The sequence below is a fragment of the Centrocercus urophasianus genome, unplaced genomic scaffold, assembly GCF_019232065.1.
Source record: "Centrocercus urophasianus isolate 14NV4802_14NV808 unplaced genomic scaffold, USGS_Curo_1.0 seq_38, whole genome shotgun sequence".
Classification (NCBI taxonomy): domain Eukaryota; kingdom Metazoa; phylum Chordata; class Aves; order Galliformes; family Phasianidae; genus Centrocercus; species Centrocercus urophasianus.
In genome coordinates, this window is record NW_024884955.1 from 1,419,870 (window position 1) to 1,476,585 (window position 56,716).

Here is a 56,716-nt window from a genome sequence, read left to right on the forward strand (position 1 = left end):
GGGGGGGGGGCGGTGCCGAGAGCGGGCCGGCCCCGGTTCCTGGTAGTCAGATGATGAGGGCAGTGCTGAATGCAAGACGTAGATCGGCGTCAGAGCAGCTGCCATTTTAGCAGACATTGCTAAAGTTCCTCCCCCTTCCCGCGCTCCGTAATTTAGCTTAGGGGTGCTGCCTCCGAAGTTGGGTTCTTGCTAGGGATGAGGCGTGCTCCACTTCTTTCTTTCTTTCTTTTTTTTTTTTCTTTGTTTGTTCAAATAGCACACCCTAAGTCAGCAAAGCACCCTAAACAAGCTTTGGGGCTCAGGAACATAAAAACGTTTCTTCTCCTAACTCCCACATCTTCTCCATTGAGATTAGAAAGGGGGAGGGGGAGAGAAGGGGGCAGGTGTGTTGATGCTCCGGAGCCCAAAAGCCCGTCACTGTGGTGCAGAGAGTTCCTTATCTCCCTTTCTAGCAGATACTCTCCTCTTGCACCCTGAGGGTGCTAGTTTAGTGAGAGGTGCTTGCATCTGCCCTGCTTGGGAGTTTGGGGAGGGACCCTCTGCCCCCCCCCCCCCCCCCCAAGAGCAGAGCAATGAAGTGGAAGCGGCAGCTTTACAGTAAGGGCCTGAGCATGTGGGGGAAATTGCTGTGCTGGGGCCGGGCTTCCCAGAAGCTGTGGAAAGGGGAGGGAGAGGGGGAACATCACTTAGCCTCTGGGAAGGCAGATGCCCGAGTTTGATGGCAAAGTGGAAAGCAAGAGCTGGTCTTCCCCTTTGCTTTGTGTGTGTGTGTGTGTGTGTGTGTGTGTGTGTGTGTGTTCACGTGGTTGTTGGTGAAGAGCAGGGACTTATTTTTAGAGCCGTAAACTGTATGGCTTAGCTGCTAGAGCTCTTTCCTTAATAACAAGGGACATCTCTTGTCACTTTGTAGCTGTTGCCTTTTCCTCCTTGTACCTGAGAGCTGAGTGTGGAAGATCCCTGCTGCACAGTTATAGGAATACCCCAGTACCCCACTGTGTGCTGCTCTCCTTCCCATTTTGAGTTAGTTGTTGTGCTGATACTACCTGTGGCTGCTCACATGGGAATACAGACACCCAGGAGTGTGGCAAGGCAGCCCCAGACCTCAGATTTACCTATTTTTTGAGGAAGCAGCCCTACAGCGGTGCTTTGAAAGAGCCTGGCAGGGATTTGCTCCCATTCATCCTCTCAGTTCCTGGGGTATTTCTGGAGTTCTGATAGGGTGGAAGTTGCCGTCAGGAAGCTTCACTCTTCCTCATTTTCTTCCTTTCTCCCACATTTTGCTGGTTTCTGGGCACTGGTCTCCCCAGTACGTGCTGCACAGTCCCCTGGTGCATGCTGGTTGGCATTGCAGACAGCTGTCTTGTGTAAAACCTCCTATCCTAAATCATTCTGTTTGGCTCCTGAGGCTGTTTACTGTTGCAAAATAGAAACCTGATCCAGCAGCAAGTGCTTAGGAGTCGGTGCTGTGAAGGCATGGTGACAAGTAAGAGCAGTGAAAAGCTTTGGGGTAGATGAGATGCCCCAGTACACCTGGCTGCTGGCGAAATGAGTTCATATGAAGTTTTAGATGGGTCACGAGTAATGAAAGAGAGCAGGGCTGTCCTTCAGAAATGGGGGGGGGAAATCTATTCCTCCATCCCCCCCACCTTACTGTTCTCTACTATTTTTGCTAAGGAGAAAGGAGCTGCTCCCAGTGGTGGTTTGGCCCTTTGGGTCAGGGCTGGGACACTGAGGGTAAAGACAAAATCAAGGGTGCCCTGCATGCAGAGCTGCTGTGCTTTCCCCACGTGTGCTGTAGGATCCCTGAGCATCTCAGAGCTGTTCCAACACAAGGCGTAGTGCTGAGGGAGGCTGTCCTGCCCTGCAAAGTGGGCGCTGTGAGGAGGGCACCTTGGAGCAAACTGAGCAACTCTTGGGGAACTTGAAACACTTTGTGGGATTTTTTGAGGGTAAAACGAGGCTGGAATTTGAAGGTAAAAGCCTGTGTGCACAACACAGCTGTAATGTGGAGGCTGGTGGTCCAGCCAGAGGGCTTGCTGTGGTTTTGCAGTGGAGATGATGGGGCAGAGAAGGGTTCTGAGCCAGGAAGGTCTGGATCAACAGCCAGGCTGTTACCAGCAGCTCTGAGCACAGAACAGCGCAGTGACACACTCAGCAGTATCTGCTTTTCATTTTGGCTTTTTTTTTTTTTTTTTAATACAATTTTCACCTGATTTAAAATACTTTTGATCCGTCTTTCATTGAACTTTTTCTTCAGAGAGAATAGATTAATAAACACTTTCAAATGGGAAAAAAAAAAAACCCACCCACCAACGCATAGTTTGGAGAGATCCCTCTTTTATCTCCATCGCAGAGCTCTAACACTAACCTGGGTATGGGCTGTCTGTCCCTCTGTTCCTTTTGTCTTGCTTTTTTTTCTTCATCTTAACAACAATAAACTGCTTCTGTTGTGATCTGGCCTTTACTGGTCACTCTCTATTCTTTTTCTTGTTCCTTCTTTTTCTTTTTTTTTAATTTCTTATTTTGAAGTCAGCACATGAAAAATGCGATGTTATTTTAATCAGACCAAATGAAAGAGCAAATCAGAGCCAGAACTTTAATCTGCCCCAAGCAAAACTGCCTTGTACATCTGTCATGTTGGGATTAGCGGAACTCTTTAAAGAAGCTGAAGACTTTTTAAACGAAGTATTAAACATTTGTGACCTGATTTCCATTCTTACAATATTCTCATTAATAAGAGTGCAGGCTGGAAGACATCTGTTAGGTCCTGTTTGTTTTAAGAATATTAAAGAATAATAAGAATATTGGGGGGAGGTGGAGGAAATCTAAATGCAGTGTTTTGAGCCAAATGTCTGAGCTGAAGCTTTCTGAAGTGGTGCTGTGCCCGACTTGGGGTGGGGGAAAAGCAAGGCTTGGTGAAGGCTTTCAGCTCGGGTGTGCTGGTGTGGTTGATGGAGGAGGTCAGCTTGGACGTGCTGTGTGGTTTGATGGTTGATGGAAAAGGGACAGCTCTGCTGTCCTGAGGTAAAATCCAGTTAGGAATGGCAAACAGAGCTGCAGCCTTACGGGTCATGTTTGTACAGCACTTGTGTGCAGCACTGCGGGCATCCAATGCTGCCTTGGGCCAGCAGGAAGCCTGAGTAAGAAGAAAGGAGTGAGAACGTCCTCCTTGGGTTTGCTGCTTGTTTTGCTTGATGCTAATGCAGTTAAAGTAAATGGCCCAGCTTGGACCCCTAAGGAGGGGGAAAAATGCCAGACATGTGTTCAGTAAACGACTTGCTGAAAGAGCCCTTCACCGTTAGTACAGGGATGCAGTGTAAGAGAAGGTTGCTGTCGACTGCAATCTTTGCATCTTGTTTATGCTTGCTGGGTAAAATATTAACTAAAGCATCTGAACATAAAGTTCTGGTGTGAAAGAATATCAGCAGGGGAGAGCCATATGGTGCCAGCATGTGAACAAAATACCAAACGTTGGAGATTCCTTTTTGCAGAAGACTGAAAACTCTCGTTCCCATACATAATACATGAGTTCACGCCTTTGATTACTCTAAACATTAGTGCAAGTGGTACAGGAGTCTCTTTGGAGCTAACACAACTTAGGGCATGCAGTTCCCTTCCCTCTCTTCCTTCACATAAAAGAAATCGATGTTGAGCTGTTAAGATACAAATATCCAATATGCTGTAAGACAATACATTTCCGAAACTGCTGCATAAGCTGCCTTTGCTCTAATTAAATACAAACTGCAGCAGAGATTCGGGTTTCTTCTCTTTCGTTCCTTTGCTTGAAACCATTTGGCAGAACACGTGGCTTTGCGTGGGACAGCATCTGCAAGTCGGGATGGTTTTGGGGTGTTCCCTCCTCGAGGTCACACTCTGACCTTTCTGCTCAACACAGAGAGCAAAACGGAGCGCTGCCATCATCTCTGTGAGCCTCAGCCTCACCAGTGCTGTTAGCTGACTGTGCTCTGAGAGCAGAGGGGTGAGGTGTATTGAACAGGAATGAATTCAAACCCCGCATTAGGAGGATCCCCTGGTGACTGTTATTATAAGGTACGAGAGATGTCTCTGGGGGAGCTTTCATGCACGTAGTGTTTAAAAACAAAGTGTTGCCAGCAAACTCTGTAGGTGATGCACTGAATACTTCTGAATTTCTTTTTTTCCCTTTTTTTTTTTTTCTTAAGCAAACCCTCAAAAGTGACGATTTGGTGCTGAGCAACTCTGCTTTGTGCTTGTCCCTGGGATCCCTGAACGTAGCTGGTTAAGTTTTGTGACGAGCACCAAATCACCTTCACACAGAGTGCCGAGGTACCTCCCCAGCAGGAGGAATTAAAATACGAATCCAGGCCTGGCACGCTGGAGCGTGGTTCCAAAGGAGTGCTTAGGGCTGATGTTTCTTTAGGGCCAGGGCTGTTGTGAACAGATGTCTGAAAATAGAGCTTCAGGAAAGCTGTGCCAAGGGGTTTGCTTTATGCAGTTCCTCTCGGTGCGCCGTTACCTGTCTGTGTTTTGCATGCTGTGGGAAACACATGAATGCACCAAGAACTTGCAAAAGAGCAGCAGAAATGCTGGGGTTTGGAAGAAAGAGAAATGCCTTTAGCTGAGCTAAGTAGTGGTGAAGATGGTGTGGGCTGTGTGGTCAAGGCAGTGTGATGGGAGGAAATGAAAGCCTGGTGCCTGCTGGCTGTGTCAGGTGGAATCATGGAATCGTGAGGTTGGAGAAGACCTTTAAGATCCCCAAATCCAACCCCAGCCCACCCCACTGACCACATCCTGTTAATTGCGTTGCCTGATAAATGCAAAAAATATTTGTGAGTGAACTCAAAGCCTTGTGTGGGAGATGTTCTTGGGCAAAGTTAGCTCGACTCCAGCTAAGAGGATGGAAAGTTTCTACCTGTGCCATGGCTGTGAGTTCCAGCTTCTACTGCTGATGCACAACTTTCTCCTCCAAAGCTTGAAGCTTTGCACTAAGCAAGCTTCCATCAAGTGGAGTTAAATGTTTCTTTGTTGCCCTCAATATTTTTTATGTAATTAGTCAGCAAGCAAATAGCTGTGTTTGCCTAGAGAAATGCTCTCTCCAAGAACATGAGTGACAGGAGAGGATTAATGGCCTTTGGAGGGAGATGCTCTGGTTTAAAGAAGAAATAAAGGTGCCTGGGAGCCATGCTGTTGCTTTGAACAACAAAAGGACAGTCAAAACAGTTAACTTTGCCTGCAGCATCTCAGCAAAGCAGACTTGTCATCTCCTCTTGTGCGTGCCCAGGAAACTTCTGGCTTCCTCCAGTGGCACCATCAGGTGCTGCCTCTGGGCTGTGAGGGGGAGGGCTGGGGGAGGTGGGAACTCACCTAGGGCTGGGCTGACCTCTGGCTGTGGCTGGGGTCGGGCAGTGGCTCTGCATGTCCCTCCCAGGGTGGTTTTGCTGGGGCAGTTGTGAGTGGGCTCAGCTGAGATGCTTGGAGAGCACCCACTGCTGCCCTGTCCCGTCCCAAGGTGTGCCATTCTCCCTGCTTTATGTGCACCGCCAAGCACTGAAGCGCTGACTCCTATAGGAAGGACGGCGAGGTATCGCTCTGCCTCTATTTAATTTCAATTACACGGGGTCTGTAGGAGCGCTAAGAGCGGTGCCAGCAGGGCTATAAACTTTACATATTTGATGATTTTGCTTAATCTCAAGTAAGTGATCATCCTGGCAGGCCGTGGCGTTCCAGCAGCAGAGGCTCTCAGGTTGATAAGATGCTGCTGGTGCGAGGTGGGCAGTGTGGGGATGGCTGTGGGCTGAGCTTTCTGGGGGGGCTGTGAGCAGGGCTGCTGCTCCTCCAGGGAGCTGTGAGTACAATGAGCTCACCTCCACTCCTGCCTTATTGCTGCTGTCTGTTGGGCTCCGTGTGACACGCTCTTACGTGTCAAGTTTTCACTTCTGATATGACAGCGGAGAGGAAAGGCTTAATATCATAAAGACAAGCTGGCAGCTGGGAAGTAGCCCACTTAGTCATCGAACTGTGCGTCAGAGGCACTGCCAGCATCTTCCTTGGCTCCTCAAGGCGGCTTTTCCTTCTGGTACCTGACCTGGTGCTGAAATGCCTATGCACCAAACACAGCCCTGTGCTGGGGGCAGGAGGCTTCCCCAGACACCTCTGTGCTGTCAGTAATGAGCCACGTTTGGACAGTAGCAGAGTTTTGTTCTGTTCATTTTGGTTTTGTTTAGAAATGTTGAGGTTGAAGGGTAAAGTTAGAAGGGCAGATTAAGTCCGCCTGGTGACAAGCTCGCTGGGGTGTCTGGAAGCTTGGAACTCAATGTACTAGGAAGTCTTTGGCACCTCAGTCTGGCAGAGAGGCGGTGAAGAAGAGATTGGTTCAGGGCTCACTAGTTCCTTCAACGCTTTCCCTAATATGAGATATATATTTGCTATTCCAAAAAAGGCATGATGATGTGACCTGTCGCAGGAACTAGCTTTTCTTCACTTGATACTTCTGTATGTGGATAACCCCTTTCGTTACCTTTACTTCAAGCATTTGGCTTCCCCTAACATGCTGCCAGTATCCCCTCCAGCAGATAGGAGGGCTCGCCTGTCCACTTCTCTTGATAACCCAACTGATGATGGAGTGGCTTGAGCCTGAGGTATTGAACACCCAAATTGGCTCTGCACCCAACTCAATCTGTTTGCCATGCACCTATGCTGACTGGTTGCCTGCTTTCACCCTTGGGAGGTGGATGAGAGGCTCTCAGGGCTCAGCTTGGAGCTGCTTCCTTCCCCCTTGGCCGAAGACACGGTGATCCAAAACCATCTCTACAAATCCATCTGCCATGAATTCTCCTGCTGGTGTTTCGACACATTGGCTCCAAGGAGGCTTTCGATTTGGTATGAAAAGTAATTATTACCGGGGTGCAGTTTAGCAGTTGTTTTTTTGCAGCACTGGTGAGGTTAAAAGAAATAATAATAATAATATGAGAAAGACTCAGCTAGAGTAACTGCTTGCAACATGCTATTTGCATTTTTAAGGAAATACTTCTTTGAGACAGCTTGGGTGAAAGGTCGGCATTTGCATATAAATGGAAAAGAAAGTGTGTGATGCTGGAAGTTACATCTATATTATTTTCTCAGCAGTGAGCGGCTGTTTGGGCGATTAACGGACGCAGTTTGCATTTGGCTTTTACTGAATAGGGAAAGTACTGGGAAAGCCAAATGAGAACAAAATAACGAGGAAAATGTGCAAGAAGAAAGCAGCATCCTGTGCTACACTTCTCTGAGGTGCTCTCTGCATGCTTGATGTGTTACACGCCTGTTTGCACACACGTTGGGCACGAGTGCATGAGTGTGCCTGTGCAGGGCTCCCTCTGCACAAAAGGAGGAGAGGAAGGTGCTAGAAGGAGCAATCCTGTTGTGGGTGAGCATGGCAGAGGAGGGGATACCAGCACCCACTGCGAGGAAGGAACAAGTCAAGGAACGTGCCAAGGAGTTTGGGGAAGGTGGGATGCTGAAGAACATTCGCTCTTTTTATTCTTTTTGAGCAACACGTTTGAGGAGCAATGCATGAATAGCAGTGTTAGTGGGGGTGTGCAGCATTTCTTCCTCTTTTGAAGAGTATGCAAGGGATACAAGGATTGAAGGTGAAAAGCACCATCTATGTCTTTGGCACCACTGTATGTTGTACTTCTGCCTGTTGAGAGAAAAAGAAAGTGGGGGGGGGAAAAAGATGAACAAAAAGCTTTATGAACTGACCATGCACACTGGAGCATGAATATTGCTCTTAATGAGGAGAGACTTAGTCTTGTTTGCTTTCTTTGCACTGTAGATGTGGTTTAGTAGCACAGCATGCTAAGTCAGTGCTGAGTGGGATGGCAACCTCAGGTGCTCAGTGAGCGGTTGGGTCTCTGCATAGCATGCAGTGAGGCATTGCCCAGCCCTGTGTGGCTGAGACATGGTGACAAGGGACGGTGAGTGTTGTGCTGTGAGAGTGTGAGGTGTTGGGCCAATGTAGTGATGGAGCTGGGGATGGAAGCAGCAGGAGTCTGTAAAATGTCCAATGCTCCACACGTTCGTGAGTAATGAACTCTTTGGATTTGTCCAGGAGATTTCCCCAGGTGACAGTGCCCAAGCTCAACATCTGTTTGGCAATTGCTAAGCTCCCTTCCCAACCTGCTAAGGAAAAGCATCTTGAGGTCAACCAGCAAACAAGAGATCAGTCTGCAATCTGCCTGCAATCTGCTGGCCCTGCTTCACCTCCCATCCATACGTTCTTCTAATTGATTATTAAATCATATTTGCTGATAAGCGTGAGATGTAGTATCTATTATACAGCTGTTAAACCTCAATTAATATGTTTTAATGATCAGTCATTTACTATGCAGTATACAATTAACACCCGGTACTAAGTCTAAAATTAAAAGCATGTTTAGGAGGCTAAATTTGAAGCGCTGAACATAGCTGTGCTACAGTAACAGAGACAATTGCATTGGGTGGATGGTATTTCCATGCTGCGGCAGGGCATTCAAGACTTCTTAGAAATATTGGGAAGGGCAATTAAGAACTCAAGGGTTTTCATGAGAAAAATGCAGCCCTGCACCAGGCTGCTTGGTGCTGCTGAGAGCTCCTTGCCTGTATGTCGATGTGTGCAATGGCAGCAAAAGCAGAAGCGTGTGTTCAGCTGCCTCCACAGAGGGACACGGGTGTTATTTCACCCCATGCCATCGCTGTTCCTCGCTGCAGCTGCAGAGGAACCTGCAGAGACTCTCAAGTGCCCTGTGATTAAATAGAAAACTTCCTTATTTCTTTGTAAACCTGGTGAGAGAGCCAATATTTCTCAGCATCTGGCTGAGACCACGCATTCCCTTCAGCAGCAGCACGTGCAAACTGCAACTTCAGTAGAGCTCTGTGTGCAGAGCGCGGTGGGTAGGAGTGATGCACTGCAAACAGTGCAGGGTGCTGGGGATGGTAGAGGCACCCACTGGTGACTTTCACAGCTCAGAGATGATGAAAAATTTGGATTTGAGGCTTGGTTTTTGGTGTTTTTTTTTTTTATTTGTATTTTCAGTTCATGTGAAAGAAGGGATTCAAAAGGGGCTGCTGCTGTGTTGGCCCTGAGCTGTGAGCCCACATCAGCTGGCGGGGTGCTGAGCACCCCAATGAAAGATGCAGTGTGCTGCTGCCTTGTCAACTTAGGGTTCACTTCTCTCATGAAAAATGTGCTTGAGTGAAGATAAAGAAAAAGTCCTACTCTCTTCATTTCTCTTTTCTTGCACTTGGGGGAGCAAACGAAGACTGATATGTTTTTCTTCTGGCCTTTCAGTTTAAATATGCAGCGATGCAGATACGAGGCAGTGAAGCCCTTTCCCCATCTGTTCCCCAGTACCCAGTCTCTCATCCCATTGCTCTGCTGCAGCAGCCGTGTCCTTGGCACAGCCCTGGGGGCAGGTGTGCTGCCCACAATGCTAGGGATAGGGCCACCCTCCAGCCTCCTCCCACACCTCATCTTCTGTTCCTCTTCTGCACTCCAGAGTTTCATATGGGTTTATTTTTGAGGGGCCTTTCTGCTGTTCTTCATGGGGCTTTGTTGTTTTTGTGGCACATCAACACTTGCTCTCCTTGGGAAGTTAAATACACTCAACTCTGATCAATGCTGAACTGCACGTGTTCTCCCTTCAAAGTATCCAACTCTCATTTGGAGTTGATGGCCCTGACCCAAAGGTTTTGCAGATTTTGCCCAAGTCATGATGCTTTGGTTCACAACTGACCTTCCCCCGTGGCAGTCTCTGAAGGAGAGGAGGGGATGAACAGGCTCGAGGATTGAGAAAGAACCTGTTTCAGAAGAGGATGTGGTGATGCCTTGGGCTGGACTGTTGTAAACATTTGTGGGAAAATGACCTTTTTAATGAGGGAACCAGTAAGACAGCCAGTCCTGGACAGAGGAATAGAGAGAGCAGGGGAAGGCTGGGTGTGAACATCAGGCAGGGATCTGTCAGACAGCAGAGCATCTAGGGCTGCTTCTCAAGAGGAACTGGATGCAAGTGCTCCTTGCTGGGAACATTGGCTGTCCCAACTCCCAGGAGGGGACTGCAGAATATGTGGATCCCTCAGGGATCTGCTTGCCACAGGCAAAATAGAGTTCTGAAGGTGATGTCCTGTATCTCCCTCTGGGTGGTCCAGGCAGGGGTTAACAGAAGCATCCTTCATGTAATTGAGCTGTGTTTCTGCTGAATCCACGTCCGGAGGCAAGGGGAAAGGGCACAGTGCGTGCAAGCTGATCCCCTCTGGAGACCAGATGCATGTAAGCAGCACAGAGCAGGGGAAATCTGATTCGTGTGTGATGGAGCTGCCGCAGCCACCTGAGCCTGGCTGGGATGAGGAACAGGAGTGAGGCTGGAGATGCTGAGCAGGCTGGGAGCCAGCGTGCCGTCAGTCTGGCTCATTCTTAGCCTACAACTTATGGAAATGTCTCCCTTCAGATAAGCAGACAGGCTGTAATGTTCCATGTATGTGTTATAGAAACCTTTCTTTTTCTTACTGAAATACACTTTTTCTTTTTTTTCTTTTTTTTTTTTTTTTCCTCCTCTGTTCTCCTTCCCTCTGTCCTTTCCTTGCTTCTTTCCCATGACTTCCTTCATTTGTCATCTTCTGCCTGGCCATCTGTGCCTCCCTGCTTCCTTTCCTCAGAGCTTCTCCAAAGCAGAACAATTCTTTCAGCAGCTCTTGCATTTTGCTTCCAAGCCCTGTGCCCTCTGTGGAGGCCCAGTGCTTCAGACAGGGTTTGGAGCCGGTGTTTCTCCCATGAAACCTAGAAAAGTCCTCTCAACTTCTCTTCTGGCTTCAGAAGGGTTTTACAATTAATGCAGAAAGGTGACTTTTACTGTCATCTCTCTCGGGCGCTACCTTGGGCTGGATGTCACTGTGGGATTGAGTTATCCCAGTCCTCCAGCACGTTCATCCTAAAAAGCGCTGTGGGATATGGTGGTTCCTCAGTGTCCTGTAGATAAAAAAACAGACCCACATGGGGTTGGGTGTTTTCCTCAGTGTTTGTTGTGTGTTCTCCTACAAACTTCTTGGTGGAAGGGCAGCTCTGAAGATGTGGATGCCCCATCCCTGGATGTGCTCAAGGGCAGGTTAGAAGGGATCCTGGGCAGCCTGATTTTGTGGTTAGCAACCCTGTCTGCGGCAGAACGTTGGAGCTGGATGATCTTTAAGGTCCCTTCCAACCCAAACCATTCTGTGACTCTATGAAGCTGCTCAGGGGGTGTCTTACACACACAACAACTTATCCGTGATACTCATCCTTTGCTGGAAACTTTTTTCAGATTTCATTCACTGCATGTTGGTCTTCTCCCTGCTTTTGCTTTGGGATCGCCCAAATAATAGAAACACTGGGGAAGCATGGGAGCCTGTTAAGGCAGCAGACACAGAGCCCTAAGCTGCCCTGGACTCTTCTGCAGTCTGCAATGTGTGACTACTGCTGGGGGTGCACTCTTCTCCTTTACTTTGCTGGCAGAAGATGAATGGAGCGGGGTTTGGAGAGCAGGCAGCACATTATTCACTGCTCAATGCTACGGGGAGCTGCAATTACAGATTGAAGGGAAAGGCTGGGGGTGGTGGCACCCAAAGTGACCCTTGTTTCCCCAGGTGAGCTGTGATGCTGGGGACTCACGGTCCTGGGGCAAATGCTTTCCATCTTGTTACTGCAAGCAGCAGGGGAAGCCTCGCATTTGTGGGCCATCTGTGTGCTGCAGGACTGGCACCTACCCTTTGGATGGATGTGTTTGAGGAAGGGAAGGTGCCAAGAGTCTGCTTGTAAAGTATGTGCTTCCCATTGTGTTTCCCTGCTGTGCCTCTGGGAGCTGTAACTTGGGTACCCCCATTTTTGCATCTTCCTGACCCCATATTCTTCTTTCTCTCCTCAGAAAATGAGTTTCGGGGTGAGCTGCTGAACCAGAGGTGGACCTGTGGGGAGAAGATCAGCAGCTGCGAAGGAGCCGCCAGCCTGCACGGCACGTGCATCAAGGTGAGCCCCAAGCCCCATGCGCATCCTTTTTTGGGACAGTGGCAGCAGGATGAGGGCCAAATGCTGCTCCAACCCTCCTGGACCAGCTGGGCTGGGGGAGGAATGCAACTTCACTCCCAGGAAGGGAAGGATCTGGAAGTCCTTGTTTGAGTTGAATCTCCTGCATGGGGTGTGCAGACAGAGAGGCTTCCAGCTGTCAGGATTTGGCGTCGAGGACAGATATTTGCATTTTCTCTTCCTCCCTGGTCTCACCCTTCAAGGACAGCTCAGAGCAGGATACTGAGGTTGGTCTCAGGGCTACAAAAATGAGCTCTTTTTCCAGTTTGGTTGGAAGAAGCCTCGCGCAGGCCAGGTGAAGCCACAGGGACAAATGGGGCATTCATCCCACCGCCCACTGCCAGCTGCAGCTGTGGCTGATGAAAGGGGTCCAGGCAGCACTGTCAAACCTAGCACAGAACTGCTGCCAACAGATGAGGAAGCTTTAATTAAGCACAGAACGGGGCTGCTCATTACGCAAATGGTGCTTCCTGCCCCATTTAGTTCCTGGGTAGCAAGGTGCAGCATTCAGGACAGACAGACCCATGTGGGTGGTGGAGGATGCCCTCCTTGGGTGACTGATGTTTGGGGGTGTAGGAAGAAGAGGGGTAAAAAACCAAGCCATGGGGAAAACCCCAAAGCAGCAGAAATCAGCAGAAAGTGCACACATCCTTCATGGCTAACAAGCTGTCAGCTGTGTGCAGGTGTCGCCAGGAACGCTTGCACCTTCTTAGAAAGCAGCGTAAGCAGTTGTTGCTATATTTAAAACCGCCTCAATTAAGGCTTTTCTACTGAACCTGCCAAATAAGCACTTAGATGGGATTTAATAAGATTGTTGTATGTTAATAAAGTGATGATTACAAAAGGTAATGTGCCCAGTACCTGGTGCTCATCTAGCGCATTGCCTTTGCCAAGCATGTTGCTAATGTTAACCATTTCTTGCAGCCCTGTGCTCTGCTCAGCTGTACTTCAACACGGTGTAAATGGGAGCAGCATCTGGGAATGCTGGGGACCAGGCGCCTGCAGGTGTTGGTCTTGGCACAAGTTGGGTTTTGTAGGACCACCAGATAAATAGATATTTATTTGTAGCTCTCCATGCCAGCTATGGCTTATAACCTACAGGATGCGCAGGACAAGGACAGCAGGATACAGGGTGCATTTACTTATTTCTGCTTCTCAAGAATTCCGGGCACAGGATAGCGTTTCTCTCTCCAGATCTGAAATAGGATCTCTAAGGGTGTCAGGGAGGGGTGCTCCATGCACGTACCCAACTGCACCTGGCATGTTTGCACTCATCCTGGCCCCAGTGGCTGACAGGGAAATAAATCTTTTCCTCCCAAATCCAGTTTTCCTGAACCCTGGCAAGCTCCCTGGTGCAGTTAAGGCTGGTGGTGCTAGGACAGGGGCTGCCAGAGTCCTCTTTGGAGATGTGCTCACCATCTCGCTTCAGTAACTGCCTCTTGGGGATGATTTCATGAAAATGGCAACTTATCCTGATGTCTGGAAACAATGGGATTGAGGACTTGTGTTTTTTTTTTTTTTTTTTTTTTTTTTCTTTTTCCTCCCCTGTCCCTCCTCTTTTGGCATAAGAGCAGTTTGCATGTACTGAGCCACTTAGGTCCCTCCGCACGTGAAATGGCGTTTGGATTGCCTGTCGTAGCACTTTCAAGCAGTCAAGAGGAAAGTGTATGTCGACTTAAACTGCTGCGTATGAAATCAGCCTGAATGCCAGCGCTGTGCAGCTGGGGCTGTGTCAAATGTGATGCTTGGAAGCATCTCTTCTGCTCCGCTTCACTCGTGCAAAGGATGCTGCTGCTACACGACAGAGCATTAGCACTCTGTAAATGTTTAATTTGCAGAGTTCTTTTGGTGTCGTGTCTTTTTTTGTATGTGTATGGGATCAGACCCTTTTTGCAACTGAAAAATGGTAGCACAACTTCAGGAGGATGTTTGCAATGCGGCTGCATTTTGAGGGAGGTGGAAGCTGTGTTTTCTCTTTCACCTGAAGATGTCAAGGCAACATCCTCTCCTGGCTGAGAGCAATGAGCAGGGCATCCTTTCTCAGGCAGACAGCATTTTGTTCAGCTGAGAATGAGGATTACGGTAGGTGGGATGAAAGGAGGATTTAAATCAAGCAGCAGAGGGAAAAACTCTGCCTCAGAGCTATAAAATAGCAGCTGGGAGCTCCTGGGCTGGTGTGGAAGCTTTCAGCAACATTCAGCTCCCTGTGAAAGCAGAGGGAGGCTTTTAAGACAGCAGTTTCTTCTTCCGTCCCTTTTTATTTTATTTTATTTTTTTTAAGATTAGAATCTGGAGAAAGTGCAGCAGGATGGTCTCTGCATTTCCTGCAGTGAGTGCTGACGCTGTGGCCCTTCATAGGGAGTGAGGGGACGTTTGGTCACCCAGGTCCAAGTGTCTCCATCCATGTGCAGTTTCCAGTAGCCCTTTCTGAAAACTTAAAAGGCAAAGGGAAGAGAAATCAGGACAAGCCACTCAAATCCATCTTTACTGTTGGGTGGATGCTGAGGGGTAGTTTTGGTGCCCCAGATTTCCCCCATAGTCCTCAGTGCAGTCATCCAGACAGACCTTGGTGTCACATCCTTTACTCTTGGGGTTTGTTCAGGCTCGTGATCCTTGGCAGGGAAGAGAGTTCAAATCAGCAAACTGATCTTCCCTGTTGAGAGCCAGAAGGAGCTTGACTGTTGGAACAAGGCTGGACATGGTGGAAGTTTCCTATGAACCGTCCTTCTCCCTTCCCTTAGCTCACTCTGGCTTTGAACCCAGCTGTAAAATAGGGCTGTGAGAGCTGGACTGTTCTCCTGCAGAAAAATGTTAGTACTGCCTGTTCCCTTGAACTAGAGAAGGGGCTCTCTGGAGCTGGAAGAGAGGGAAGACCAAGTAGAAAACCACTTTTTGACCTTCATGCAGGAGAAACATCATATCTTCCGTCATTTTCCTCCTCCTGCTCTACCTGCTGCTGAGAAAATCTAGCTTTGGTGATTTTTCTTAAAACTTAAAATAGAAGCTCCCTCCGTCTGTCCCTCAGACACAGCTTCTTGCAAATGGCATTTTGCGAGATCCGCAAACAAGCACCGATGCTGCTTTCAGAGCAAAATAAATATTCCTGCTGAATCCTCACCTCCCTTTGTCCGGCTGAGGGCTTTTTCAGCGTGTTTATTTTCTCTGAGCTCCGTGCTGCTCTTGAATACATATAAAGTATTACTGCTGACCTTGGGGAATTTCAGCATGGCCCTTAATGGGGTATTTGCATAGAGCTGCCAGAGCGCAGTGCACCTGGGTGGCCGAGCTCAGGAGGCTCCAGAGGTTTTATGCTACTGCTGTGGTCTTCCTTCTGAAAATAAATGTGTATTAAGATGAGGGAAGATGAAAATATCAACTCTGTAGATAGTCTGTAAAAATTATATGTCAGCTCTGTTGTGCTGCTCCTGCACTGTGTTGCTGTGATCCTGGGAGCCGAGCAGGACTGCAACTGTGTGAGGAGGATCTTAAAATTCACACAGCGCTTGGGTTAAACTGGCTTTTGAGTTTCTCTCTCTGAGCCCTATTGATAGGCGGCATCAGGATGCCATCAGTGTTGCCTGTGTTATGCCAAGGAGGATTCTCTGTGCAGGGCACAGTGAGAAACAGTTCCTGCACCAAAGGACCTTTGGAGAGAATAGGGCAGGAGGAAAGGCACCAGTGATGCCCTCAGTGGCGTGGCTGAGCCACAGTATGAGCATCCCGATCCCATGTAGGATCTGTTGTCTGCTTGGTCCAAAGGAAGAGGGCTGGGAGACCTTCTGGAGGCTTCTAAAGCGAGAAGGAGTTGTACAGACCTGCCTCGTCCTAGCTGAACTCATGTACTCAGGGGCCAGCATCTGGTAGCAATCATTTCTTTCCAGATTTCCTTTCTAATTGCTTGTTTTCCATTAAGAGATAAAAATAATGAAATCCAGAGAGTTTCTCGACCCGGCTGTTAGGCGAGCAAGAGGGAGAACAAATGTGGCTGCCTCAGTGATCTCCAAGTCTGCAAACACGCTGTGTGAGCTGAAGTTTCACCCTGCAGTGCTCTGTCCACAGGGCTTCTCAATGAGAACACCACAGGGCAGTGGCTTCCTGCAACCTCCTGCACCTGATCCTGAGAACCTGAGCTGCAATGCTTTCCCTTTGGTCCCTTCCTCTGGGCTGTTTTCATGATGTGTGAACTGGCTCGGTTGCCCTCAGCCTGCCTTGTACTGACTCTAAATAATTTATCATCGGGAAACCCATATTGCCCAGGCACCAGCTGAAGGCATGCCAATCCCTGGGAATGCTGTCAAAAAAGGGAATACAACCACCAAAAAAACATTTCTCTCTGAAATTCATTTTGGGATAGCATGAGCTCCCAGCAGTCACGTGTAGCATTGTCTGTGCGTGGCATTAGCAAGATGCTGAGTATTGGGCGGCTCTGAAAGGCTCATAAATGTAATGAAGTCCCTTTGACACCTGCTCCTCTCTTCACTTTAAGCATGAGCTTCTGGTCTTTAGGGAGTTGGGGCTTTAAAAATAGAAATTATGGTAATTGGCTGCTGTGTTATTGGGAAGATTGTAATAAACGTGGAGCATTACACCGTGGTGCCAGGAGCTGAATGCTGACAGGATGCATAAATTGCTTCAGGTTTTGATTTATTTATTTTTTCTTTTTTTAGGATTTTTTTTTTTTCTCTCCCATCTTCCTATCCTGTAAATCACATAAATTGCTGTGTTGGTGCAAGTTGCTGGAAGGCTATGGCAGAGGGGTTCTTACAATGAGGGGCTTCCAGCCATGCTGCCCCATTGGCTGGGACTTCTGTCACCTCCTCCTGCTTGCCCAGCAACCAGCTAGGAAGAGTTTTGAGGTGCATGTGGGAGAGGGGCAGCACATGCTCTCCACATGTGCCCTTTCCTTTCATGTCTCTCCTTCACGTGAGTTTGCTTTCAAACTTTCTCATTTGGAGCTGGCACAGGAGCTGGCTGGATCCAGCTTGGACTTGTAGAGGATGCTCCAAATGGCACGTGCTGAAGAGCATTTGTTATTGTTAGGTCAAATCCCCTGTGGAAGCAGTCCTCTTCCCTCTTTCTTTCTTTCTTTCCCAGGAGAAAATGTCCCATAGAGTCATGTTCTGCATTAAAGCCAAAATCACCTCCTTCCCAACCTGTTAGGTTTCCGTTCACTGCCCTTCATACTGCCATTCTGCCTACCCTGTTGACTCAGATGCTGTGAATGTGAGACCTTCATAGTAGAACATAGAATCATAGAATGGCTGGGTTGGAAGGGACTTTAAAGATCACCCAGTTCCAAACTCCCAGCAGTGGGCTGGTTGCTACCCAGCAGATAAGGCTGCTTAGGGCCCTATCCCTGCTGGATGGCTGCACAATGAGATTTGGGCAACCTTCATCCAAGCAGCCACAATCCCCTGGGCAGGATAGGAGTGATGCATTAAATCAGCTCCCTAATCCCTTTGGCAACTTCACAAGTGAAATGCATCCCATTTCTGCTATCCTGGCGGCATCGTGTCCCCTTGCCTGGACACCCTCTGCCTTTGCTACCAGTTCTGGTTATGACTAATTTCAGCTCTCCCACCCACACCATGGGTTGGGGGACTGTGCTGCAGCCCAGCGCTGGCTGCATTTCAGCCTTCCTCGTGGCACGCTGTGATGTTTAATTAATAGGAAGTGCTTTGAAGTCCGTAATGTTACTTATTCATGCCCGTGTTCCCTGCAGACCCTCCTGTTTGATGTCCACGTTATGCAGAGGTTATTTCGATGCACCCTCTGTGCCATATCTGAGCACAGAGGAGAGGTTGCTCTTTAGTGCGTTACATGAAGGGTCACCCTACCCGGGCACGGGATCAGCTCCACCGAAAATACAGAGCATTCTGAATGCTGAAATCTGCTGGCTGCTCACAGAGGTTTTGGGTCACTTGTTTTGGTGTGAATCCTGAGAAATCTGTTCTGATCTTAGCAAAAGGCTCTTGGACCCCATGGCTGTCGTTGATGGGGCTGTTGCAACTGTGTGCTCTCTACCAGCAGAGAGTCCTTCCTGTGTCCTAGGATGTGGAAATTAGCATCAAGTTGCTAATATTGGGAGTTCAATCCGTTCCTTCCACCTTTAAAATGAATAACTTCGGCTTCAACACTACAAGCAACGCAAGAAAGGGCTGTTTCAGCTATTTACACAGAGCTACAACTACATGGGATAATTGCTTCTGGCGACAATTTTCATGTTATCTTTACACGATTACCTTCTATTTCCATTCCAGATGAGTTTAGAAAACGATGATAAGAGAGCACGCACGCGATCGAAGTCCGTCAGAGGTGAGCAGCTGGCTATCCCCAAGCTCCCTGCACTTTGCTTGTCCACAAAGGGCTTTGCTTTGCCAGGTCCGTGCTGGGTGGGGTCTCTTTAAATTACCACCTATGCCTCCTCTCTGCCTCTGATGAGCTTTGTCTATGAGCCTTGAAAAACTCTCAGCCACAAACGTTGTATGGCTCCTCGTAATATTTAACCCTCCTTCCCTTTTTCCATCATCTCCTGCACCTAAGGGGGAAAAAAAAAAAAGAGCCAAAGAAAAAAAAGGCAAAAAGCAAAAACCCCTTTGCATGTGTTGCTTTATGGGATGGCAATTGCTGTAGCTTCAGATCAGCTCCCAGGGCTTTCATCATGCACACTCTGCCAGCAGCTTTGAAGTTGCACATCTGAGCGTGCCTGGCAGAAGTAGTGCATGCTGCAGAAGCAAACAGGGCTGTCTGCCGGCAGGGACGTGAGGACAGAGAACTTGTTAATGCAAAGCTTGATTGCTTGTTATTTTCCAGCGTTAAAATATGTGCAGCTCTCTCATCCTGTGCTTTCTCTCGGGGAGGAGGTGAGGTGCTGTGATGCAGAGCGTGGCGCATTGCCTGGGTGGCCCCACGGCCTCACAGCACCCTTGCAGCTTTTATTCCTTTTTATGGCTGCTCAGCACCCTTGCAGCTTTTATTCCTTTTTATGGATGTGGATTTGATTAATTGCAAAGGTGGTCAGATGGGAAGGATGAATGGGGCTGGCCTATATGGACGGGGAGGCTGCAGCTTCACCCCTGTGGCTTTGCCAGACCAGCCCACTTTATCTTGGTCCATATTTCTCCCTGCATCCTTCAGCATCTTTTAAAAGTTAAAGCAAAACCCACTTGTGCTGAATCAGGCTGGATTATGTGGGTCTCATTGTTTTGTTGCACCTCCATAAAAGCTCTCGCTCAGTTTGCTAATGAGAGTGGCCTGATTCTATTTATTTTCTCACAACCTGCTATCACCACACTCCAATCTGGGTTTCTAGATGTGAAAAGGTAATTTACTGTATGCACCGTGGGACTTGCCCGTGCCTCCAGTTTGTTGAAGCTTGTGAGTCATCCCACTGGGAGCTGGATCCCAGGAAACCCAATTAGCTCAAACAAATTGAGCAAGTGTGTGATAGTTTTTTTAGCCTGGGCAAATTTAGCTCATGTTGTGTTGTTTTTTTTTTTTCCTCCTGATTGTTTGGATTCTTGGCTGGATGGGAGGTTTACAGCAACAATGTGATGTTGTATGTTGTTGCTGTAAGCAGTGGGATGTCCTCCTATTGACAACGAGGGATAATCCCCAACACCCCTAGCAGATATTGTCTGCCCTAAAAGCCATGTCTGTGTGATAAGGGAGAAAAATGTGCCTGATGATGTGACAGAAGTAAAAGTGGTCACCGCAGCAAATTAGCAGTGAACTGTGCAAAAAGTAATTAAGGAACATATTCTATAGGCAAACAAGCTGTGAGAAAGCAGTCCTTGCTTGCAGGTACTTGAGTCCTGTGCATGTAAACCAGTATAGCACAACTGACTTAAAGTTTCATTTAAAGAGAGAGGTAACCCCTGATGCTGCAAACACATGTTCATGTGCTCAAAAGCAGTCATGAGCATTTCCAAGGCAAGTTCATGATTTCTAGCAGGCTGGCATGCAAGAAACGATGGCAGAGATTTGTCCTTTCTTTCCCAAATGGGAGGCCTACAGAGGCAGTAGATCTAGGAGAGCATCACCTGCCAAGGGAGGTGCCCTGCAGGAACTCAGGTACCATGAGGGATTCTGACTGTGTCTTTGTTTCCCTTGCTGTCTCCTACTCTATACCCAGTGCCCACGGAGCTCATCAGCCAGGAGGTGAGGTAAGAACCCTGCTCCTCCTCCTCGGTGCTGGTGGGAGGGATGCAGAACCCTGTGCTGGGCTTCCACTGCTGCTGACCAGGCTGGGACCTGGTGTGGGGAGCCAACCTGTGGGGCTGATGGGTGGAGGTCTCACTGCATGGCTCATACGGGTGGGCACGTCGCTGCAGCCCAAGTCTTTGAGGCATCACTTGGTCAACATGTGCTGGAGGAACCACAGGGGCTGAAGGGGTGAAAGGGTTGTTAGAGTTAGGGCAGTATGGTTAGGTTGTGGTTGGACTCCATGATCTTTAAGGTCTTTTCCAACCTGAGTGATTCTATGATTCTAAACACAAGCTCTGGGTGTGTTGCATTAGTCTGAAGAACCTCCATCTACCCCAGCAAGGCCTGATGTCCACGCTGAATGTTACAGGATCACTAGGGACAGAGCAGAATCTTTTAGTGTATTTTGTCCCCAGACAACTCTATGCACCATCACTTCTCAGGCCAGATGCTCGTCCTTTGGCCCCATGTGCCTTTTTGAGCCACTGAGGTCCCATTGTCACTCATATAGCAGCGCTGTGTGCTTACAGCACCAGCCAAAAGAGCCTTTGTGGCCCTACAGAGCTTCTCATTATAAATAACAGCCTCCCCCGCCCCTCTGCTGCCTTTAAACCTTGCATAGGGGCTATGTGAGAGGTAGGAGTCTTCAACCTGAGCAGGCACTAATAGCAGGGGCTGCCTTGCCTAGCAGCTCCGTCAGAAAGCCGTGCATGTCAAAGAGTAATTGGACCTTAACCAACCCAATTTCAGAGCATTTCTGCTCCTCCACTCCCCGATGACTCTGGAGAGCTGCGGAGTGAGCGGCGGGCACACCACTTCTCCAACTTTTATTGCTGAACACTTGAGTGGAGGTGGTAATTGGAGCAGGTGACATATATAAGGGGCAGGACAGAGTGCTCCACAAAGCCATCTCTGCAGCTGTCACCTAATTGCCTGATTAACTGGACGATTAATCGACTAATTGGAAGCAGGGCATGGTCTGCATAACAATAAGCGGCCCCTTTGTCAAACACATGAAGGCTTCAGGAGGGGGAGAGCAGGTTGGGCAGTGGCTGCGGCAGGGAAGGAGAGTGGCTTCAATAGACCCCAAAACCCCTTTCTGGTTTTGGGATTCCTGCCAAGCTGCACGAAACCCCACAGGGGACAGAGGTGTGGGGACGGGGAAGCTCTGGCCAGAGCATCACCTCTGTAATGCAGCTTTTTAAGGGATTAAATGAACACACTGGAGACATCCCAAATTGCCACCTGCTACGGAAAACCCCGCTCTGAGCCGCCCGACTTGTTCTTTTTTATTATTTACTACAGGCTTCATTTCACCACATTAAAAATGAGGTGGGGGAAATCAGCTTTAATTGATTCAGGAAAGCTTCTAAGAGCCTGTAACATCTTCATCAGAGCCGTCCTTGTTTCCTGCTGAATGAAGCCTTTTTCGGGCACATCACTGGTGCCATAAACACTGCTCTGTCTTCTGCCTGCGCTCACTTCAACGTGTGTCTGGGGCACAGAGCAGCCTCAGTTGGGCCTGAGGGTAATTAAAATGCAATAGACTTGGAGATCATCAGCAGAAAGGGAAGCTGCCAGTTGTGCATGTCCTGGTTTTGGGGTGAATTATCTTCAAATGAGACTATTTGGGCTGTTCATGGTGTTGTGTAGGGCCAACCCATTAACAACCCAACCTGCTGGTGCATGGAACACTACTGCTTCATCAGTGAGCTCCCATCCACCTGATACCAAGCTTTTTGTAAGGATTGGGCTTTGCTGAGAGCAGAGATTCTGCATCCCCAAAGCCTGACCTCACTCTATTCAGTGTCACCCCATGTCTTTTACTCCTAGCCTAACAGGCTGGCTGGATCCCTCTGGGCTTGCAGTGCCTTCTCCCCTTGTGCTGTCACAAGAGATTTCATTAGTGCTTCCAGCTTCCTGAGCCAAGGGTGATACGGTGCTAAATGAGGTTATTAATCCTACACGTCTCCAGAATCCCTCAGACATCAGGCAAGTCACTTGGGCATCCTATAATCAATGCCGTAATCTGGTTTTGCCAGAAAATATTTCCTTTAATGCTTCTTATCTGAGGCCCTTCTTGCTTCTGGAGCTGGGATTAATTACCTCTGCAGGGCAAGCATGTGGCCCTGTGCCGAGGGATGCTAGCCCAGAGAGCCAGGGAAGAGCCAGAGTCTTTAACAAGTCCTATTCTGCTGAGCAGCAGGAACAAGTGCAGTGATTTAGGAGATCTGGACACCTCCATCCCATCCGTTCCCCCAGAAGTGAGGCTGTGGGTGCTCTGGGGCAATTCCTCCTGGTGGCAACATGGCTAAAAGCTGAGCATCCTCCACCTATTCCAGCCTGTACTTCTCGACAGGACCCCGATGTCTTTGTGCCAAAGTGAGAGCACCACATTTGGTGTAAAAGGTTACGGGGTGCAGGTGGGGAAGCAGAGAGCAGTAGTTGTCTGCTTTTTAAAGGCTCGCTCTTACACATGCAAATCCTTAATTAAACATACTCATAAAACTATAATGAACCATTCACCTAATTAAATGGGGTGAGTCATTTCATTAATTTTTAGCAAACTGCAAAGCTGCTCTTCTGCCCTCTTCGCTTGGATTTCAAAGGGACAAGTTGCAGCATTTGAGGGAAATTATCTCCCCTTTTGTGGCTATTTTGTTTCTCGTGCACAGAACCTGTTTAACTGACCGTAGTTAATACACTTCTGATCGAAAGTGAATTCTCCCAGCCCTACTGCTGTTCTTGATGGTTTCTTGCTTCCTTCTCAAGCTGTCCAACCCCAGGCTGTAATGGCTCAGGACACATCCGTGGAAAGTATGCGAGACACAGAAGGTAAGGCTGGGTCAGAGGAAATGGGGGTGGAAAAATGCCAGCAAGCAACCCAAAGACACATGTATCCTGGTCTGGATGGTGCTTGGTGTTGGTTCATCAGTCCGGGTGGGTGTTGGGGCATCTCTTTCACCAGGCTGTCAGCAGCCTTCATGCAGACCCCAAACCAAGGCAGCAGCACCTGGCTCAGGGGCTGGTTCTGTGTCCTCTGCCAGGTTTTGTGGTGACACTGGTGGCTATTACCAGCAGTGGTGCTGTGCTGTTGGTCCTCCTGCTCTCTGGACAACAGCTGTCCAGAGGCCAGGCTGGTGGCATGAGTCTGGCAAGTTTGCACTGCCTGCTGCAAAGCCAGTATCAGATGTTGCACGAAGTCAATGTTTGATAGCAGATTTTCTGGCTACGAAAGATTAAAAATACTAAAAAAATAAATGTTTTTTAATATCCTGGTATTCACCCTGCTTGCCTTTGCCTATCTGGTTGAGATGCCCTAAACATGTCTTTCTCAATGGGGCAATGCCCCCTCTCTGCTTCTTAATCCCACCGGCAGTCTGCAAAGCTGCCCTCTAGCAAAGAAGAGGAAACTTCAAGATGCGGAGGCCGAACACCTGGTGTCGAAGCGCAAATCCCACCCGCTGAAGCTGGCCTTGGATGAAGGCTACAACGTTGACAGTGACGGCAGCGAGGAGGCCGAGGTGAAGGAGGAGTCTGGCTCTGAGGAGTCAGAGGGAACGCTGGAGGAGGATGAGGCGGAGGCGGTGGAGCAGGAGGAGACCCACAGCCCCGAGCGGGCAGAAGGTGCTTTGTCATTATTGATTGCAGAGCTGTGTTCTGTAGATGAATAAAGGGCAGTGAGTGTTAATAACCAAGAGTTATAGCTTCTCTGAATCATGTACGATGATGGGTCCCGCAGTTATTGTGTTTGGTGGAAGCACAGCAGCAGAGCTCTGGTTAAGCTGTGATGGCTTACGCACAGATTGTCTTGGAGTCTTTGAAGTGAGAGCTCTTCCATCAGGAATGCTCCCTGGGGAATGACTCCTGGAAAGCACAAAAGAGCTCTCTGCATGATGAGGATGGCAGCCTGCAGTCCTCCTTTGGTGCCAGTGGGCTCCCTGGAGCAGGAGCTGTACATGCATCCGCTCTCCAGAGGCAGGAGCAACAAGCAAACAAGCCAGACGTCCGCCAGGGTCCTGGCATGGCTTCACCGTACCATGCAGATCCCCTGTTTGGGGAGCACTGAGAATGCGGGGCAGGCAGCTGATGATGGTTGGGTTCTGGGAAACAGCTCATATCTGAGCACCACAAAAGCTCTCATGAGGAAATCTGCTTTTTATCTGCCATTCCCCAGTTCAATAAATTAGAATGCACCAGGTGTATAACAGCAAGGCTCTAGTTTCAATTAAGCTTAAAAAAAGACAAAGAGATGTTTATAAGTGTATATCATTACTTCCCTTTTTTTTTTTCTTTTCCTTTTGCTTTTCTTCCTTTCCTTCTTTTCTTCCCTCCCTTTTTCCCTCCCTTCTTTCTTCCTTCTGTCTTCTTCCTTCAACTTTCTCAGAGAGAAGCCCAGCAAAATCAGCCCATTACGGACAGAAACCAGCAACAAGTACGTCTGGGCCCAGCAAGGCCAACTATAGCAACTACCAAGAAATAATCGCCAACTCTCTCCTAAACCTAGGCCAAATAGCAGAGGAAACCCTCGCCATCGAAGGGCAGCTGCCTGAAGCTGAGCTGCAGGTGTCCAAGCCGCCATCCAATGTTGTGCACCTGGTCCATGAAGATGCAGGAGAGGAGATCGTGGAGGAGGAGTGTGACAAGGAGATTATCATCCAGACTGAGGATGCAGAGGAAGTCATCGAGGTCACTAGTGAACGCAGCAGCGAGTTGTGTCCAGAGCACCAGGATGACGTGAGCTGTGAAGAGTCCTGCAAGCTGCAGAAGGCCATGCAAGCTGAAGCAGAGGAAGAGGATGAGGAGGATGAAGATGAGGATGAAGATGAAGATGAAGAAGAGGAAGAAGAAGAAGAGGAGGAGGAGGAGGAAGAGGAGGAGGAAGAGGAGGAAGAAATGACTCCCGAAGTGATCTGTGAAGAAGCTCCTCACACTTCTCAGGACACGCAGAAAAGTCACTGTGAAGGGCAGTTCAGCCCTAAACCCGAGTACTCTGTCATCGTGGAGGTCCGGTCGGATGATGACAAAGATGATGATGCCCACTCCCAGAAGTCAGCGGTGACTGACGAGTCAGAAATGTATGACATGATGACGAGGGGGAACCTGGGGCTTCTGGAACAAGCCATTGCGCTGAAGGCTGAGCAGGTGAAAATTGTGAGGGAGCCCAGCCGGCTGCCAGGAGAGCACGTAAAGCACTTCCAGGTCGACGAGAAGCAGAGCAAACCATTGGACAGCATCCGAAAGAGCTACTATGGCAAAGGTGGGGTATGGGGATGTGTCTCCATAACTGTTCTTCTTCCTATTGTCAGGGACAGACCTGCTCAGCTTCAGGATAAGTAGGCTGCTCACAACACATGCAGGGAATTAAGCCACAAATTCTCTATGCCCAGAGAAATTAGGACACAGATAGAGGGCAACAGTGAGATGTGCAAAATGACGGGGGGCTCCAAGTCTCAGCAGGGGAATCACATGGTTAAATTGCCTACTGGCCTTGAAAATCTTAGTCTGAACCATAGGGTTGGTATAAAACCCAGATGGAGCAAGGGCAGGAGTCCAGCCACAGCCAGCGAGGGGTTGGCATGTGCTTGATATGCAGCTGAGTACAGGCTAGTTGAGTGAGTGACTCCATATCCCAGCTCAGTAGATGCTCAAATTGCTTTTCCTGTTTGTCTCCAGTGTTACAGTTGCACTTTCAAATAAAGCCTCCAAACCCAAAGGTACCTCCTTCATCGACTGGAAGAGCGGTGGGAAGCATCCAGGACCATTTTTCAAATAAACGTTCCCAACCTTCCCACTTTTTCCCTTCCAAAACTGCTAACTTGCTTTCCACCATGCTTTCTCTAAAACCCTTAGATCCCTCAAGACCTGAGAAGCGAGAAATCAAATGTCCAACGCCTGGCTGTGATGGGACCGGCCATGTCACGGGGCTCTACCCTCACCACCGCAGCCTCTCTGGCTGTCCGCACAAAGACAGGATCCCCCCTGAGAGTAAGTACATGGTTGGGTGCCCAGTGGGATAACAGTTTGCTGGAATTAGACTGGAACCTTATTTCTAAGGGGAGAATTTCACATCTGGTGGGTAGAGCCAACTGTAAGGCAGTAGGCGCTCCAAGTAGCCCGAAATGGTGTAAATGTCTTGGCTGAGACCCCAGCAGAAGTCTGAATTAATTTTTGGGGTGTAACTGAGTCTCTGGCATGGCGTAGTGCTTTTTCAAATCGTTCTGGTGTGCTTTTCCCCATCAAAGTGGTAATAATCTTAACGGGAAATGCTATGGTGATTATAGGAAAGTCAGACCCTTCTTAAAGATTTTAGCACCATCCTGTGGAGAGTGAGGTCCCTTCTCTGAAAATCAAAGGTGCTCTAAAATCGACTGTTGCCCATCTCCAGAGGTGTGCTGAACAGTTCCCATCTTTACACTGAATTTCTTGTGCTTTCCTCTATTTGGGTTATCGCACTGGGGAGAAGGAGAAAGCACTCTTTCCTGGCGTCCAAGCATGGTGGTGTTGCCATATGGCAAAGGAGAGGAAGTGCTCAGAATGTGAAGGACAGCTGATTTTCCTCTGCTCATTGCTGTAAAACTCACAAAGCACTGTACTGAGATTCTTCTCTTCTGCAGGAAGTATTTATCATCAACATAACAGATTTTTATGTACAGATACGTGGGGAGAGTTTATTTCAACCTCTCTACCAGCGTCCTAAATAGTTTTCCTTGTGCATAGGCATAAAAATAAATGTTTTATGTTTATGATAATGGTATAATAGGCTAAAATAATAGAAAAAGAAAAAAAAAAAGAAGTGCCCTTCTTTATCAGTAATTTCAAATGTTGCAGACCTGCCATAAGCAGAGAGCTGCAGGAAACAAGGAGGAAGCACAGCTATCTTCACACAGGCTCGTATGCAAGAAAAAATATTAATAAATAAATAACACAAGACGCGTGCTTCAGAAAGGCTTGCAAATCAAATTATTTTCTTTACTTTTAAGGTCAGCACTGCAGAAAGCAATAATCCTGAAGATTAAAACGTTCAAAAATCAAACAGGGGCTAGTCCTCAGGATAAAAGCGGAGATACAGCTTCAATCACTTTAAAACTACCTGAAACTGGGAGACTTAGCTCCAAAACAGCAGCAGGCAGTGGGGGCTGGCTGGGGGAACTGCACTGCAATCAGCAAGCAGGGAGGCAGCCCGGCTGTGTGCCCAGATGCTAATCTAGTGCTGACCTGAGCAATGCTGCCTTGTAAATCTACTTTTCTCCATGCAGACAGATTCTAGTTGCAGGGTTTCACATTTCCTGATTTCTAGGAAGCCAAGACTTGATGACTTGGGTTGGTTTTTGTGTTGGTTTGGTTTTTTTTTTCTTCTCTCTGATTTTTATCATTTTTTGCCTCCCACTCCTTCTTGCCTTCCCTTGCTTGCTCCGAAGTCTTGGCGATGCACGAGAACGTGTTGAAATGCCCCACGCCAGGCTGCACAGGACAGGGTCACGTCAACAGCAACCGCAACACGCACAGGAGGTACCATCTTCCATTGCTGCACAGCCCCAGGGTCACCAGGTTTATTCCTACATTACAGCTCTCACTTTTGGAGGTGCTGTAAGCGGAGCGAGTGAAGAAGGGATGATCCTAATGGACGAGATGGCCGTAACGGTCTTGTCCAACCTTAATGGTTGTGTGATAAGGCAAAGAATAATACAGGACAGCAGGATAGAGCAGTGATTTCAGGTTGGATGTCAGTAAAAAATTGTTCTTAGAAAAAATAGCCATGCATTGACATAGGCTGCCCAGGGAAGTGGTGGAGTTGCCGTCCCTGGGGGTGTTCAGAACGAGAGTAGATGTTGCATTGAGTGATATGGTTTAGTGGTATGGTGGTAATGAGCTGATGGTTGGGCTAGGTGGTCTTAGAGGCCTTTCCAACCTTAATGATTCTATGATTGGGCAGTGGGGCAAAGCAATGCTGTGGGTGCAGGTAGAGGAGATGTGAAGCAGAGCGTGCTCACGCCCAGTGATGTTTGTGTTTGGTGGTGTGGCAGTTTGAAGGCTTTCTGGGGATTTCCACAATATTCAGGCTGCCATTAGTCTGCAGTGCAGGTGATGTGGGAGTTTAGATGCTGCTGCTGTGGGACTTCAGCTCAGATGGGGTCAGGAGGGGATAGGTTGGGCACTTGATGTTTGGCTGCTTTGCTGCTGGCCAAGACTGATGGTAAATTAGGATAATACTAACACGGAAAACCTTAAAGGCAAATGTTTTTCTCATGGGTTCAGTGTAGCTCTGAGACTCTGGAGCAAGTGAAGATTTCCACGTACGTTCCTCACACTCTACTTTTTTTTTCTCTTTTTCTTTTAACTCACAGTTTATCTGGGTGCCCCATTGCTGCTGCTGAAAAATTAGCCAAATCACATGAAAAGCAACAAACCCAGTCTGGTGATCCTTCAAAGCCCAGCTCCAACTCTGACCGGATCCTCAGGTATGTGGGGTGGGAAGCAGAACTGCAGCAGCAGCCTGCTTGCTCCTGCTGTATCCTGATACTGCTGAGTCCTGTTATTATGATCATAGGTCTCGCCAAGGTGGGGAGATATTTAATTGATGATCCCAGGGAGGGCACTGAGGACAATGAATTGCTTCTGTAGCATCAATTAATGCTGAGGCTACAGGCCAAAGGGTTTTAGCAGTGCAGCAGAAGGCATTTGTGCCGATAGCACCGCAATGCAAACTGCAGGAGAATTATGGCTATTATATTAGCATTATAAGTAGGGTGGGCTCAAGGAGGGGGAGGAGGAGATTTAGGCTACCGATAAATCACTCAGTTGTCGTTTTGTGCAAGTCCATCCACTTTCCTTCCTTAGCCTATGCTCATTGCCAAAGCACTCACATCTATTTTGTTATTTCGCCCATCTTTCTCTTCCTGGGAGAAAGGGCTGTCTTGCAGTAAGGATGTCCCTGATAGATTCCTGCTTTCGTAGCCAATGTGATTCATGAGGCTACAGATGGATTGTAATATGGTTAGTTATTTTGCAATGAGAGGAGGAGGAGAGGAACGGCAGCACTTCCACCGAGCCACCGAGGTGTGATTAATTTATTTATTTGCTCCCCAGGACTGCTGAACACCCCAGTGCACAGAGCTTGGTGCTTTGCAAAGGAAGGCCATTTAGGGTGATTACTTATTTATTCGCAGCAGAGCCCGCGATGGGCACAGCGTGCTCTGAGCGCGTCACGAGGATGCTCCATGCTCCAAGGAGCTCCCGCTCCGGGGACTCACTGGTGGAAAGAGGTCACGGGAAGGAGAATAACAATGGGCCATTTATATACAATTTATATGCAAGACAAATTGATTCATGATAGGCAACCCAGCAGAAGCAGGGCTTGAAGAGGGACTCTGCAGGCAAGGAGAGGTTTGCTCGGTGTGGCCATGCATTGAGCTCACCACTGCTGCAGATCTGCAGCACAAACTGAATCCCTGCATCTGTGTGCTGTCCTTTGTCATGGCACCCATAGGAGAGTGGCACCTGAATGTGATGCCACTGGAAAAGGACTGCCACGCTGCAGCAACCTGCAAGAATATTTTGCACGAGATGGACACCTTAGTTTTTGGTGCAAAAAGAAGTTTAAAAGGGTGGGTGGGAAAAAAGAAAAAAAAAGAAAAAAATGAAAAAGGAATCCAAGAGTCCCAAAGCAGGTGCAGACTTGCTGAGGGAGAACAAAAGTCATCGTCAACTCTTCTCTAACAGCCCTTGGGGACAAGGTGCAGCTGCATGTTCCCATCACATCAGTTCCCTCCCAGCAGCCCCTGCTGTGGGCTCCCAAGAAAAAGAAAAATCATTGGTGCTCGTTGTTTTGTCCTCAGGCCTATGTGCTTTGTGAAGCAGCTGGAGATCCCTCAGTACGGAAGTTACCGGCCCAACATGGTCCCAGCCACCCCCCGGGCCAACCTGGCCAAGGAGCTGGAGAAGTACTCCAAGGTCACCTTCGATTATGCAAGTTTTGATGCTCAGGTTTTTGGCAAACGCATGCTTGCCCCAAAGATTCAGACTAGCGAAACCTCACCTAAAGCCTTTAAATGTAAGTTGGGCACAGGGAAGGGCTGGGTTTTGTGTTCTCTTTCTTTCTTGGCATGCCACATGCCATGGGGTGACGAGTGAATCACTCTGGGGAGGAAGGGCTGAGCCTGAATGGGAGGAGAAATGGGTCCCCCATGACATATCCCTTTGGTGGGGAGAGGGGCACATGGAGAGCTTGGGGGTTGGATTTGGTGGTGTGTTGAGGTCCCTTCCAACCCCTGCAATTCTGAGATTCAGCTTTGGGAAGAATCATGTTGAGCAGTGGGAACATTAATCTGAGCCACATCTGTAGGTGGGATAAGTTACACAGTTGTCTTCAGTCTGTCCCCACTGCTTTGCAGTTCATATCTATTGATCTGTCTTTTCTCATCTCGCTAAATGGATTATAATTTTCCTCTCTTCCATCTTCTGTATGACCCATTCCACCCATTTGTCTTCCTGGCCGTGTTCTGCTCCCCGATCGATCACCTGCTCCTCACTGAGCTCACAGTGCTGCTCACAGTGCTGGGCAATGGGAGGGCAGGTGAAAATGCAATGGTCAGATGAACCCTCTGAGCCTGGGGTTCCCAGGAGGAGAGCAGCACCAGGAGCCAGACTGCCCCAGCCTGGTTCTGTCAGACCTGTGTTTAATTTCTCCCTCTGACTCCAAATGTGCTCCTGAAGGCATCTTCCCGGGGAAGAAAAAAAATAAAGATTTAGGAGCTCCGTTTGCAGAAGTCAGCAGCCTCCAGAGGGCTTTCTGTCTGGCTAATCCCACTTCCACAATCCTGTTTAATCCTGATGCAGCTGCTCTCTAAAAAGTGCTCGTACTTGAAAGCATCCCGGTTGTTGCACTACAATGGAAGCTGCCTTTATTACAGTACTAAATCTGTAAAGGATCAGACAATGAAATTGGATGGAGGCCAGAGAGCACAACTGCCACTGTCATCCTGGGTTAGGTCTGATGGAAAAGTAATTTGTTTCCCAGAGCAAGTGATTCTCTTGCTGAATAGATTGTGTTATTTGCAATATTAGCGAAGAATTTTCAGGGTAATTGTACTGACAAAAATAATTCCAGCAGACCCACTAGGATAATCCTTCCTATTTTTTCTCATCACTTATTTGACTAATTTGCTGATTGCGAGTCTATTAGCGGTAGAAATACTTACGAAATGGAAAAGCATCACTGAGCCTACGGTGTGAAATTGAAATTGGCATCTCCCAATCCTGGATACTGTGGGGTCGGGCTGGCAAACACCCGCACCCCACCGTAAAGACACGGATTAAACAGGACTGAAAAACAAGCAGCCCTACACAAGAATAACCATTCGGGCAAGTTTCCAATGAGTTAATCAAAGCGACAAGATGAATATGATTGCCAATCATAGCAGGGGAGTCTGTTCCTTTCGCTGAGAACTGATTTTAAAGAGATCATCATCCAGGGGGATTTATACTCCCCTGCATGTGTGTGCATAACTCCCATTAATGTCAATACGCATTATGTACGCACACAATGAGGAAGGGAGCGGTCCTTGGCAGATCAGCATTTTATCATGCCTTATATTCTGGGTTTGTGGTGACAATCGTGAAGTTGCTTTGCTCTGCCAAGCTTGTCCTGCAGCTTCGTCCCTGCTGGGATGAGCCATACAAGTCTCGTTGAAGGGGCTGCGTGTTTTCCCCTCAAAACATGCCCAGAGAAATTAATTAAGAATTTTAAAATGCTGCTGATTGAGTCAGAATATGGCCCTGTGATGGGTCAGAAGCAGACAATCCCATTTGCACCCACTGAAGCTGCTGACTTCTGCAAACTCCGGCTGGCTCACAGCCCTTCCAAATGGGCCCAGTTTCAAGATGAGGGCAAGTTTTAGCATGGATTAAACCTTAGGCAAATTTTAGTGTGGATTAGCCATCGAGTATGAATAGAGCACAGCACCTCCTGGATCGCACTGCTGTGTGCTGTGATATACAGCACTGGTGTGGTGTAGTGACCATGTGCAGAGGAGCAATAAATCCTGTTATTCAGACATATTTAAATGACAAATCAGCTGTCGGGAAATTCGTATTTCACTGCTGTCATCATCAGAAGCTCATATTTCATGGCCACGGTTTTGCTATGAATGTAATTTTTTATCCTAAAGTGTTCAAATGTGCTACAAGAAATCTGCTGCAAGTCATCTCTGTGGATAAGTTATGAACAGACGGAGAGCCAGGAAGCTTCTCTGAGCTTTCTCCTTTGACACCTTCCACCGAGGGGTAGCTTTAATGAAGAAAAGTGCTGAGTTCTGTGGGACTTGATGGCGGATCTACTTAATGAATTGACTTTTCCCACCGAGAACCTTCACACACGATCCTGGCCACAGCCAGCACCTCCCTAGCAATTAAATAGCCCATGGATTGGTAATAAACGCAGTTTGCCACTGGAACTGCTGACATCTTCGCTTCATCAGCCTGACTTAACACCTTGCTTTGCCTGTGCCAGACCTACATTAGCTTTCTGTTGTTCCTTCTCTTTTTATTCCAGCCAAACCTTTTCCAAAGGCCTCTTCCCCCAGCCACAGCCCCTCCAGCAGTTACGTGAAGAGCACTTCATCTTCCTCCACAGGCTTTGACTACTCCCACGACGCTGAGGCTGCTCACATGGCTGCCACTGCCATCCTCAACCTCTCCACACGCTGTTGGGAAATGCCGGAGAATCTCAGCACCAAGCAGCAAGAGGCACCCAGCAAGGTGAGCAGGGTTGGGACTGGAAGCTTTAGATGGGAGAAATACCTTTTTTTTTTTTCTTTTTCTTCTTTTCCAACCCCCCCTTTCATTTTGACCTTTAAATAGAGAGGAAAGGAGAACATTATCACACATTGCCCTTTCTCTTCCAATGTGCTTTGGGTGATGAGCTATTTGGAGGAGGTAATTGTGGCTCTTAGAATCACAAGGATTCTATGATGTATTAGGATGTTCAGGAGATGAATCGTGGTTCAAATTATCCATCTAAGATGGGTTTCAGTTGCTCACTGCTCAGTGTCTGATGTCATTTTAGATTTCCCAGTTGCATCAGGGGAGCATGGGTTTTCCTGAGGTCTTGTGTCCCATGCCCAGCCTTGGGCAGATTTCTTTGATGCCATGGGACATCTTACATGGCTCTAGATGCCTGTGTTCAGGCAACTGAGACAAAATGCTTCGTTGCTTTTAGGAGAGGGGTGTGTCTGCATGGCACATTTCTGAAAATCTTTATGAAAGAGCATCCCTTCCCATTCAGTTCCTTCTAAGTGACTGCAGAAAAGACAGGCAATGAATAACTTGCTCCCTAGCTCCCCCGTGACAAATGGGGGCAAGATCCCCTTAGGGAATTTCTGGCAGCTGCTAACGTTGGGCACATTTCCAACTTTTCAGTCCATGGACATTGAGGTGGATGAAAATGGGACTCTGGATTTGAGTATGAACAAGAACCGCAAGCGGGAGAGCACATTTCCCAGCAGCAGCAGCTGCAGCAGTAGTCCCAGTGTGAAGTCCCCAGATGTGTCCCAGCGCCAAAACAGCACCAGTACCACGAGCAGCACCATGACCTCCCCCCAGTCCAGCCAGACCTCCCGCCAGGATGAATGGGATGGACCCATTGACTACACTAAACCAAACCGTCAGAGGGAAGAAGAGCCAGAAGAGGTGAGAGGTGGCTCTGGATGTTTAAGTTCCAAATCTCAGTGGAGGGATAAATTTCATATTTGCTTGGACTGTTGTCCTGTTTTTCCCAGCACCCCTACTTTGTCATTTAGTCTCTTGGCTGGGGTGCAGATGGAGGCAGGTCCTGCTGGGGATAAGTCTGAGTTCATCTGCAAGACCGTGGCAAAGCCAAATGTAAGCCCTGTACAGATACGCTTTGAACACTTCTCCTACAAAAAGGGGAAATCACTGCCTGTTTGATCTCCAGATGATGACCAAGGTGCTTGCAGGTCTCAGGAGTGCTGGCAGTGCCGCCTTAACTCTGAGCTGGGATGAACCTGGGGTCCTTTCCCACTGCAGCTCACAGCAACGGGCACCACTGCAACCACTTCTGGCTGTTCTCTTGCAGTCAGAGCCTGCAGCCCTCTCTTTTGCCTCCTCGGAAGCTGATGAGCAAGAAGTGTCAGAGGAAAACTTTGAAGAACGAAAATATCCAGGGGAAGTTACCTTAACTAACTTCAAGCTTAAATTCCTCTCCAAGGACATCAAGAAAGAGCTGCTCACGTAAGCCCTGCCTTCTTGTCTCTTTTTTCTATGTTATAAAAACACATCTTCAGTGACAGCCAGGCTGGTAGCAGACAAAATTTGTCAGCAGATACGCTGTAAGAATTAGAAGCATAGATGCCTTTCTTGCTGTGACTGTTCTGATTTCATCTTAGGGTTTCAAATGAAAGCTTAAAGGGAAACCGTACTTTCATACAACTTCTGATCCTTGAGATGAAATCCACTCCTTATGGTCCTGAGACTCTGCAGTGCTGCAGGGCAGTTCCTACGGAGTTCTGTGCTCTCAGGATTCACAGCTACAGCTGTGCAAACTGCTTTGCAGAGCCCATTCTCCATGGTATTTTCCTCTAGGAGCATTTCTGGCACAGTGGAGGACCCTTTCCAAGGTCCCAACCTCTTGCTTTGGGACACTGAGTGATGCTGTGAAGCTAAAAGCATCCAAAGGAGCTCAGCACCTTCCCACTGTCCTTCCAGGTGCCTCGTTGGGAAGGCCGGGCTTGTTGGGTTATTAATGTAGAGCAGTGAGTCACATCACCGTGATACAGTAGGGCCGCAAAATGTGAACTCTGGCTACAGCAGGATTGCTGTCATGCTGCATTATACATTGGAGAGGTCTTATACTGTGTGTGTATTCATGGCTTTGGATGGGGAGAAAATAGACCCAGGTCTTTATTAGATGACACGATGCTCTGCATCCCTGCTGATCCCCCACAGTCACTGTCCGTGTTTAGAGCTGCAGTGTGGATTTGTCCCTGCTCTCATGGCTGCTGGGATCAGTCTGGAGGCTGTGGAGCCGAGTTCTCCCCTCCCAGTGGATCTGCTGTGCCTGGGCCTCTTTCCTGCAGCCTGACCTTCCTATATGCTAAACAGGGGAGAGCTGGTGAGCCTCATTTTGCTGACCTTATACAATGCTGCTCGTTACTTGGCTATGCGAGCAGAAGGCTGATGGAAGAGTGTGGCCAGGCAAGGAAGAGATCCACAGGGGCAAAGCAGTTGTTTCCCTAAATTAGCAAAGCACAAACCAGCTGTCCTACGCAAAACTCTCAAGGCTTTTTGGAAACTCAGCAATGATGTGAATAGCAATTCTTGAGGTAGAACCTTGAAGACCTGCAGTGCTTTAGTTGCATTATGAAGGGCAAGAAATTTCTTCCCTGGAATAAATAAATGGTATCATGGCCAACCCTGAGCTGTCTCTCCTCATTTAGTACCATTGCTCCTCTCTGACCCGAGAGCTGTAACGAATGACCTGTAGTTAAGCCAGGAGCTACCTGTGTCTGATTGAAGCTCAGTGTCTTATGCCGTCCCTGGTGGGTTGTGAATGTGCCATCTCTCAGCCCTCCTGTTGGCGAAGAGTGGGTACCAACAGCACTGAGAGCCCAAGTGTTTCAAACACTTTCTTCACATTTTCCACATTTTTTTTTCTGTTAAAATTGTGAAGAATCGTGAACTTCTGGGAGCAAAAAAGGGAAAGAGCTGGTGCATTTGCCTGTGAACAGGACCAAAGGCAAGGGCATTCCAATGCAGATACCAAGGAGGGCTCGCATTCTGGGGTGAATTAATCCCTTTCCAGCACTTACATATGTGTTGTTGTTGTTGCCCAGTTGCCCTACCCCAGGCTGTGATGGCAGTGGACACATCACGGGAAACTATGCCTCTCACCGCAGGTGGGTTCACCTTTCTTCTGCAGTTCAAACTCTAAATACAACTTTAGTTTTTAGTATATTGTTTGACCATGTGGACAATTTGGTTCTGTTTCCTCCCCACGTTCTGTTACCCTTCTCCATCCCCACGCCCCTGCCCTTTTTCTTTTTCTTTTTTTCTTTTCTTTTCTTTTTTTTTTTTTTTTTTGGCTTATCCAGATATTCCATCTCTTCTCTTTCAGCCTTTCTGGTTGTCCTCTTGCTGACAAGAGCCTCAGAAACCTCATGGCTGCCCACTCTGCTGACCTCAAGTATGTTTGCGCTCAACTTGGAACTCCTTTTTTTGCTTTCCTCCCCACTCCCTTATTTTTTTTTTCTTCTCTATATGCCTTCCCTGTTCCCCCTTTGTGCTCTGCTTTTGCTATTTTATCCCCTCCTTTCTCCTTTCAAAACTGATCAGTCTGCCTGTGAGGAGCTCTGGTGGAGCCCAGCTGTCATATTGGGTAGATGGTGGCACGTGGGAAGGGGTATTTGGGGGAGAAGGTATCACAGGGCAACTCAGAAATAACCCAGACCCCTGACAGGCTCTGTTGGATAAAAATAAGCTCATTTATTTTTCATTTGGAGTCTTTTGCCCAGCTCTCGTTCCCTAAATTTGTGCCATCATCCTTCCTATTATCATTTTTGTATGACTCTCAAATAATCCGAAGCCAAGGTAAAGGCACACGCTTTGGTACTGGGTACAGACACAGGTGGGAAAATACTGCCAGGTCGTAGCAAAAAGAACCCTTTCAAAGAACACGGCGTGCCAGTTTTGTGCTATGCTGTAAGGGCTGCTGGGGATCCGGTGGCAGAGATTTCCATTCATTGCCATGGGAGTACGATTGGCGGGGCAGTGGGACAAGCACACGGTGCTTGATGAGGCAGGATCCGGAGCAGATGTAAATGGGAAGAGCTGTGCACACGTCTGTTAATGGGTAGCAAAAGGCTCATGGACACCTGAATGTCTTCGTTGCCAGTTCTGCTCTGGAAGGGAGCAATCCAGGCTTGGTGTTGACATTCAGATGTGTTTCTCCTAATCCTGTTTTCAGCTTTATTTCCAATGCTCCTCGTTTTCAAGAGCTTCCCTGCTACCCAGGGGAATTTCCCAACTGCTCCCTTAGTTTGCCTTCCCTTAAGGAAGCTTTAATAGGAATTGTATTAAAAATCAATGGGGGGACCCGAGCCTTCTCCACCCAACCCACATCTCTGGGGGGAAAGTGAGTGTTTTTTCAGCATCCCTGCTACACACACAGCCTGTCTTTGTAGGCTAATTTTGCTCTTAGCTTCCTGCTTTGCTGAATCCAAATTTAGGATTATTTCAATGGTGAGATATTCATAACCATAATTGAGAAGAACTCTACTGAGAGCAAAAGCTCATGAGGGGCAGAGACAAAATAAGTCCTGTGTCCTGTATTCAGTGGGTGACACTAAAATTAAATGATGTCCAGAATGATGCATCCCCCTGTGCCCTTAAGCATGTGATAGTAGTGTTTTGCTACCAAAATACTGCATAAATCAGGCAACTCCTGGCCAAAACAAAGCTTTTCAGCGTTATTTTCCAATATTGTTCTCTTTCTTTATCCTGGTGAGGACGGAGGCACAGAGAAAGAGAAAGGGATTTGGAGATATTGCAGATATCACACTCAGAGCTTTTCCACAATTTCAGATAAGGCCCTGTTCAGCATTTTTATTGTAAGTTGTATTCCAGGGGTTAATATCCCTGATTAAAAAAAAAAAACACAACAAAACAAAAACAACAAAACCCCCCTAAAAAGCTCCAGGCTGAAACAGGCAATAAGAGGTCTCTATCGGAATGATTTGTCTCCAGATAATTAAAAATAAAAATCAAATCACTTTTTTTCCCCCCCCCCCCATCTTTTTAAAAAGTCCTGAAAGGCAAAAGGAGTTTGGTGTTGGTGTTTTCATCATTTCATCCCACCCCGAAGCTGGAACAGCAAAGAATGATTTTGATTCTTTCTCTACTTGTATGTAACAGGGAAACGCTCTCCTCTCTGATTATCAGATGAGTTATGGGACTTTTACCCTCACCCTGCTGCTTCTGCACCAGTCCTGTGTCTGAGCAGTCTCTCATAGCCCCTCATGTTGTTGCCTGGATCAAGCATTGAGCACGTTACCTTTCTCACTTGCACTGGCCTTGCAGGCAGCTCTGCTGCCACCCCACTGCCCATCAGGTCTCTGATGCCCAGAGGCACCGAACATCTTCCAACCAGTGCTGCCAAGCCAGGCAGAGGCAGCCTTATAATTGAGGATAAAGAAAGTGAGGGCACAAAACATCCCCCTGAGAACAAGGGGCCTTTGCAAGCTCGAGGCAGCAGCTCAGCCTCCCCTGCCCCTCCAGCTCCATGTGCTTGACTCGAGCAGCGCTGGCTAATTGGCAGCCTGGCACTGTGGCCCCAGCGAGGGCTCCTTGCTTCTCTTGCTGGTCCCCATGACAACTTTTATGCCTCACCTACAGCGTTTGGAGCGGGTCTTTGTGCTTGTGGCACTTCACAGCCCCTCACCTTCCTCGCTTCCGTGGCTGTAATGATGCAGTGCTCAGCTCACACTATTATCTTTGCTCCTGCTCTGCGGTGTGCGAGCTTTTGTGCTGGGCTGTGTGATCACAGAAGCGTTCTTCTAGGCTTGGCCTTCATTCATGTTGCTGAGCACTGGATGCTTACTTCCAAACCCATGATTGTGGATGCAGTGGATGGGAAGGGACCTGAGGTCCCCTTCAGAGTCCCCATCCCTAACCCACAGTGTCACAGTGAGGTTATGGTCACCTTTTTTTCCTTTTTCCTTTGTTGCTTTCCAGCACTGATGAGTTTGGGGCTCTGAGTTCCCTTCTGGGGTGCCTTCAGTGAACTTTGCCTTCCCACATCACCCAAACCCAAAGTGACCCTGGGGAAGACACCTATGCGGCCAGGCTATCCATGGTTGAAGGATATTTCGGGGGTATTTTGCTTATGCTCATATCCAGCCCAGTGGCACAGGATGGTATTGGTCATCTCCCTTCATCTTTCTCGAGAAGATAGGCATTGCCCTGGAGGCCTTTTCTTGCCTCCTTTATTGTCATTGCTCTTCAAGGTGGGGACACATCCAGGATTTCCATCCCTCCCCACATCCTCATTCCTCCCCACTCTTCACCTCTGATGCCCACACCCATCAGCACAGGGACAGCAGTGCTGTGGCCATTGCAGCACAGCTGCTGTTCCTGTGGAGGGAGAAGGGGCAGGGAGGAACCCTGCTTTGGTGCAGCCCCACTCTGTGGGTGACCCCCAGCTCACGGCAGCCTCCTTTCATCCACAGGTGCCCTACTCCTGGCTGTGACGGCTCTGGTCACATAACAGGAAATTATGCATCACACAGAAGGTAAGATCTTCTCTTAAATTATTTTCTCTTTCTTTATTTCTTTTTTTTTTTTTTTTAATTTCTTTCTGTCTTTTTCTTTTTCCTCCCCCTGCAGTGGGCAGAGTTGTAAAGTTCTGAATAAAACATTAATGTTACTGACAACTGAAGCCTATTTTCATCTCTTTAATCTGACTTTTTTCCTTTTTTTGATGTTTCCAGCCTCTGATTAGAAGCTCCCTTCAATAGAATAAAAGACAAAGGGTCAGATTTTAGCTGATGCAATGTTCCTGTTAATAACGCTACCTATTTATGACTTCTATTATCACTTTATAGCATTAATAGCGGAGATCTGAGCCTTCTGTTTCAACAATTCCATTAAACATTGCAGGCTGTTAGCAGATATCTTCTTATCTAGGCACCGTTAATTACTGTCCATCTCCTCAAATACACATATTTTTTTCTCCTGACTTCTCGTGATGTGAAGCTGCAAAACGAGAGAGATCAAAACCGCGTGCGAAATTCGGGGGAAGCTGATGAGGTGGGGGCCCTGCCAGTCAGACAGCCCTTTCTTCTCTTTTCAAACACAGTCTGTCAGGCTGCCCTCGTGCCAAGAAAAGTGGGATCAAGATAACCCCGACCAAGGATGATAAAGAGGACCCGGAGCTGATGAAGTAAGTGCGGACAAAGAGAAAATCAGCGGTGTTGCACATGAGGGTAAAAAACCCACAGTTGGGTGAAATGCTGGAGGCTTTCAGGGTGGCAGTGGGCACACGAGGGGTGCTGGCATGGGTAGGGTCAGGGCTTGGTTGCCCCACATAAAACGTGCTTCGTACAGCCTTGGCTACTGCTGAATATTCCGAGCTGGAGAAAGGAGCTTTGAGAAGCGGATGATATTTGAGCCATCTGCTCTGTTCTCGCTCCTCTGTCTCCAGGAAGGAAAGCTTCCGAGCTAAATGAACTGTGTGATAATTAGCAGGAGTTAGCGGAGTTTATTAAAAATTAAGCGACCTACTTGAGAATCTGCACGAAAAAAAAAAAAAACCTTTTGGACTCACATAGTCCTGAATTGCTGGTGGTGTTGCGATGCCATTTTGTGACACAGTAAAGGAAAGAAAAAGCAGTGAGTGCAGCTATGCAACCGTTGGCTGTTGGGCTTTTTTTTTTTCAACTGATGGTTGAGGGTGCACCAAGCAGCTCCTCCTGCTTTGCAAGTGATCACTTCTCAGTGCAAAGGAGCTTGCAAAGGAGATCTTACAGGATTTGCTTGCTACAGCGCAGCTGATGCTTGCACAAGAATGCTTCCCACAAAACCGATGTTCTTCCCAGTGCTTGGGGCTGTGCTCGATGCTTGAAAGCTAACAGCAGGAAGGAATGTGCTGGAGCATCATCAGGGATGGGATTTTTGGATCTCAGAACAACCCGAATGGCCTCACTGTGGTTCTGTTCCTCTGCTTGCAGAGGGATTCACGAGGACTGAACGTCCTGATGTGCTGCAGAACAAGCAGCAGCCCATGGTCCTCTGCTAGTCCCAGAATGAGCAGCAGCTCCTCTGAGATGTGCAGAACAACTCAGATTCCTTTGCTGCCCATCAGTTTATAGCAGGCTGGTGCTTTGTCTCCAGCAGCAAGGTATGCACTGCGCACATCCATGCAAGGATGCATTGAGGAGCTTTGCCTCCAAATCCACTCTTCTGCTCTTAGTGGCACTTGAAGCCCATCTGAGTTTTGCACATTGCCACCAAGGAGAATGTCATTCAATCCCCACTGTTTTGCTGCTCATCCTTCCAGTAATTTACTATAGATGTGGTAGAACAGAGCACCTCAACTTTCAGCCCAGCCCTGGCACCAAGTGGAGGCATCCGCACTTCCCTAATTGATCAAATGCTGCTGCTGCTTCTGTTAAATAATAATAATAAAAATAAAAATTTTTAAAAATGTCCGAGCCAGCTGTTTTGCACAATAAGGCTCTGGTTTATTTTTTAACAATGAAAGTGTAATGAAAGTTAAATTAACAGTGTAAAATATGGAACGGTCGGGCCATAATGGCTACATGCTAAATGCTGGGGTTTGTTTCCCTCTCTCTCTCTCTCTCTTATTTTTTCCTCTCCTTTTCCTCCTGAGGATTCAGTAATTTGCTCGTGATCATATAAAAGCAATGATGTTATGAATTTACTGAGGATCCTGCTGGCAGGGATATTATAAGTGAATTGTGCTGCATTTGCAGCTGATTAAAATCGAGATCAGCATTTTTCAAATTATCTTGGGAAAATAATGGGTGTGCGGCTCCCCCTTCTGCTGTCAGCTCCTTTTTGCACAAAATGTAAACAGTGAAAGGAATCACTGCTGTGGTGAAACAGAGCTTGTGATTTCCAGGAGCGCTCAATGGATATTTTGCTGGGGTAACTCGAAGTCTCTAATTGCTTTCAAGCTGAGGACAAGGGGTTATTTTTTCCATTTCTTACCTTTTTATAGGATAACCTCCCTCGAGTAATAAACTTTTAAGTGTATTTATAATTGACTAGCATCTTTAAACAAGTGCAAGACACAGCAGAAACCGTAATAGACAGTCAAGACTCTGCTGAATGGCCGAATTCACTCCGCGTGCCATTAAGTGAGGAGTTAGCAAGTGAGCTGTGCCAATTAACACTGCTCGTGTCAGCGCTGCCCCAACACCTCCAGCACCATTTTCCTGGCCTCAATTGGCACTGGATGTATGGGACGGGCAGCAATTCCTGCTGCTGTCCAACCAGGAGCACATGGTTTGCTGCCAATGTGTTTGGTGTGAGGGGATCATCCTTGGGGTGCTGCCGGGATCCCCAAAACCACAGTTATTTACCATCTGTCTTATGTTGTGGAGACATCATAGCAGCTGCTTTTTGGGTGTTTTTCTGTGAGTGTGGCAGTGGTGTGATGCCCGCTGGTTGTCTTTGGTTCTTTTTAGGGGAATGGCGTAGCTCTTAATTTCCCATCTGCTTCCCATATCCATTGCTGCAAAAACAGCACTTCTATTCCCTGAGGGCCTTTTTCCATTACATATTTGTTGGAAGTAACTAAATATCTCTATCCCTGCCTGCTGGTTTTTGACTTGAAAGCACCTCTCCTTGTGCACCATGCAGCTCCTACCCCACAGTACCAGTGGGTGTGGGGTGGCACTGAGCAGCTCAGCCCAGAGTGCTGAGCCCCAGCTGTGACAGAGCTCATCACCATTGTTTTGTTCCCATTCCTAATCTCTAGCCACAAGAATAACATAGAGACTAATGAGTCCCACAGACTCTTAAAACTTGTGTGAAGAGATGTCCCAGCTGATGCAAAGTGGTGTGACCTCCATCGGTGAAACATCCACCAAACAAAGTCATAGAACCACTAAGGATGGAAGATAGCTAAGATTCCCAAGGCCCACCCCACTGTGCCCACTGACCACGTCCCTCAGTGCCACATCTCCACAATTCTTGAACATCTTTGAGGACAGTGACCCCAACGCCTCCCTGGGCAGTTTGTACCAAAGTTTGTGCCATCGCTGTTCTTCCAGAGAAAAAACATTTCTGAATACACAATCTGAACCTCCTCTGGTGCGACATGAAGCCATCACCTCTCACCTCTCATCCTGTTGCTTTTACCTGGTCACAGAGGCTGACCCCCACCTCACTGCAACCTGCATTCAGGTAGCTGTAGAGAGCAATACAATCTCCCCTGAGCATCCTTTTTTCCAGACTGAAGTCTGGGTGGCATCCCCAAGTATGAACACTTGCTTTCCTGCTTTCCTCTTTCCTGCTCATCCCTAATATCCTTCCATCCCTTTTCAAACCTCTCCTATAATTTCTTGTATTCCTTGTGCTCAGGTGTCCGGTTCCTGGCTGCGTTGGTCTTGGGCACATCAGTGGTAAATATGCCTCCCACCGCAGTGCATCGGGCTGCCCCCTGGCTGCCCGAAGGCAGAAGGAAGGATCCCTCAATGGCTCCACGTTTTCCTGGAAATCGCTGAAAAACGAAGGCCCAACCTGCCCTACCCCAGGCTGTGATGGATCCGGCCATGCCAATGGGAGCTTCCTCACTCATAGGAGGTAAATAATTACAGGATCATTAAGGTTGGAAAAGATCTTCAAGATCACCAAGCCCAACCACTGACCCATCACCAACATACCTTCTATGTCCCTCAGTGCCACTTCTTCACTGTGCTTGAGCACCTCCAGGGGATGGTGACCCCACCACCTCCCTGGGCAGCCTGTGCCAGTGCATCACCGCTCTTTCAGAGAAGTTTTTCCTAATATTCAACCTTGGGATCACCCTAAGTGTGGCAGTTTTGGAGTAAATGTACTCTGAGCATCATTCCACTCTCGATGAAAGCTGGGTAACTGGTGCTTTTAATGCTGCCCTCAGTCAGGTTGCTCTAAGGGCTGTGTTTTCTGCATGGGATGAAAACACTTAGATGTTTTAACTTTGCAGTAGTGAAATGTGAATTGGACAAAATCATGAAAAGCAGTAATGTAGTGTCCTTCCATTAGCACGCCGGAGCAGTTCTTCAACAGCCAAAATGGGAGTTTGATGCCCAGTCCACCCAGACTCATTTCACCTTCCTTGCCTGTCATGCCCTCTCTTTTAGAAAATAACACTTTTTCTTTTTTAATCTTTGCTCAGAGAAAATTGCTCTTGCTTTATAAATGAGGACCTTTGTGGCATTATTCATAAAGCAATTTCCTCTGCACCATAAAAAGCTTTTAGAAGAACTATCTCACAGCATGAACTCCACCAAATGGTACACGCTCTTGTTGGGAACATAAGCACCTATAAATACAGAGAGTTTATGAAACCCATTTTTACTTGTTTTTCAGTTTGTCAGGGTGCCCAAGAGCTACTTTTGCTGGGAAGAAAGGAAAACTCTCAGGGGATGAAATTCTCAACACAAAGTTCAAGACCAGTGATGGTAAGGATTTTCACTCATTTTATTTGGCACGTGTGTTGGGGTATTGAGCCCACTGGCATCTCTTCATGGACTGAAATCTTTGATCTACTAGCAAATCCTGTGCTACAAGCACCCATTTTTTTTGATTGCCTGGGTACTGAAATAGTGAAATAGCGCTGAAATTTGAGTATTGGTTTTATTATTTTTTTTCCCCTCAAATATTCTCTGGCATTTTCACAAATCCCTTTCAGACATTCAGTTATTTTCATCTATTCAAGGCTTCTAATCCCAAAGATATTTCTGGATCTGGAGCTGTGTTAGCGATGGCACTTTGCATTTCTAGTGCTATCACTGAGAGATTTTGGTATTAGATAAGGTTCACACATTTTACCTGAATACTTACATAGTTTGGAAGATATAAATACCTGTGCTTTTCTAGAAACGTTCCCTTATTTTATTAGCACTGTAACTTCTAATGGAGATATGCTTTTATTTTTTTAATGATGTCTTCCCTACTTGAGAGCAAACAGAGCAAACTTGAGTTATTAGGGTGGCCAACTTTGCAGGGCACACGAATGCTCTGGGCTCCAACTGCAGGACTCTTGTTCACTTTTGCATTTACAAATTGACCTACAAAGTATAACTATAGTTAAATTTTTAAAACAACAACAACAACAAAACATTAAAAAGAGAGCAAGATGTGCATTCTGTACTGAGGGTGTGAAAGCAAAGGTGAGGACTTGGTGAGCTGCCATGCTTAGCCAAAGGCAGAGGCTGACCGCCTGTCACTTTCCCTCCCACAGTTCTAGAGAACGATGAGGAGATCAAGCAGCTGAACAAGGAGATCAGCGAGCTGAACGAGTCCAACTCAGAGATGGAAGCAGCCATGGTGAAGCTCCAGTCGCAGGTTTGTGCCTTTGAGCACGTGCCCAAGCTCTCAGCAGAGTGCTGACGGGTTTGTAACCCCACGTGTTCTTTGCTCTGCAGATCTCCAGCATGGAGAAGAACCTGAAGAACATTGAGGAGGAAAACAAGATCATAGAGGAGCAAAACGAAGCCCTGTTCCTGGAGCTCTCAGGGTTGAGCCAGGCTCTAATCCAAAGTCTTGCCAATATCCGCCTTCCGCACATGGTAAGAGACTTGGGCAATGCTCAGCTGCAGTTGGTGCCATCAGGGGAGCCATGCAAGATCTGGCTTATGATAAGGCTCACATACAATTAAAGAGCAGCAGAATTTCTCTATACACACCTACCTGTGCTTTATAAAATCCGTGCTTTTGCCTTATCTCGAAGCTTGCATTGTTATCTCCCTTTTGTTGTCGTTTTCTGCTGATCTCCCTTTGTATCTATGATTCTGTCTCATTACATCTGGGAGTATTATCACAAAATAGGAAACTTTATCAAGGGCACCCAGAGCCTTTTAGGCTAAGACAGCACAAGCAGAGATCAGGAGGGACTGGATTTCAACGTCAGAAAGATCTTACAGCTCCCATTATTATGCAGGTAGTTTCGATTCAGTTTTGAATAGCTGGCAGCCAAAGAATAGCATTCTTAAAGAGAGTGTATTTTGTTTAATTTAACAAGGTCTAACAGCCCACAGCATGTTACCATAGAGTTACTGCAAAATGAAAAGGCTGCATTAAAATAGTAAAACCACAAAAGGGTATTAATTACCTTCCCTCTATTCCCAGGAATGTAATTACTGTTGTCAAAAACAGGTGTGTGCAGGGGGGCTGCGTGCTGGTTTGGAAGCTGTCCTCTTACAAGTAATAGCGGCCATCACGATGATCAAGAGGAACAAGCTTTTGATTTCTTTTTTTCTGCTGTCATTTTTTTTTTTTTGGGAATCCTTTTCATAGAGGTTGGTATTTAAATTCAGGCTGCTTGGAGATGTGCCATGCTCCAGCAGAGCAGTTTTGGACACTATTCACCCAGCTGCTTGACTGGCACAAAACGGCTCACTGAGTGCTTTTTTTTCTTTGTAAAGTATTTGACGCATAAAGGTCAAATAAATTGTTCAGCAAATATTTTTTCAAGGTTTCAGGCAGCTCCGATTAAATAAGGCCCATGAGACACGTACGCTCATTTTATCCTGGTCTTTTTCTTCTTCCTCGTTTCCTTTTTCCCTGCTAACTCTGAGACAGATGTTTGCTAGGTTTCAATGATGCCCCTCCAAAGCAGAGTGCAGACATGAGCCTGAGGTGCTGGCTCTTGCCCTACCCTCGCCTTTCATTTCCCCCATGATGCTCCAGCACTCCCTGCCACCTCTTGTCCTCTAACTTTTCATTTCCATGCCTCAGTCCACCCTCCAGTCAAACTGCCTGCACACACTTAACCTGATGCTGTTGATAGTTCCGCGTGGCCAATGCATAAAATCAAGCAGCCAGTGAAGATTCTGCAGGATGAAGGTTGCATGGTGAGATTCTTTATGTGCAACACCATGCACAAAGAACCTCTGATGTTGAGACCTTCAGCTGTTGGCACAGTTAGCTGGAAAGAAACACCTCAGAGAGCGGTGAGGCACTGGCACAGGCTGCACAGAAAAGCTGTGGATGCCCCATCCCTGGAGGCGTTCAAAGCCAGGTTGGATGGAGAGCTGGGCAGCCTGATCTGGTGGAAGGCAACCTGCCCTCGGCAGGGTGTTGGAAATAGACGATCTTTCAGGTCCCTTCCAACCAAAGCCATCCTGTGATTCTCTCCCTGCTCTACTACTGACTCTTCTGTTTGGCTTTTCTGACTGCAGGAGCCCATTAGTGAGCAGAACTTCGATGCGTACGTGAACACACTGACTGACATGTACACCAACCAGGAGTGCTACCAGAACCCAGAGAACAAGGACCTGCTGGAGAGCATCAAGCAAGCCGTCAAGGGCATCCAAGTTTAGTGCCCTGTGATGGGGATGGGTGGGCGAGCTGACTGTAAGGTGGAACTTTCCCTCCAAGTATTCAGGTTTACAAGTTATAAAACTTGTTTAATGAATGAAAAACAAAAAGCAAAGCAAAACAAACAAAAAAAAAAACAACAAAACCAACAAACACACAAGGACCAAAATGTAACCAAGAGGCCATTTCTGAGACGTGGAACTGATCGAACTCAGTGTTCTCGTTTACTTAACTTTGGACCTTCTTGAGAAAAGTGGGATTTTTCTACCTGGACCATGAGGTAGACCAGGATGGAAGGTCAAATTCTCCATGGGCTGTGGGGCTTGGCAGCTGGTGAAAGAGCAGGCGTCTCTCCTGAGTTGCCATGCTTTTGCAGACTTGCTCCAAGGGTTAAAATGTTACAAGAACAGGGTTTTGTCTGATCCAAGACTAGCGTATGACTGGCTTAAACCCTCATGTTGTCTATGGTCGTATGTCCAGATTACCTACTCACCCATGAATTATGTTATATGTTGCTATAAGTGCTGGAGCTGCAAGCTACCTGTAAATCTGAACCTGTGCTGGGCCTCCCAACCCCAGGTTTTCAGATATCCACTGGGCATGGGAACTCTTTAAGTATTATAAAGTAGCTTATTTTTATTTTCTGAAAGAAATCTGAAGAGCAGTTCTGGATCTCCAGTGGAAAGCGCAATGGAAAAAAGGTTCTCAGGGAAGCTTTTGGAGTTTGCAACTACAGTATTCCTTTGTCTGTCTTAAATATGAGAATAGCTATTATGAATAGGCCAATACCAGATATTTCATACAGAAGAATTCTTAATGTGTCATGGTCCGGTGTTTATGATTTTTTGGAAGTCTGTTTGATGACGGTTCTGGTTCTTTTCATTGTTGTGATCATCCTTACAGTGGCGCAGTACTGCCAGTCCAGAGATCATACATCAATGCCAGAGAACGTTTGAGATTGCGATGAACTAAAAAAAAAAAAGAAGCAAACAAACAAACAAAAAAAACCAACAGAAAGAGATGCTAATCGATGGCCAGCAAAGTGCTTACCTAACATAAATCAGTGGTTGATTTCTTGCAGATATCCACAGGGTGATGGGTATTTCTTGGTTTGGTGTTCTACGTTTTGTGCAAAATCACAGCACAAGCACCATTCTGGAGGAAAAAAAAAAAAAGAAAAAAGTGTTCAGGTATTGGATATTCTTCCAAAGAAGCGTTCTGTAAGCTTGGTACACGCAAACCTCCTGGTGGAGTGAAGGCGACCCAAGGAAATGAAGGGCAGCAACTCCTTTGGGGTCTCAACGTAGGTGTGTTCGCTTCCTGCATGGCTTCTGGCAGCAGTGGGGAGGATTTGGGTGGCCGATGCTAAAGGGAAAGATGTGGTGTCATTTTGAGCCCAATTCTGCAGATATTTAGGGTGTAATCCGTGATTTGAAGAGGTCAGTGGGGAGCTTCCCACCGACTACAGCAGGCATTGCACTGGGAGCAGCGTGGCGTGGGTTGGTTCCTGCTGGGAAGTGCCATGCTGAGCCATTTGCAGGATCAGGCTCCATGAGTTCACCCATTTTAGAACCCATTCCAAGTGCAAAAAATACAAAAGAAAGGGAAAAATAAAAAATAAAAAAAGATAATTTGAGGTGTTAAAAACACAATGTTCTTAAGATGTAAATAGAGTCCAAATTGATTGTGACTGCAATTCACTTAGTATTTAAAAGTAGAGAAATTGCACTTCCTGGAAGAAAGAGAGGGGGAAAAAAAAAAAAAAAAGTAGTTAGTTTAATTATCCTGTAAATTATTTAATTTTGGCAAGATGTATGTAATTTATATTTACAACACCTTATGTTAACTTTTTTATTTATTTAACTTTTTTATTTATTAATTTTATACTTACTTTAAACTGGACACCGCACCATTGAAAAAAAAAAAAAACAACCACGAAGATAAAAGAAGCAAAAATTAAAACTTTTGACCATAAAAAAGGACATTCCCCAAAAAATTTAAAAAAAAAAAAAAGAAGAAAAAAAAAGAAGAGAGAGAGAAACCTCTATCTACAACTCCTACTTGTAATTTTGATGCAACCAAGTTATTTTTTATATATTTTGTTATTTATTCTTTTAACGATGGGAATTTTTTTAAAGATATTTTATAACTGAGACCTTTTGATAATTTTTTGGTTTGTTTTTTTGCCGGGGATGGGGCACCAGGGGAAGAGAGACTTTGTCAGTTTTTCTTTTCTTTTTCGGTCGTATCCTTTCAGGCACTGATAACAGGAAATGAGAATTCTGTATTTATTATTTATTTAATATTTAAGTCGGGGGGGGGGGGTGAGAAAAATGAACTGTGCTCTTGTTGTATATTTATTTTGTTGTTTGTGTGTCGGTTACGTGATGACTGAGTACTTGTTTATGTGAAGGAATACTGTTAATATTTAAATAATAAAGAGTCAATTGAAAGTTATAGCAGGCTACATGTTATTCTGTGAAAACGAATACTGTGATCTACTTTCCTCAGGAAATGTATTTTGCAGACAGAACTTCCTTATGTACTGGCAGGGTTGTTTCATAATAAAACCCAGTTCTGTTTGTGACTTTAGTTCCTATGGTCTTTCTTTGAGCTGCCTCCAATGTCCCCAACATGTCCCCCCATGGAGCTATGGTGCTAAGCAAGGAGCTGCCATTGGCAGGGCAGCACGCACGCTTTCACCTTCTGGATTTACTAAACAAATTACAAATGTTAATCTTGGAGATTTAGCTGGGAAGGATGCTGGGAATTGGTTCTTCCTCTGACTGGGTTTAGTGGGCATGGTGAGGATGGGTTGGCGATTGGGCTTGGTGGTCTTAGAGGCCTTTTCCAACCTTAACGATTCCCTCACATCTGTTTTCCTGGCTGCAATGCTCTCAGGTTGTCCTGCTCAAATTGCAGAGCTTCTTCACGGCAGGAAGCTTTCTTCTGCAGCTGTAGCAATGGAGGGAATTCGTCACCGCTCGCTTTGCTGGAGATGGCATTCTGAAGCCACCACAGTTTTGGTTTAGCTTTGCTAGAACTGGAGCTTCCAAGGTGAAATAAGGTAACTCATACGAAGGCCGCTTGGAGCTGAGGGAGATAGGTTAAATGGGAATTTTACATAGATCTATCATTGAGAAATTAATTTCTCTTATTAACGGGGCTGAAACTTCCTGGTGTCCCTGGGGGAGGCACAAGTGCTGCAGATCATGGGGGAGGAGGTGGCCTTGCTGCCATGGCACAGAAATGAAAACGTGGAGTAAAATGGGGGCAGAAGGGTGAGACTGCAGCCAGAAACCCTCAGAGAGAACTTCTGGGATCAAAGAGGATTCTTGAAAGTCTTTCCTTTGACACACACACAGCCACGGGTGTTCACTGGCAGTTTTTTTTCTCTCTGTCGAGCATCTGTAAGCTGCAGGCTCTGGAGGGCCCTTTCTAGGGCTGAATGACTGGCAGAGCTTAGGATAGGCTCATGGGGATGGTGGAGGAGAGGACGTGCCCTCTGGAGCTGCAGGGATGCTTCTGCTTCATGCGGGTGGATTTATAGGGTGGCGGAGGAGAGGATGTCCTTCCTGGAGCTTTGCAGGGCGTGGGACAGAGCTCGTAGGTTAACAGCAATTAACTCTGCAAGGCGCAATAGAGCATGTTTCCCAAGGGCAAGGTCTCTTTGAGGTTTTGCTGGACACCTCGTGTAGCTTATGGGATCCAATCCCCTTCACAAATGGCTGCATATCTTAAATGGGGGAAGCACGCAGACTCGTGAGATGGTTCATCCAAACTGACTGGCATGGTTTATTTCTGAAGGGCGCATCATTGGGGGGGAGGGGGAGGTTGATAGACTTTGCATCACCGAACAGTTCACTGTGCCAATATTTGATTATGATGATAGAGCTAACAGGCATGCTCACTTGTCCTTTCCTAACGAATTGGCTGTGCTGCATAATAGAGCGGTTAGATTCATGTTAAATTGCAGCTTTGGGAGCCATCACTGTGAGATGTTATCTTCTCTGAACTGGCGTCCTTTATTGCAGGGAAGGGAATTGAATGGGTTTAAGATGGTACACTGTAAGTTTATAGGTGTGCTTAGGAGAGCTCTTCAGCCTCCTCCAGCAAGTGGAGAGTGAGAGCTGGGCTGCAGAGAAGAGCAAGGATTTCACTTCAAGGATGCAAGAGGACAGATACTTGTGTTTGGTTATTTCTATAAATCATTGGTTGTTGTATAAATCATTGATCAATGTGCGTGTCATTTGGCCTTGCCGGACACCACAGTTTATTGTTAAAAGCTGCTAATGACATATCCCTCCATCCTTCTGCTCAAGTGGTGCCTTCCATTTGCCAGCCTTCACTCAGCTGCTCCTGGAGAGCCACGGGCTGCAATGAGGGTTTGCAGGTGGGAGCAGAGAGTTTCTTTGCCAGCCTTGTTCTTTCTTTCTGATTGTCTTCCTTCTTCTCATAGAGCTCCTCTGGGTGATGTCTCAGGGCTGGGTCACTCTCACTGTGGGGATACCTCCTTCTCCATTTGGTTCTCTACTGGGGGCAGAAAGCAACCATGCTCTATAGAGTTGCCATTTGGCACTGAATTCACTCCTCAGCTCTAGAAGATGGAGGTGAGATGAGATCAGGGAGAAACTCAGTGTGCTGGGGAGGCAGTAGGAAGGGCTCTGCCCTGCACTTGTTAATGTACTTGCTTCTCCAACACTTTTATGAGAAGATATATCCTGAAACGACCTTCCTCTTTGTGCAGAAGGGCTCGTGGGACCAGGGCTGCATTCTTCAGACAAATAGCTCTCGTTATTCCAGATGCCTTCATCCCCTTCTTTCAATGGGATGAATAAATCTCCAATTGTTGTAAAAATGGTAGTATCAGATTTAAAGACGTTTTCATCCCTGTCGACCAGGAAGTACAACAACCATTAAAGTCTGCATTCATTTATATAACTGCAGCACTCTTTTGTTCGAATGTCAGTGGTAATCTGGGATGCTCTGCAGAACAGTGAGTCATAAAGGGACAGAGGAAGGACATGCGATCTGCTTGAGCTCCAAGGCCAGCACCAAGGCTCAGAGCACACCAGGAGGAGCCTGGCCACACTGACGTTTGATGTCTGGCCCCACAGCCCATATGGAAGCCAGGATGTGCCAAAGCTTTTCTCTTCATCTTTCTATTCACAGTGAGTCCTGGGATCCACCCAGCTAACATAAGTAATGACCAACCATTGACTTAAACAGGGGCTAACCTGGACTTTGCTCCAGCTCAATGGCACTGGCCTCAGGGGATTTTGGCCTGAGACTCATCCAGCACAAGCCCAAGGATCAGCTCCTTAGAGTTTGCCATTTGCCAGAGGATTCCTTCTTGGGCTTCAGAATTTCATAATCTAGCCCAACCACGCTGAGAGTGTTTAGCAATTAAATAACATAAATCCAGAAGCTAGATTAATAAACAGTCTAGGCTGTCTAGAGTAGTCTGCAGTATGGAGAGAGAAAACTGTAAAACATTTATTACTGGCTTGGAGATGAAGTCATTAATGTAATAACTACATGTTGCTTTCTTCTTACAGTTGTTAGCAGTCTGGAGGTTACAGAAGATTAGGTGAGAAACTCACTGCCTCCTGCCGAGAGGAGGCTTTCCCATGAAAGCCAGAGCCCAGCTCCCATCTGTCACCCCATTACATTTGGAGGTGGTGAATATATTACCGTGCCGCTCAGAGAACTAAAACAAAACCAAATTTCTGCTGGCCACATGGCAACCCTCCACGAAATTTAATGAGGACGCTGTCCTTTGTGTGCTGGGCCAATTCCAACAGCTGTAGAGATGAAGGCAGGAAGATCTTGGCTGTCGCTAACAGTAGTGATGCCTTCGAGCACCAAAGCTTTGCTGCCTGAGATCCTGTGACACCAACAGCAATGTCGGTGCCTCCCTTCCCTCTGATTTCTCAGTGGGTCTTCACTTTTTCAGGAGAGGGAACAAGAGCATTATTTTGGTCCCTGCTGTGATCTGATATTGGGGAGCTTCCAGAACTTGAACATCAGCAGCCTCTTTAGAGTGATTGTGGATGGAGCCCTCTGATGAGCTTGCTCCCCCACTGATAACTGCAATTCATGGTGATGCTGCAGCGAAAGTCAGGCGAGGGGTGAGGGAGGGCACCTGTTGGTACATTCCTGGCAGAATTTGTCATCGTTTCACTGGGGAAAAAGCAAAGAGCTTTCATCTCCATGCAGAGCCTGCAGCTCCTTTGCTGGCTGTGGAGGTAACCAAATTGCCTACATAACTTAATTGAATCATTAGCCTGCTTTGGACAAGTAAAACACGAACAGGCATGTCTCATGAGCATGGGATGCAGAACAGAGGCTGTGCACACACAGAGATATGGGGGCAGGCACCCAGTCCAGTTGCAGCCTCCTTGGGAAGACCGGCTCCAGCAGGACTGGGTACCCATCCCTGTCCTTGTCACTGTGGGAGGCAGAAGCCACAACAGGGTGCTGCAGGGCTCCTGGCCAACTCTGTCCCAGGCACAGCATTGCCAAAGCAGAAACGAGTGGGAGCCCTGATTGAGCATCTCAAAGAAAAATGAGAGGTCAACAGGAAGAGATGGGAGCCAGTGCTAAAGGGTAATGATAGTGAAAGGCATCCACGTGTTCCAGAGCAATGACAAGCATCTGCAGACCGGCAGTGATGGATGCTCACTTTCAGCTTGCACCATTTGGTGTGACCGTTTTTCTGCTAGGAGTGCAGTGAGGACCAATTCACCCTGTTTTCAGGTCATTTGCAGGTAATCTTGTTGACTCAAATCATCCTTGATGATCACCCAGAGGAGAAAAAAAAATAACATCCCTGAAACAAATGTTTTGGCTTCTCCACAGAGGAGGTGCTCACTCGAGGTTTGTGGGCAGCTTGGGTCCAAAACTCAGTCTCAAGGCACTGCAGATGGGAAGCTCTGGATGGATGTTATGCTATGGCTTAATGACATCAGACTGTGCTTTAGCACTGAGCGTGTTTTTAGTAGTACCTGAAACGGGAGGGTATAGGGACAGAGAGAAGGAAAAGGCTTGTGCATCAGATAGGCTGCCGTAGTGCTGATCAGCAGGACAGATCCGTAAGATATTCCCAATATCACCAAAAAAAGTAACAGTAACACTTCTGCAGAGTGCTAATCTCAGTTTTCTCCCCACAACAGACTAATTTGAAGCTGTCAGCACAAGCACCTTTCTCCTGACCATCCTATACTCTGGTCCACATCCTACACAGGCTGGGCAAATGCAGACACCCTTCCTCAGGATCATATCATCCCATTTCCCTTTCATTTCTCTTATCAACGCCACCATTCAGTTCCGCTCCTTATTGTCAGCCGTTATCACAGTGAGCCAAGAAAGAGCACAGCTTCAGCCAGGAGGAAAAAAGAACAGGTGAAATTCTGATGTTGTCAGCTAAAATAGTTTCCAGATGAGCTCTGCCCACAAAGAAGCTGCATTGGAGTGAGTTAGTTGCTAAATTTTGCATTTGCTCCTTACCCTTCCTCTCAGCTTCCAGCTCAAAGTGGAGTCCTGACATTGCAAAGCACTGATAGAATTAGTCTCCTACAAACTGCTTGCTGGGGCTTGTTAGCTCAATTGTTAATGCTAAATTCTTATCAGAGCCACCTTAAAGAACATTAATCAAGAAAGGCTGAACTCCCTGCCTGGGTCACAGAAATTTAATTAAACCCCAAATAAAACTGGAAAATCATTTTGAAAAGAGATGAATGCAAAATGGTTTTCATCATTTAACTCTGCATCTTCGTAGTTCAAACCCTCACCCGTGATTTCAAAGGGAGTTTTGCTGGTCCAAAGGCAGGGAGAAAGAAACGGATGCTCATCCAGTGGAAATGGAAAACACAAAACCACTGATAGCTGCCTGCTTAGCACCAGGACCCACAGATGTAGAGGAGCACAATGCCCTTCCCAGTTAAATCTTCTAGAGTAAGATTGTGTTATGGTTCTGGTTCACGGATTCGTATCTGCTTTCCCTTTGCCAAAAGGACTCATGTAACTTTCAAGCCCTTTGTTCTGAAGACACATGTATTGGTGTCAGCAAGACTTTGTGTGGGATACTGAAGGCAGTTCTGGGACTTGTCTTCGGGAAACAGGTGCAGGGAAAGACTGGCAGGGTGATTAGCAGAACAGAGAACCTGTCTTAGGAGAGGAGATTAAAAGAGCTTGGCTTGTTTAGCCTAGAAAAACAAAGGTTAAGAGGGGATATGATTACTCTTCATAAATGCATCCAGGGTGGGAAGAAGGGGAATGATTTAAGTAAGAGGATAATGCCAGTGGGAGATCACATAAGGTGCACCTTGGCTAGGAATAAATTCCCATCAGAAATATGAAGATGTTTTCCTATTGCTGCAGGAGGGAGGAAGGTCTGGGGAAGGTCAGACAGCTGGGCAACCCCCGAGGTTTGTAAGGGATCAAGCAGTTCTCTGTCCTGTGTCCCCAGCTGCAGGGAATTTAATGATGCATTTTCACCACCAAAGATGGTGCAGCCAGGAGGCTGCTGGCTGCTCTCTTTCCTTTGACCATGCAGGACTACATAGCAGCTCTCCTGCTTTCAATTCTGACATTTCAGCTAAGTGAGATGAATCCAGGTCTTTATGAGTCCTTTTTCCAAGAGGCAGTGGTTATGCACAAGGCAATACAGTGGAAATCAAGACATATGTTCTTCCTCTTGGTTCAGCAATTACTCACAGAGCCCTTTGATGAAGTGAGCATAGAGGGAAGCTTCAGGACACACACACAGATACTTGCTGCATAGGCAGGAGGATCCAAGGTGATCAGCTGCTGCTGTGCTCATAGTAATAGTGGTGTAAATTCATATGTCTCCATGTATTTACATGTATGCATATGCATGTGTGTATGCATATATACGGATAATCTTCTGAACAAGGTACAGTGCCAGGGTGTCTAGAAAAGGCCACAGAACATAGTTTGCAAAATAAGAAAAGAAAAAAAGAGAAATGATGAAAACATAACCCTATGATTTAATGCTCCAACTCTTAATTTATGGAACTCATCCCATCGCTCACAAGTTGTCCCACTGATTTAAACAGCAATCTGCATTGCAAAGCTGGAGCTCAGCCTAACGGCCCCTGGCTTGCATGCTAAAAGTCATTTTTACTGTTTGCTCTTTCGGATGGACAAAAATACCCCATTTTAACCGATCATCACCAAGGTGAAATTCCGAAAGTTAAATCACCGATCCCACTGGCGCGGCTCGCAGCCGTGCCCGTTCTGCTGGGGACACCTGGCGGTGTGAGGCTGGCAGATGCTGTATGCGCCGGCCCTGTGTCCCCAGGCTCTGCCTTTCTCGTCCCACTTGGATTTGCCTGCTCTCAGAAGCCTCTAGAGCTGTGCAAGCCGATGATTGGATAG

The 56,716-nt window shown here is 47.2% G+C and overlaps 1 protein-coding gene across 1 annotated transcript; it reads left to right on the plus strand.

The window, feature by feature from the left end:
* Positions 1-18,306: 18,306 nt before the first annotated feature.
* MYT1 (myelin transcription factor 1) lies at positions 18,307-47,716 on the plus strand. Its single transcript, XM_042832264.1, has 21 exons — positions 18,307-18,361; positions 20,181-20,211; positions 23,024-23,086; positions 23,631-23,880; positions 24,641-25,511; positions 26,105-26,239; positions 27,673-27,763; positions 28,600-28,713; positions 30,091-30,305; positions 32,886-33,010; positions 33,671-33,940; positions 34,347-34,501; positions 36,103-36,165; positions 36,384-36,452; positions 39,493-39,555; positions 40,122-40,205; positions 43,373-43,594; positions 44,363-44,454; positions 45,237-45,340; positions 45,421-45,564; positions 47,176-47,716. Exons 1-21 carry the CDS (start codon positions 18,307-18,309, stop codon positions 47,314-47,316), a joined length of 3,357 nt encoding a protein of 1,118 aa, XP_042688198.1. The 3' UTR covers positions 47,317-47,716.
* Positions 47,717-56,716: the final 9,000 nt, after the last annotated feature.

Bases quoted from the DNA above. Each gene is read 5' to 3' on its own strand.
- MYT1 (XM_042832264.1), top strand. From the start codon at position 18,307: ATGAGTTTAGAAAACGATGATAAGAGAGCACGCACGCGATCGAAGTCC. The intron at 26,240-27,672 runs GTAAGTACATGG...CTTGCTCCGAAG, and splicing joins AGACAGGATCCCCCCTGAGA to TCTTGGCGATGCACGAGAAC. The intron at 45,341-45,420 runs GTTTGTGCCTTT...TTTGCTCTGCAG, and splicing joins TGGTGAAGCTCCAGTCGCAG to ATCTCCAGCATGGAGAAGAA.